Raw genomic sequence first — 72,089 nt, 5'->3', positions numbered from 1 at the left:
TACTACACACTAATCACTAATGGTCATTAATCGTCCAAAAAAATATGACTTTGATTAAGGATAATTTTCGATTAAAATATTCAATGTTCACTTAATAGGTGTTTCTTTATCCAAGCCATTGACTTGATACCCTATTTTGAATATTTATCAAAATCGAATGGACTCAATATTTAATTCTAAACCACAATTAAATAGAGACGGAGTGAATTAAATTGCATGAAAAATTTTAATTACTCCAAAAACTGAATGGTTCTTCATAGTGCTTTACATTAACATTGTCCAAAATTTAATTAAAACACTATAATATGGAAATTAAAGCCAGTTCGCGACATGCTTGATTCCCATTGCCTCAATGTGTTTGTTGTGCTTCACTTGAGACAAGGGTTTAGTAAGTGGATCGGCTACATTGTCATCCGTTCCCACTTTGCAAATTCTGATTTCACCCTCTGTCTTCCATTCTCGAATCATGTGAAATCGCCTCTTGACATGTTTGACCTTCTGATGTTCTCGTGGCTCTCTAGCCTGAGCAATAGCTCCATTGTTGTCACAAGGGAGGTCTATTGGACCCTTGATGGAGGGTACAACACAAAGTTCATCAATGAACTTGCAAATCCAAACTGCCTCCTTGGCTGCCTCAGACGCTGCCAAGTACTCGGCTTCAGTTGTAGAATTAGCGTTGGGCTTTGCTTTGCACTCTTCCAACTAAACGCTCCTCCATTGAGACAGAATATGTATTCGGATTATGACTTGGAGTCGTCTCTGTCTGTCTGGAAGCTTGCGTCAGTATATCCCTCAACAACCAATTCATCTTTACCACCATAGACCAAGAATTTATCCTTGTTCCTTTTCAGGTACTTCAAAATATTCTTGGCCGCAGTCCAATGCGTCTCTCTTGGGTCTGATTGGTATCGGCTTGTAGCACTCAAGGCATACGATACATCCGGCCTAGTACATATCATGGCATACATGATCGATCCAATAAGCGAAGCATATGGAATACGACTCATCCTTTCTCGCTCATTAGGTGTCTTTGGACACTGCTTCTTGCTTAAGGTTATGCCATGTGACATGGGTAGGTGCCCTCTCTTGGCTCCTTCCATTTGGAATCGATCTAGTACTTATTGATGTAAGTAATTTAACTCATTCCTATCATCCTTTTTGATCTATCCCTATAGATCTTGATGCCTAGTATGTACTGAGCCTCTCCCAAGTCTTTCATTGAAAAACATTTCCCGAGCCAAGCCTTTACAGACTTTAACAACGGAATGCTATTTCCAATGAGCAAAATGTCATCGACATATAATACTAGGAAGGCGATGTCACTCCCACTGACCTTCTTGTAAACACAAGACTCATCTGGATTCTTGATAAAACCAAACTTACTGATGGCTTCATCAAATCGCAAATTCCAACTTCTGCTTGCTTGCTTTAATCCATAAATGGACTTCTTAAGCTTGCATACCTTCTTAGGATTGTTCTGGTCGACAAAACCTTCAGGCTGTGTCATGTACACAATTTCTTCCAAAATTCCATTGAGAAAGGCGGTTTTGACGTCCATCTGCCATACTTCATAATTGTAATATGCAGCAATCGCTAGAAGAATTCGAACGGACTTAAGCATAGCTACTGGAGAAAAGGTTTTATCATAATCAACGCCGTGAATTTGCCTGTAACCTTTTGTTACCAGCCTTGCTTTGTAAATGAATACATTTCCATCTTTGTCGGTTTTCATCTTGAAAATCCATTTACATCCGATAGGTGTGTAACCTACGAGTAAAACCAAGTCCCATACTTGATTTTCAAACATGGAGTCCATTTCGAATTTCATGGCCTCTTGCCATTTTGCAGAGTCGGGGCTCGTCATAGCTTGCTTGTAGGTTGTCGGCTCATCTCCATCCACTACTAGGATGTCCTGATCTTCGGTTAATACAACACTGAGATATCTGTCAGGTTGAGATCTTGGCTGAGTTGACCTACGTAGGGTAATGGACTGAGCATTTGTATTGTCGGTTTGACTTTGCATATTTTGACTTTGACCAATGTCAACAGATGCTTCGTAAGCACTTTGATTGTCAACTTGTCCTTGTTGCTCGTCCTCTTGAACTTCGTCGAGTTCGATTTTCCTCCCACTTGTCATTTTGTAGAGATGCTCCTTCTCCAAAAAGACACCATCACGAGAAACAAACACTTTGTTCTCGGATTTGTTATAGAAGTAATACCCTTTGGTTTCTTTTGGATAACCCACAAAGTAAACCTTGTCAGATTTTGGATGAAGTTTGTTAGAAATGAGTTTCTTGACATATGCTTCGCATCCCCAAATCTTGAGAAAAGACAACCTTTGAGGTTTATTTGTCTATAATTCATATGGAGCCTTTTCCACTGCCTTTAACGGAGCATGATTCAGTGTAAGTGCCACAGTTAAAAGTTCATGTCCCTAGAAAGAGATTAGAAGTTCACTAAGACCCATAGTCGATCGGACCATGTCTAACAGGGTTCGATTCCTCCTTTCAGATACTCCATTCCATTGAGGAGTTCTCGGAGGTGTCAACTCTGAAAGTTTCTCATGTTCTTTCAGATGGTCATCGAATTCTTGGCTCAAATATTCACCACCTTGATCCAATCGAAGCGCTTTGATTTTCTTGCCGAGTTGGTTTTCAACTTCGTTCTGAAATTCCTTGAATTTATCAAACGATTCAGATTTGTGCGACATTAGATAGACATAACCATATCTACTATAGTCGTCCGTGAAGGTTATGAAATACCGATAACCACTCCTTGCGGGTGTACTCATTGGCCCACATACATCGGTGTGTATTAGTCCCAACAAGTCACCGGCCCTTTCTCCCAACTTGGAGAATGGTTGCTTTATCATCTTGCCTAATAAACATCCTTCGCAATTCTCAAAGGATTCTAAATCAAATGAGTCAAGAATACCTTCTTGAAGAAGCTTCTTGATGCGTTTGATGTTAATGTGGCCAAGACGACAATGCCACAAGTAAGTTTGACTAGACGGTGTAGTCCTAGCTTTCTTTGCAGGATTATTAACGTTATAAATTTCTTTGTGTAGAGATAACACATAAAGACCATTTTCTGAATGTGCCATACCATATAAAACATTATCGAGATAAAATGAACATGATTGGTCCTTAACTCGAAAATCAAAACCTTTGGCGTCCAACGCCGAAATTGAAATGATGTTTTTGGTAATGTTGGGAACAAAATAAACATTGTCAAGTTCCAAAACTAGCCCCGTGGGCAAAGATAAACTAAGAGATCCTACGGATATAGCACCAATCCTTGCTCCATTTCCTACCTGGAGCTCGATCTCTCCCTTCGCTAGCCTCCTAGTGTTCCTTAGTGCCTGTGAATCGGAACAAAGGTGTGAGCCACATCCGGTATCTAATACCCATGAAGCCGAGTAAGTGAAGTTAAAGTCTATAACGTAAATACCCGATGTAGAAGCAACGGTTCCGTTCTTCTTATCTTCCTTGAATTTGAGGCAGTCTCTCTTCCAATGTCCCTTCTTCTTACAATAAAAGAATTCGGAATCAGACTTAGAAGATGCTAGCTTTTTCTCCTTGTTGTCTTTGGTAGCTTTCGGCTTAGGCGGAAAGTTCTTCTTACCTTTCCCCTTGAAGCCCTTCTTCTTTTTTCCCGCCCTTTTGAATGGCTTGCCCTTCTTAATCATTAGCATATCATGCCTTCCCTCATCCTTGAGCATCTGCTCAGCTTGCTTCAACATCCCATGAAGCTCGGTGAGGGTTTTCTCCATGTTATGCATGTTGTAGTTCATCTTGAACTGGTTAAAGCCGTTGTGAAGGGAATGGAGAATGATGTCAATAGCCATTTTAGTTGAATACCCCGCATCAAGCCTTCCCATGTTCTCAAATAATCCGATCATTTTAAGCACATGTGGGATGATGGGCTCTCCTTTCTTGAGCTTAGTCTCAAGGATCTTCCTGTGGGTTTCAAACCTTTCAGTTCAAGCCTGTTCTTGAAACATATTCTGTAACTCATATTTGATCTCATAGGCCGATTCCTTCTCGAAGAAGGTTTTCTGAAATTCAGGAGACATAGTGGCTAGCATTACACATTTGACATCCCGATCGGCTACTTGCCATCGGTTAAGGGCTGCTTGAGTTACCTCCTCATTGGGAGCCTCAGGCATTTCCTCATCAAGGACATACTCTTTCTGTTCTTGCATAAGAACGATGCGCAAATTCCTTTGCCAATCAAGGAAATTGGTACCACTCAACTTCTCCTTCTCGGGAATTGAGCGTAATGAACACTGGTTGTTTGAGGTTGAAGACATGATTCTACAATTGAAAGAATTTTAATGAAAAACCATTCAAAATTACTTAAATAAGATTGAATTTTATTCATGTAAATTTTCAATACTTATTTAACGTCTTATTTACACGTAAAATTGTCCCTATTTTGTGAAATAAGGCGATTCCAAGATCCGAATAAACAAAGAGTGGTTAAGCATGCTTTGGCTTGTCATATCACTCAATCTTCTTAGGTAATCATTGCCTTGCTAATGGCTCTAAGCCACTCTTGTTAGACAATCGTCGCATCTAATGCATCTTTGACGATGTATCTCTTTTGCCACGGTATGTGAGGACTCCTCACTCATACCGATGAGTTAAATTAAAACCAACGTGCACACCCGGTGTGCCTTATGAGCCTTAGAGAAGTGATGGCACCTCGCTTTGCATAGCCTACCATCACCCTCGTTCGGTTGGTAAGTGTTGTTTTGGAAAGGCAAGTTTGACTCAATATTATTAGGGACCTAGGATTTCTATGTTGGTTGATTTAAGTGAACTTAACTAATCATCGTAACATAAAGAAAACCTAAACATGCATCTAACGAATAATTCACATGTATATAAGCATAAAATATAAAGCGAAATTATAGATGCATATTGGCAACTAGCATGACCCCTTGAATTCTTCAAATCTTCAAAAGGTCTTCATTTGCAATTCAAGGCTTTGTCTTCTAAGATACGCCGTCTTCAAGACTTAACCAAACTATGCAAATACTAGTGTCTACGACTAGGAATAATCTAAATATTAAGGTACAAAAATACTTAACGGTGTGTAGACCGTATTTAGATTTACAAAAATATATAACGGAACGTAGTCCGTATTTTCTATCCTAATCGGGTCCCAGTAGTTGCCATTTCATAAAACCTGTGAGAGAGAATATATATTCCATTCATCCATTCACTATTTGTGAATGGCCCATGCAATTTACAATATCAAACAAGTAAAATGCATTTAAACAACGCGCGCACTAGTAACTAATCTAGGTGGTTAATCCGAAACACGCCTAATTAAAACTAGTCAAAGTTGTTTAACCGATTATGTAATTGACGTCATTAAAAATTAAAGCTCCCACTAAATTTCGCATTTCCCTTAATTAATCCAATTAATTAAGTCGGTAGCACCCAAACTTGTCAAAATAAAATTTTGCCAATGCTGCTCAAAACCGAGGCCTAGCCTCCCAAAATTTTAATTAAAATAAACAAAATTAATTAAAATAAATAAAACGGCAAAATAAACAATATTAAGCCAACCGCATTTCAAGTGGCTTTCGCTTTAAACGTTTTGCCAAGGAAACTCGAATAACCGCGGCTCATGCAAACCAAGCATACTACGGCTACTCACCGCACCAAGCATATGCACACACCAAAAACTCCGCACACACGGCCCGCGGTAAGCAGTCATGGGCTGCTGCCACTGCCGCACGCACAACCATGGCTGCTGGTGCGTGGCTGCTGCGACCGTGTGCTGCTGCCGCGCGTGTGGCCCCACGCAAGGCGGGGCAACCACATGCGGGCTTCTATGTAGCCCGGCTAGCCAAGGGTGGTTCTTTGCCTCGTTTTACGTGCCATGGCCTCGGGATTTGATCCCATTTCGCGAGACATAATTAATTAATTCTTAATTAATTTTAGAACTAACTTAATGAGCAAAAAAATAAAAATTTTAAACAAGTCTAACTTAATAAAATTTCAAAGTGCAAATAACCAAAATAATTCCAAGAACCATTCTTAATTAAATTGGTTTAGCTTGGTGCAATAACAAAGTTGAGGCAATTTCTCACTTTTAATTTAATCAATTTAAATTAAACTTGAGAATTTGACATAAGGGGAAGTTGGAAAAATATGAACTTTAATGTTCAAATGAAAATTCCAACATCTAAATTTTGTGAATCCTTGAAAATTATATCTTCCACATGAGGATAACCAAATTTCTATCACAAAAATTGAAACTTTATGTTTCCAATCAACTCAAAATGATTAAAACAACAAAGTTTAATACAAAATAACATGGAATTTAGTGGTTTTAAAAGTTTCAATCACTTATCACAAATAAAGATGAAATCTTTTACACTTAGGAAGCCTCAAAACAAAAATTTTCACACTAAAAGGCAATTAGTTTGCAAGTTATGTGAAAATAAATCAACCTTTAAGCATCAAATACTACCAAGTAAGTGTGCTTTAAGGGGACTTTAAAAAGCAGAAAATAATTCAAATAGTCAATCACATAATCAACAAGTTGTGCCATTAATTTCAAGGTTAGAAAAGACTTACATTTTTCGTCAAAAACGAAAAATCCCTCGAAAAAGGCATTTCTAGTCAGAATTTGGCTAAAATTACAGCCCTAAATTCACTATTTTTGGGCGAAAATCTGGGTTCGGGGCCAAATTCGACATTAAAAACGGGATTAAAATAAATATAACCGAGCTAAACCAGAAAAATAAGCCAAAATAAACCTTGAAAAACATGATTATAAAAATAAACGAGCGGGGCTCCGATACCGTTGTTGGGGTTTGGTGAGTCCGACTCACCGCGGAAACAACCCCGACCCAAAGAACCACTCATAATTAATAAAACAATAAAGCATAAATAAATAAACACAAGAAAAGGAAGAACGAATCATACCCTTGAAGTGAGCTTCGCCCTCTCAAAACGGGCTCTTACTTGAAAGCCTTGAGCACCGCAAATGCCGTGCCTCCAACGGTATCCACCCACAAAGGACGAACACGACTTTTTAGGTCCGCTACCTTGGAGTTAGCAAGGTCCGACCAAAACCCAAGTGTTAATGGAGTTTAAGAGTTTTTCCCAAAATATGGAATGCTTTTTCTAACTCCTACTCAAGCACTTTACTCCAAATCCCAAGGTTGGTATTTATAGAGGAAAGTATGAGTGGGAATTTCTATCCAATCAATGTGGGATCATTAAATCCACAAATTAATTTAAAGCTAAATTAAATTAAAATTGCAAAGTAATAATAAATCTACAAGTGGCATTACCATGTGAAATAGGTTGGTGAGGACCACATGGAGAGTAGGGGACCATACTTGCTCCCCACTCAATACTCTCCTTGTGCCACATGTCCTTACCCACTTGCTCCCATATTCCTCAAGCTTCCCCATAGTGAGTGGCCCTATAGCCCAGCCACGAGCCCAGCCCGAGCCCAACCCCGCACCAAGATGCGGGCTGCTGCTGTTCGCGCAAGCCACGCACTTGGTGCGGGCTTGCAGCTAGTGCGTGCGCTGCTAGCACACCTAGCTTGCGGCAGCTAGCTGCTGCACGCACCACGTGCACGCGGCTGCTAGCTGCTGCTGTGCATGGCTGCTAGCACGGTGAGCTAGTACGCACCTAGCCTGCCATGCTAGGCTCGGCTTGGTGCGCTTGCTAGCCACCTATGCTTGGACATTTTTTCCCCTAACATTCGGATGCTCGAGGCATTCCGATGCTAGGGGTATTTTGGGAATATGGTCGATTTATTATTACTTTGCGCGTCTCGTCTTTATATTATTTTTTACCCGACTTCCGACGAACGGTTTCGACGCTGCAAGCTCGAATTACCGACGTCTAAATATTTAACACTCAGGAGATGAATTAATTTCTTCCGAATTAATTCGTTGAGTCGGTTCGTATATTTTTTTTTGGGTGTGACCCGAAGGGTTCAGTCAAGATTAAGCTGTAATATTAATTATATTAATATTACTGATCGGAAGCGGCCTCCACCCAGGCATTCCGATCACTTGACCTTACTGAATATATTAGCTTTCTAATAATTCTGAACCCGCTATCAAAATAATACACTTGTTCGAAGGACACCATTCCTTTCAGAACGCAATCGTTGCTCAAGTTAACCACCAAAACAACAACCAATAGAACAGAGGTCTTCTCGTTGCTCCTCGAAATGAGAGGGCATGAGTTTGAATTGAGAGAAAGAGGCGAATGACGGGGAGGAGAGGAGAACAGAGAGAGGGAGTGAGGGACTGATGAGAGAGAAAGAGGTGAAACCCTAAAAAGCCAAGTATCGTGCTCCTCTCATTAGCAGGTTGGCCAAGTTAAGGTATTTACGTGTAATATAGTATTCGTAACGGGCTGTAATTTGTCTATTACGAATACTTATTTGTGCGTAACAGGAACCAATTTGTCCGTTACAAATACATACGTATTCGTAACGGACACTACTTTGCCCGTTAATAAATAAGTATTCGTAACGGACACTATTTTGCCGGTTAAGAATATCTTAATTGTAACAGGGAAAGCTTTGCTTGTTACAAATATCCTGTTACGAATGATATTTTCTCCACTAGTGTATGAAATCCACAGTCACATCATCCCATACAGTCTCAGGGGATAGGTAAAGGGTGTAAGAGACCAGGATATGCTTGTGGATCATACTTGCATTGCTGACACACTGTGCATTGCCTAACATATGGCTTTATCTCTCCCTTCATACCCTTCAAATAGAACAAAGATTTTACTCTCTAATAGGTTGCTTCTATCCCAGAGTGCTCTCCCTGAGGGGAATCATGCAACCAACTAAGAATCTTTTGCTTTAAATTCTGAGAATTTCCCACCACTAACTTCCCTTTCCTTCTGAGACATTGCTCACTCCAAGAGAAATGTTTATGAGAACCAGCATTTTTCTACAGCTCTATAATGATCTGTTGCAGACTTTCTTCATCCTTTTAACACTTCTTTATCTAATCTAAAAGATCAGATTGCACACCAGAAATAGCAAAGGCATTCAGAACCTGGAACTCTGGATAAGGTAGCAGCTTCCCTGTTCTCAGTTCTTGATTTGAATTCCACTGTATGACTGAGTCCTGCCAACTTTGACAACCACTTCTGTTGAAAAGGGGTAGCTAATTTATGCTAAAGTAGGTACTTGAGGCTTTGCATGTCTGTTTTGATGATGAAGGGTTCAGTCAACAAGTAGTGATGCCGTTTTTTCACAGCAAAAACCACAGCTAGTAGCTCTCTCTCATAAGTGGACAATTGCATGTTCCTGTCACTTAAGAATTTACTCAGAAAACTTATAGGGTGCCCTTCTTGAAGAAATACTGCCCCAATTCCCTTCCTTGAGGCATCAGTTTCAATAGTGAAAGGTTTTTAAAAGTTCGGCATGGCAAGGAGAGGTGGAGTGGTGATGATTGTTTTGAGCTGATTAAAAGAGATTTCAGCCTCTTCATTTCAAACAAAGTTGTCTTTCTTCAAGAGAGAGGTGAGTGGCTTGCAAATTTTGCCATAATCTTTAATGAATCCACTATAATAGCAAGTGAGACCTAGGAAACCCCTTAAGTGTCTGAAAGTTCTAGGTCTAGGCCAGTTTAGCATGACTTTCACTTTCTCTAGATTAGTTGCTACCCCATCCTGAGTTATTATATGGCCAAAATAATGGATTTCAGTCAACCCAGATGAGCATTTCTTGAGATTAGCATGGAGTTGGTTAATTCTCATGATGTCTAGCACAGCTTCCACATACTTGAGGTGATCTCCCAAGTTGGGCTATAAACCAAGATGTCATCAAAGAAAACTAGAGCACATCTTCTAAGAAGGGGTTTAAATAACTTATTCATTAGAGCTTGAAAAGTGGAGGGAGCATTGGTTAAGCCAAATGGCATAACCAAACATTCAAAGTGACCATAGTGTATTTTTAAAGGAAGCTATCTGGATATCATTTAGGTGCATCCTGATCTGGTGATAACCAGATTTGAGTTCAATCTTTGAAAAGAACTTTGTACCCTACAATTCATCCAATAGTTCTTAGATGAGAGGAATAGGGAACATATGATTGTTGCCTTGTTCAAATGCCTATAATCCACACACATTCTCCATCCCCCATCCTTTTTCTTCACTAAGACTGTGGGTGTAACAAATGAACTGTTACTATGACTTATCACCCCTTGATCAAGAAGCTCTTGCACCATTTCTTCAATTATAGTCTTTTGCAAGGCTGGATATCTATATGCCCTCAAGTTAATAGCATCAGTTCCTTCCTTTAAGGTATGACATGATCATATCCTTCCTTGGGAGGTGGAAGGCCTTGAATAGGCTGGAAGACCATCCCAAACTGATCTAGTAATGATAAAAGTGTGGGGTCCTGATTAGTGTTCTAATGGCTGACAAGTGAGTGTGTGCAAAATCTCCTGGCTGAATCTGCATCATTGAGAGAGTTCCTTCTTGAGCTAATAGTTTTTGAAATTTCAGAGGCTTAACAATCTTCCAACTCTTAGGAGATGAACCCCTTAGCCTGATCTTCTTTCCCTTGTACTTGGATTCCCTGGTGAGCTTGATGAAATCCCAGAGTACAGGACCTAGCAAGGAAAACCATTGGATTCCAGGGACTAGATCACTACCACTCAAGGGTAATAGAAACACATTTGCAGAAAACTGAACTCCTTGCATTCTCCATGTAAAACCCTTGATAATCTGATCACACTTAATTTGGTTTCCATCTTGTTGGGGTTTGGTGAGTCTAACTCACCGCGGAAACAAACCCAAATACAAGACTGCACTCGCAATAAATAAAACTATAAACATATTAAATTAATCACAAGATTAAGATAAAACGGTTACCTTATGGAGCATGCTTCGCCCGACCAAATGGGTTCTTACTTGAAAGCAAGCTTCGAGAACACGAAGCCTCCAACGTTGATCCACCCGCACCAACTCATACCGACAAGGTGTAATGTCTTGGGGTTAGTAAGACCAAACCAATAAAACCCGAGTAATTGAGTTCAAAGGCTTTCACTAAATGTGATACCTTTTCCAACTCTTGCGTTCAAGGGTTTTCACTTACAAGTGTTGCCCTTTACAACTCTTAATCAAGCAAAGAATCCTCAAGCCATGCTTTGGCTATTTATAAGGAAAGCTGCCTTGTGAATTCCACTCATCTTTCAATAAGGGACTTTTTTACAAAAAAAATTCCACATGGAAATATTGATGAATTCAACCCTTAGTTAAATAAACCAAGAAACAAGTAACAAGTGTCACATGGTTAGGTGAGGACCACTTTACCACTTGGTCCCCAAGCCAACTCACATGCATTGTGAGCTAACCATGTGTCACCCAACCTTAAGCCCCAAGTTGGGTTTGGTTGGGCCACTTTCTTTTCGCCCGTGTCCATGACCCGTTACCCGGGTCCACGGCCCCCCTTGCCACATGAGCTGCCACAATGGCGCGCTGCTAACGTGGCGCGCTGCCACATGGCGCGCTGCCAACGTGTCGTGCTGCCACATGGCACGCAGCTATTTGGCGCGCTTCCCTTGTTTTTGCGCGGCTAGGGTTTTTTCTTGTTACTTGAAGCAATTTCCCGTCTCGCCAATTCCTAAATTTTTGCTCGACATTTGAGATTCTCTAACGCTGAGTTTTGACGCTCCAAGCTTGAATTTCCGAGGTCTAAATAAATATTACTCGGTCGACTCATTAATTCCTTCTGAATTAATTTATCGCTTCATCTCGTTGACTGCTTGGGTGTGACCCGAAGGGTTCAGTAAAGATTAAGCTGTAATATTAATTATGCATTAATATTACTGATCGGAAGCGCCCTCCACCTAGGCATTCCGATCACTTGACCTTACTCAATATATAAGCTTTTTAATAATTCTGAACCGACTATCAGAATAATACACTTGTTCGAAGGACACTATTCCTTTCAATCTCCCACTTATCTTTCCGGACAAGTGTGCTTTGAGTGTACCCTTTTTCATGTCACTTAATGTCTCTTCAAGAACTATAAGGTAAGATTATTTTTTCATCCTTATTACGTCCAGAAGTGTTACTCAATTCCGAGTCCAACTGTCAATAAAAAGATGATTTCTAAAATCCATTCGAGCACGCCCATGCATTTTTACTGTCTCGCTCTACGAGAGGCCTTGTAAACAACAAAGACATCTTCCCTAATTTTAATAGGAGGACATTTCCAGTCTTGTATTGTAGCTTCTCTTACTAAGAAGACCTAATCGCCCGAGTGATGCCGTTATAATCCCCTATTACGACGGACGTTTGACAATCATCAAAGAGGAATAGTACTCAAACAAGAATGCGCATAATACTCATGGTCAAGGAAAAAGGTTTCCATAACAATAATGAGAAGTATACTTATGACGATTTTTAATCTCTTAAAGTATTCTCATAGGTCGATCTAGTATGGTTCTAAACCAATACCTGTGCAAATGATTCATGACAATCATGTCCTTGTAGCACATGAAACAGTTCTATAAAACAAACTACACACTAATCTCAAGTGGTCATTAATCGTCCATCGTTTAAATGACCTTGATTAGGGATAAATTTTCGTTTATAATATTCAACGTTCACTAAATAGGTGTTTCCTTACCAAGACTGGTCTTGATACCCTATTTTGAATATTTCAAGAATCGAATGGACTCATTATTTAATTTTAAACCACAATTAAAAAGCAAACGGAGTGATAAAAGTTGCATGAAATTTTAAATTACTCCAAAACATGAATGGTTCATCTTATGATAAATGATTTTTCCGAATGTTTTAAGAGTATCACTCTTTATAAAACATCTATAGAAATCACACCCACATCTAATATGCTTGATTTCTTTCATGCAATTATGATTTTTGTCGTTCACTTATTGCATAGGTTTAGTTATAATTACTTTGCTAATCTTAGCATCTTCATTGTTGGTCACTTTCATAATAAGATGATAAAGTTTGAGAGTGTTATGGATTATATGTGATTTAGGATTTATCATACAAGTGATGTCCCACTCATTTTCATGATTGAGACCTTCAACTTGACAACCTACAATCAATAATGTTGAGCGATGAACTTTCCATAGAACATCTTCTTTGTTATCGCCATTAAGGCAACAATATTCTCAACATATATTTTTGTAGACTTCCTGATGATGCTTTGCTTGGGTTTCACTCCAAAGGACTCACAACGATTTGGGATACCCTAATCACTTGTGATCATGGAAATTTTCCTTAAATTTCTGCACATTACACATGGATGCACATGCATGTTACCATTCTTATGAGTGTCATTTATGGCACTCATTTGGTTCTTTTTAGGATGAATTTTATGCTATTCTTTAGCTCTTTTACATAATTTTTCCTTGATTTTACTCTTTATTTCTTTTAGTTTGCATTTTCTTAGTTTGATTTCTTACTTTATGCAATTCTTGGTTTATTTTATTATTTTCTCTTTTATTTTCTTGTTTTCCTTTATTTTTAAGGTTAAGATCGTTTTCTAAAGTTTCCCGAGCCTTTTCCCGAGTTTGGCATTGATTAGGATGCTTATTGGTCTCCATTTGAAGCTCAAGCATGGAGAAGTGCAAGTTCCTAAAGACATTCAAATGTGCATTCAAGCCGTGGGGGCATGATTTCTTGTTTTAAACCCGCAAACATGGAGTTTAGAAACTGCAAGGTTCCGTGTTTATCAAGAGCATTAAGTGGAACGAAAAAGGAGCATCGAAATGATAGGGAAGAGGGCTCCCCTGCTCCTAGGCGCGGGCACGCGCGACTATGGCGCAGCCTAGTTGCGTAGGCGCGCCTCTCTAGGTCCCTGTTCCGTACCAAGTTTTGCTCGGCCGCGCTCCCCTTATGGTTGGCCGCGCCTGTATGGGTTTATTTGGGGACGATCTAACTAACTTCTTTTAGTTAGTTTTTCTATACATAGATTTTCTTTCTATTTTTAGAGACGATTTTTTTGGGAGGAATTATTCCAGAATTAGAATAAAAATTAGTCTAGAATTTTAGAGAGAGAAACTCTAGATTGTAGAGAGAGAAGTTCTTGATTGTTGATTTCTAGCATTTCCTCCATTGAATTGAAGCAAGTTTGTAAGGATTTGTTTTACTTTAATGCAATTTTCAGCTTATCATTTAAATTGTTTTGTTGATTGTTCAAGTTTGAATTGAATTTGTGATTGAATTAGTTCTACTGATATGATGATGATGAAATTGTTGATTAGCTTAGTTTTTATCTTAATTTCTACTGATTGTGAGTAGTTCTCTTGCTAGGGGAATGGTGAAGCATGTATGAGTGATGGATTAATGCTAATTGGGGTAAATTGATGGAGTTGATGTTTTGATTAAATTGGTTGATTGATTAAGTGCATGTGTGTGATTAATTGAACAGTATCTAACTTAATTTGTTGCACTAGAATGCATTGTAGGCTTGCATTGATACGGAAAATTGATATGTGGCTTGCTTTTGTCGATAAAGTAGGTTTGCAAGGCTCCTAGTTAGAGTCTCTCATAGTTGGCGCTAGCTTGACCTATAGGAGATTAGCCTACCTTACTCTCTTGATGCTTAGTTGATTTTCCCTCGCAACACTTGACTTTGTCATCTTCAATTCCAATTAGCTAAGTCCATTCCGAGTACATGCGGATCCTAACCCTAGTGTTTCATTATATTGATTTCTATTGCTTGTTTGTTTTTCTCAGTTGCTTAGATTACACACACACCTACCCCATTGACTTCGAGATAGCTTGACTTAGACAATAGTAGTTAGCTCCCATTCCCTTGGGTTCGATCCTTGACTTGCCGTTATACTTGTATGAAGGTGTTTCTAGAGTTTACAAATTGTTTTGACATAGGAAAGTTAGTCCAATGACCTAGCTTCCACCTAATGTCACATTCTCAACCCACGACTTATTGTTAGCTCGTTCTTATAAAAGGCTTCCTTGTTAAGGATCTAATCCTTGTTAAGGTTTGTGCTTGCAACATCATCCACAAGTCAAGAACTCATCATGTTACTTATTAAAGTACTTTTGATGTTCTTGGCCACAATCTAACTATCTATTACATAGATTCAGGTTGATTGGTACTACATACATATTTCACATAATATAAGCAAGTAAGTCGTGCAACGATTCCATATCACAGCGTACATGATGGATTAAATTGCAGAGTAATTCTCTATCTTATTCCATCCATGTGACATTTTAGCTTAATCAGTTTCAGTGAGTCTTGTAAACTGTTTGCTGTGTGATATGGTTGAAAGTCTCTATTAGAGTCTTTCATGTCTGACTTAGTATTTAGCCTAGCTTATACTTAGTTCAAACATTTACATAGTTTTATACATACAGGTCGAAAGTCTTTCAAAGTCTTTCAATTCATGTTTAACACGGTAAAATCCTTTACACGTTCAATCATTTTATTAAGTCTATAAAATAGATTTTAATACCAATATGTACTAAGTATCGTATTTTGCTTGGTCCATTGTCGAAAATACTTTCAAAACTAAGCATTTAGCATTTGATAGTTATTTCACAATAAAATTCATAAACTTTTCGTTTGACCTTTATATAATTTACTTTTGTTCCCACTAAACTTCTTATTCATAAGAATTTCTATGTTTCTTCATAAGTTAATCTTCTTTTTAACTACATGAGAAAACATGTTCCAATTCCTATATGCAATGCTTCCATTAATCCCATGACGGATTCCTTGAGCTTGCTTTTCAATCTAGCATTTATTAAGATTTTCAAAACCCTTAGACTATTTTCATAGTCACTTCCAAAATCCTATTTTAGGGAGGTGGTTTTGGTATCTATTTTGCCATATTTCATGTGAGCAATTTTGCTAAAACAATCACGAAAAGACTTTAGCATTCTGATTGGTGAATAGGTTTTTATTAAAATCAACTCCGTGAATTTAATTGTATTCTTTTCAACCAATCTAGCTATGTATGCATATACATTTCAACATTTGTTAGTTTTCTCCTTGAAAACTTATTTGCAATCGATGGCTCTTTCACCCTTTATGCAAATTAATCAAGTTTCAAACATGATTTTTAAACATGGAGTCTTTCTCGGATTTTTTATGGCCTCTAACCATTATTCGGAATTTGAATTTGTCGTAGCTATCTTACAAGGCATTATTCCTTTACTATCTAATAGTAAATAGTATGCTTGTAAGTTTTAGGTTTATTTCTAACTTAATAGAAAATTTAGAGGATTCAACCCAAGCCTTTGGTGAATTCTATACCTATACGGGGTTATTGCATCAAACACTGAGTTTCAAGGCGCTTCCAAAGCCCTTTGATTTTCTTGATCTTACTCCAACTTTTCAAAAGTTTTGTGAGAGATGAATTCTCTTTTAAGGCACTAGTTTGTTGCTAACCTCGATTGTCATCGAGTTCATTTTCCTCCCACTTGTCGTTTTGGAAATGTGTTACTTTCCAGAAAGACACCACTTAGAGCAACAAACATTATGTTCTCCATTAGGTTGTAGAGGTAATGCCCGTGGTCTCACTTGAATGCTTACAAAGAGACATGTATATTGTCTTTGGGTAAAAGTTCATTGTAAAACAAACAGTTAGCTCCCACTTGAGCTATCTTAGCCTTTAATGAGCCATTAAGCTCCCACGCAACCACCTAGCTCTTGCTAAGCTGGTAAGCTCCCACTGAGTCACTTAGCTCCCACTGAGCCAGTGAACTCCCACTGTGGCTATGAATTTTAGACATATACTTGAAAAGACATTTAGAAGATGATTCTACCCATAACAGAATATGGCGTCCTTTCTTAGCTTCGACATTTTGTTTAGTGTAACATTAGTCCTTCGTGCAAATCTTAAGATTTTTATAGGAAGGGATGTGATCCATAATTGTTCGAGTTATTTTTAAATGACATCGAGGTCTCCGTGAAGACACACTATGTTCTTTATGGAGTTATTTATGAAAATTTCAATTTCATAACTTTGTGATGGTCATGCTTGGTTCAAGCAAATATCGCACTATCTAATCTAGACGTTTAGATATCTTGCCATGTCGATTCTGTACTTCACTGAACTCTTGAACTATTCAAAGTCAAGTTTTTTCATATTTGATGAATATATCCATATTCTTACAAATTCTTTGTGAAACGTTGAAGTAAATGAATCCTCTTTAGCTTTTGGTGCCAATTGTCTATACCAAGAACAATAGCTCTTTACTTTGTCGGTTTCAACAAGTAAGACTTTCTTGTCTTAGAATGATTCTGAATCAATCAACTATCAAGAGCCTATCTAATAGAGCCTTGAGTAGGTTCTTGTCGATGTGACATTGCTAAAGATGTTCGGAACGCAAATCATGGTTTAGACAACCATGACATTCAAATAAATTTGCAACTATTGCTCATTGCTTTGAATGTGAGTCTTTCCGTATGTAACCGGATTAATTGTTTATTATGGAACACAATAACCATTTATTTGTTCCAGCCTTAGCTTAAAGGTCTTTAAACAAAGCATATGACCTTACAACTAATGTAGCACCACTTGCTTCATTTTAAGCTTGTAAGTCGATAACTTAGCTTAGCTTCAATAGTTTGAAGTCACTTTCAAAGTGGAACACTCGAGCAGTATCCGATACTTTGTGAAGATAATGAATTTCTAAGTTAACTTCAATAACATGAATTCTTTAGTAAAATGGAATCCCATTCCTTTTCTTTGTACCTCTTTTCCTATATTTCTTATCATACTTTATCTCACCACCATGGCGCGCTGCCACGTGGCACGCTACTATTTGGCGTGCTTCCCTTGTTTTTACGTGGCTAAGGTTTTTGCTTGTTACTTGACGCATTTTCCCGTCTCGCCACTTCCTAAATTATGGCTCGACATTTGAGATTCTCCGACGCTCGGTTTCAACGTTCCAAGCTCGAATTTCCGACGTCTAAATAAATATTACTCGGTCGAATCATTAATTCCTTCCGAATTAATTTGTCGCTTCGGCTCCTTGACTTCTTCTGTGTGACCTGAAGGGTTCATTCAAGATTATGTATTAATATTAATTATGCATTAATATTACTGATCAGAACCGGCCTCCACCCAGGCATTCCGATCACTTAACCTTACTGAATATATTAGCTTTCTAATAATTCTGAACCCGCTATCAGAATAATACACTTGTTCGAAGGACACTATTCCTTTCACATCTGCCACCTTGACGCAAAGAGGTGAAATGAACTCTACCTTGCAGTCCATTTTATGTGCCTTGTTAGCATCTGTAAAAATTATGGGTACTACCACTGTCTAGGAGAAGTTGTATTTTCTTCTTCCCATGGTGTCCCTCCAACCTCATAGTTTGGAAGGAAGCAACCCTATCCATAGCCTTAACAGAGATGTGAGAACACTAAGAAACTTCCTACACTTCTACCTCAGCCACTTCATCATCTTCCTCCAACTCCTCTACTTCAATATGATATAGTTGTGGCTTCTTTCCTTTAAATTTGTTTCCTGGTTCATATTTCTCATCATACTAGAAGCACTAGTTTTTGACTCTTTTATCATTAAACTCAGCTAGGGTAAGGGTTCTCCTGTTTGTGTTTGGTGTTCTAGAAGTAGTAGCTGGGTTTGTGAAGGCTTTAGGTGTATAAGGGAAATCTGGCTAAGTGGCTTGAATGCTGGTGTGGCTGATTTCAATGTGTGGGATGGATTTGGTAGAAGGGGTGTTTGTTTTTGAGGTAGGGTAGGTTCTTTGGGTTTCTTAGCCTTACTAGCAGCCTCCTGCAACTTAGCCAAACATAGAGCTTATAAAAGGGTAGTGGGGTTGAACATTCTTACAGCAAGTTGAATGTCATCTTCCAGCCCAGCTAGGTAACAACTAAGTAAACAAGGCTCAGATAACTCTATTCTACTAGCTAATGCATTAAAAGAATCATGATATTCCTGTACACTGCCAGTTTGCTTTAGAGCTTTAAGATCTGCCATAGGGTGATCATAGATATCCCCAAACCCAGCAGTTATGTCCATATAATCTTCCCATTTGGGTAGGATTTTATTCTTTCTCTTGATGTAAGTTTGATTCCAGAGCAATAATTTATCCTCAAGGTGAATAGCAGCAAGTTTCACCCTATTTGGCTCCTTCACATTGTCCAGGTCAAAACATTGGTTACTCTTAAAAATCCATGACTTCATATCTAAGACATTGAACTTAGGAAACTCTACCTTAGTTTACCTAGCAGAGTAATGAGAGTGCTTGGGAGGGGGTTCAGAATCTTTATCATTGATTAATACAATTTCAGGGCCAGATTTATGAGTATTATTGGAGACTAATTTTGTTATTTGCACAAATAATCCCAACAATAAGTCATTAAGCTCATAAATAGACTTACAATTTTTATCAATATTCATACTATTTTGTTTACAGGCATTACCCAGTTTTTTACCCTGCTCCTGCAGTAGAGTCTTCATGGTCTTCTTTAGCTTCTTCATTTCAATATTTCCCAGATTAGCAGAATCAGAAGATGATCTTGTCATAGGTATAGTGAAGGATAGGCCGAGTAAAGAACTGCTCTGATACCAATGATACCAACTGAAAAACAAAATCTGATTTTGCTCTGCAAAATGGAGATTTGACAACTATTCCAGAAATCTAGCCAATATGAAAGTAGGGTAGTTTTGGTGGAGAAAATTGTAAGAGAATAAAATTAAGAGTTTTTGAAAGAGAAAGAGAGTAATTAGGAAATGAGGAGATGATTTCATTAATTACTTAAAGTTTTCATTTCAAGGATATGGCATTATAAAGCCTTGAAAATTGCTGATAGGCTCAGCTTACTATAGCATAACAAGTTAAAATAAAAGGACAAAAAGATAAAGACAAATTACAGCTTTCAAGTAATATTCTCCTCAATTTCAGTGCTCATTCCTTCTTCCTGGACAACTGTCCTTTCCTTCTTCTCTTCTTTTTCAGCTTCTTTCCCTTAGGAATTTTCCATCTCAACATCTTCCAAGTCAGCTCCTTTGCTGCTCAATTCTTCTAGCTCAGCCTCAGCACCATCAATTGCACCAAAGTTAAAGCTAAATTCATACCCAACAAACTGATACATCAGCAAAATTAGAAACTTAAATTAATAGTAATAATAAAACCTACAAAAAAAATCAGACTATTAAACTTGAATATTTAAGGACAGAGTCAATTAATTTTGTAATTATTGCATGACTTGAGTTCATGACAATTTTAACATGAATGTTAGATTCTGACCATGATAATCTCCGCAAGTTGATCCACTGCATTCTCACCAGGGAAAAATGGTTGTTTTGTGACAAGAAAAAAGAAGATAAGGATCAATAAGAAGAGGATCACTGAAGCAAGAAGTAGCAAGTATACACTTCATAATATACCAAAAGACTAACCTGCCTACGATGAAGTTCTTCAAGAAACTAGCAGACTAGATATCAATTGATGATGCATATTCTACAGCCCCAAATATCTATTATGGTACTCGGTAAGTTAAGCAGTAGGAGATGCATAACATATGTGATATGTCAATGTCAACCATTCAACATGTCATTCAAGCATCTGTGGTTGACCTCGGCACACTATTCATCATACCTAGATCAACAAAGGGTATTTAAGATGGAAACAAGTCCAATAATCCCACAACAAGGATATAACCATTCTCCTTTCCCAAAAACCTACTCCTCTGCTATACTCCTTAAATTTCATATGTTTGACAAAAGAGGATATAATTTAATAAAACAAAACAACAATTTGACATTGTGCGTAGCACAATTATCACACACCTAACCAAAATTAAACCACATAATATGCAACCTAATACAAATCAATCAAACCCTAGAGTTAAAGCTAGAACAGCTGGTAATGCAATCTATGATATTTCCACTCCAAGTTCATCCATCTTGAATACCATCCTATTTCACATACATCATATAATATAATCAAACCAATAAAAAAAATTAATACATAATCTCTTTTTACTTCCAATAAAATAAAATAAAAATTAAAAAAATAGTCTTAAGTTCCATGTAACAATTTTAACAGCATACCCCATATAATTTATAATATGAAATTGAAAAAAAAAATTAGTAGAAAGAAAAAATTGGAAAAATAAAGAAGGGTAAAAAAGGAAAGTGTACCTAGCATTTTTGAAGAAGATGAAGAGAGGAATTTTAGTCTTAGTGTATGGAAAGCATAATCCATCTTCCTCTACTATGGCTTTGAACAACAGAAGCTCTTAATGGGTTAAAGATGATATTTTTTTCACTCAATAGTAAATAATTCCACAAAAGTGATCGCAAATTCAACCGTAAAATTCCCATAAATTCAACAACAATACCCCAAAACTTGACCAGCAAAACCCCTAAAATTCCCACCGCTGCCTTGCCGTCGTTCAACCCCAAAACACCAACGAGTTCAACAACACTACCTTGAAAAGTTTGACCCCAAACCTACATATTCAATCAGTAATCAAAACCATTAGAATCTGAGCCAAAACCCCCTAAATTTAAGCAATTTCGAGCCAAAACCCCCTATTTTTGAGCAAAAAATCGACCAAACCCCCCCCCCCCCACAAATTCGAACTACAAAAATTGTAGAAATCGAGCAAAATTACCTTAAATTCGAGTAACTAACTACTGAAAATTTATATGATCTAAGCAAGGAGGTTGGATTTTCGTTCAAATAAGTAGCAATTGTTTCGATTAATTGAAATTTTGGGTTTGTACCCAAATTTAGGAGCTTTTCTTCATTTTTCAAGGGTTAGGGTTTACACAAGGGATGTCAAAGTTGAAAATTGGAGAAGAGTTTAATTAAAATCTTCTAGCAATTAAGGAGAGGGCTGAGTGAAGTTCATGGACAATGGAGGAGTGGTGAGTGAAGTTCAGGACAATGGAGATGAGGGCTTAGGAGAGAAAATTAGCTTTTCAATATTTTAGAAGAGAGAGAAGCTTGTAATGGGAGAGAAGCGATAACATGGGTCAAATTTAGAACTTTATTCCCTACTTTTACCAGCTGGCCTTTCAAGGTCAGTTACAAATATTTTGTCAAATTTTAGTTGACCTAGTATTTGTAGCGGGCATTTAAAAGGTCAGTTGCGAGTAAATATTTTATTTTATTAATATAGTTACTATTAGTAGCGGGCATTAAAAAGGCCAATTGCGGGTAATTTTTACTTTTTGAATCCAATTATTAGCAGCGTTCATTACTGTGTCTGTTGCTAATGACTTAGTATTTGTACATGACATTAATTAGGCCAGTTGCAAATAGTGTTTTAGTAACTAACACAAATAACGCCAATTGCTAATAGGGTGCGGATAATAGAAATTTTTCCACTAGTGTGAAGAAGAAAAGATGAACAAGATAGATCAACAAGCATTGCATAAAAGGAAATATGTCATAACAGACATTAAATCAAAGGAGAAGAACACATGAGAAGCAAGTGAAATGTTCAAGATAGATTTCCTTGTGCTAGCTGTGAATTCAATGATGAAAACAAGCCAAAAGCTTCACTGCCACTACAAATTCCTGCACTCAATTCAAGATTGTGTTGAGATTAAGAAATTGAATTGGTGCAAGTATGTGCTTCAAAGTTCGATTTCCACAGTACCTGAGTGGAAACTAAACACCAAGGGTTTTTTCAAGGGTCCACTGCCATTTTTGTTGGTATGCTTTTCTTCTTATTTTTAATTTTTTATTCATAGTTTAATGCATTTTATTCACATGTTATTCATGTTTGTTCAAAATGGTAATGCCATATGTCTAAAAAAAAATTTCCCTTATGCTCCTACGACTTATGACTTGTATTCATATGTTCAAGGATTTTTTTTATGATTGTTATAAATTTTATTGCCTTATGTTCTTTTGTTTGTTTAAAGGATTTTGTATATGTTTGTTTAACATTTTAATGCCATATGTTCATATGTTCAAAAGTTTAATGCCTTATATTCATATAAATTATGACTTATATTCAAATGGTCAAAAGTTTTGGTAATTTTGTTCAGAATTTTAATGCCTTATGTTTGTTTTATTATGTTAAAAGTTAAAAAAAATAGAATAATGTTTTGGTCTGCTTTTTTAAGTGAATCGCTAAACACCGCCCGCAAATTACCATATAAAGGCCACAAATATGACTTGGTGTGACCATTATGCCCATTTTCTAAAATTGAAATAATCTCGGTTTAAAAAATGTGGAGCCGTACTGGCTCGCCGGGGGAGACCGGAGGGCAGGCCGGAGATGCGGGGGACGCCGGAGGTACGTCGTCGTCGACGTAAAACGAGGTAAGTCACCGTTAAAATTCACGGTTTACCGTCGGAGTGGCTCTGGCGCCTAGGATGGACGCCCAAACTGTAGCCTGGACGTCCAAGCCAGACGCCAGAACCACCAGAGTGGCGTCTAGCCCAGACGCCCAGACCACCAGAGTGGCGTCCAGCCTAGACGCCCAGACCACCAGAGTGGCGTCCAGCCTAGACGCCCAGACCACCAGACTAGCGTCCTGGCCAGGCGCCACTCTACTGGCTGAGGCGGCCCTGCCAGGCGCCAGTCCAGTGGCTGTGGCAGCCCTGGCAGACGCCACCCTTATAAATTAATTTTTTTTTTCTTTTTTGATTTTGTTGTTGTTTTTTATTTATTTATTTTTTTTAAAAAAAAAATCGAAAATGATTTTTTAAAAAAATTCGAAATGGGTTTTTTTTAAATTAATTTTGAAAATTCGAAATAGATTTTTTTAAAATTAAGTTTGAAAATTCGAAATGGTATATTTTTAAATTTAGTTTGAAAATTCGAATTGGGTTTTTATAAAAATTAAGTTTGATTATACATAATTATGCTTTTTTTTTGTGTTAATTCTGTGTAAATATAGAAATTAAATGTATTATCCGTTAAATGTATTTATTGTAATATATAATTGATGCAGGATTATGGTGGAGACGGAAATGATTAGAGTGGGATATTTGGACATGATGGTCCATTCGAAGAAGCTCAACAGGCGATTGATTGGGCAAAACAGGTTGCAATTGCAGCTGGATTTTGCTTGGTAGTAGTAACTCATAAATCTCAACGGGATGGTAGAATGGATCGCATTTTGAGATGTGACCGTTATCGCAAAAGAGAAGACAGAGATTTTCGTACAGCCACTCGGTTTGATACAAAGCGGAAAGGTTGTGGGTGTGAGTTCAGAGTAAAGGTTCGACAACTACGGAGTCGTGACGGTTGGGAAGTGATTGGTTACTCTAAATGGGGGTATCACAACCATGAGATGATAGTATATGAAGAGGGTCATCGACAGCTGAGCGGCTTAAGTCCTGCTGCGAAAGTAGTTGTGAAAGAAATGAGTGATGCTCAAGTCAAGCCTGCTAAAATAATAGCATCTGTGTTAGAGAAATTTCAAGAAGACCATCCAAACCGAAGACACATCTACAACGTCAGACAGCAACTCAGGTTTGAACGGTCAGAGGGAAGGAACCCTATACAGCAGCTGCTACACCAGGCACAATCACGTGGTTACCTGTTCTGGTTTGATTCTGATGAAGATACAGCGGAGGTGACTCATCTTATCCTTGTGCATCCTGATTGTGCTGATATGATCAAGTCTTGGCCATTTGTGATTTTGATCGACTCAACGTACAAGACAAACAAGTACAAGTTCCCACTGGTTGAGATCATGGGGATGACACCAACGAACCAGAACTTTCTGATTGGTCATGCAATCATCAAGGATGAGACGGCTCCAAGTTATTATTGGGTGTTGGAGAAGCAGAGAAACTACATCGGGCCTAATGTTCATCCAGCAGCCATCGTCAGCGACTGTGAGGGAGGTCTCTTTGCCCCCATAGCAGAGCTGTTTCCAGAATCGAACCACTTATTGTGCACATGGCACATCAACAACTGCATGAAAGTGAAAGCCTACAACCTTTTCAACAAGAATTTGGAAATGGCAGAGAGATTGGTGAATGGTAAGTGGCGGAAGATCCTACAGGCTACCACAGAGGAAGCGTATGAGCGAGCATTGGCTAACTTCAGGGATTCGTACCAGTGGTGTCCGACACTGGTGGACTATGTGATGCAGCAATGGGTCCCTCACAGGGAAAAGTTTGTCAAATATTGGACAAACCAGGTACTTCATTTCGGGAACACTACAACATGTAGAGTTGAGAGCGCTCATAGAGCTACCAAGGACTAGATTGATTCATCGACCGCTGCTTTGGATACACTGTTCGATAGACTTAACAAGTCAATTGAAACTCAGAAGAACGGCATCAGGAACTCTCTAGAGGACTCCAGACGACGACATGGTACGATGTATAGCCATTTTATATTTAAGATTCTCCATGGTCGTGTGTCGCACTACTGCTTGGGGTTGATTCTCACTGAGCTGAACAGGATGAGGGACTTGGCTGACGAAGTGTATGCTCGGTGTGGGTGTGCTATTTCAGTAACTCATGGATTACCTTGCGCATGCACCATTCACCGCGTTATTACAGAAGAAAGGGCGTCGTTACATGTTGATCAGGTCCATTCATTCTGGAGGACGCTTGTTATTGGTGAGCATGCAGACACTCAAACGGCCGACCGTGAACAGGAGGAGTTGGAGCAGTTTCGTTTGATGTACGACCGAGTGTCCTCCAGCCATCCTTCTATTATTCGTGACGCTACTCATGTACTTCATGACATGTTCCACACGTTTACCTTAGATTATGAGGAACCCGAAGGAGTTGACCGTCCTCGAGGTTGACAACGGCGGAACAGGAGTGCGTTTGAGTATATCCGTGGTCTTGGTCGTGGTCGTGCTCGTGGTCGGACATCGTCATCTAGTCGTAGTCAATCTTCATCGTCTGTGAATATGCCCCTGAGAACTGGTACGTTTTGGTTGTTTACATTGCACATAGTTTTAAAGTGTTACTCCTGCCTTCTTAACTGTCTATAATTATATGGTGAATAGGAAGAAACGATGTTGATCAGTTTCCGTACAAGGAAAGGATACCTGCGATCATCATGCCGTACTTGGAAGGGTGGAATGATGTATTCGGAGATGGTAACTGCGGATTCCGGGTCGTGGCTGGTGTTTTTCAAATGGGCGAAGACAACTACGGTTTGGTGCGTCAGTTGATGTACAGCGAAATTGCCTCTAACCGAAATGTTTATCGTCATGTGTACCAGGATGACTTGGATGGCGCTCTGCGGCGTATTCGGTGGGGAGATGGACCTTGCGGCCAAAATCATTATTTTGACGCGCCCCTAGATCTGTTTGTCGTTGCAAACATTTACAAATGCGCAGTCATGCATTTCGGCCTGGGAGTGCATAGTCAAGCTTATTATCCTTGTACCACGGTTCTCCCTTGGCGGTCGCGTGACTGTCACCACACCGGTCAGAGAGCTAGCTATTGCGTTTCTTGGGTCGTCATACAGACATTTCATCCGACTAGACATGTCATCCGATTTTCCAGTGCCACCGATTATACCTCGGTGGTACAACATTCGCACAGCGAGCGTAGAGGGTTGGAATGCGCTATATCATGACCGGATCCACGAATGGAACACCCTAGCTGCATTTTAGTTTTTCATGTTTACATTCTTCCTATGTAATCTTATTTGTACGTTGCTCTTTTAATGAGAACATTAATCTTTTATATTGTATTGCTTACTGCATTCTATATGTTGCATGGGTAAGTTGCGCGGATCCACGAACGGTTATATCAAAATTTAAAAACAACAATGATAATATGTTTAAGTTGGAAGCTAAAAGAACAATCTAAAATGTTACAAACTTACAACATAATGTCCAATTTAATAAATTAAAACGATAATATTTAAAGTGCTCTATAAATAAAATGACAAAACCATCAGTAATCCCTCCTCGACGACGACTCCCACTGCGCAAGGGTCTGTTCCACTGGCCTACACTGTCGGGGTCACACGCCTCTACTATGTCGCGTGGCCTGAGCTTGTTTCCGCCGCTCTTATCCAGAAACAAGGTACATCCGAGGAGTAGAAAAACATAAGCACTCAGTTGTGCGTCGTGCGTCCTACGTGCACTGGGGTACAAACACCGCTGCAACACGGATGCGATCTTCACACCTCCGTGTTCCCAAACACCTAGCGCCTCGGTGTACAGTGCAGCCCTGTCCACCGCCAACAACTCCGCCAGCAAATCTGCCTGATCCGCATCAGCTACATCACAAAGTCGTTTACCCTCAACACGAATCCCCATAATGGCCTCGACGTCATGTAACATGATCGTCATCTCACCGAACGGAAGGTGGAAAGAGTTTGTATCCGGTTGCCATCGCTCAATGAAAGCCGTGATCAGCGTACTGTCAATCTTATCGTGCATGGTGGCAGGAACGTGATTCACCCCAGTGCCCTCCAGTCGCTCGAACATCTCGCTCTCCGCCGGCCAAGCCTCAGCCCATGTACGCAAAAAGCTACAAGTCTTTTCCCGGGTATGACATTTCAACAACCCCGTAACTGAAGGCCTCTCCTGGTCCTCCCAAATACGGGCAACTATGTGTCCTAGAAAGCTAGGAATCACACTCCCGTCAACAGGCCCACCGGGCACCTCACTCCTAACAACCCAAGAATCATTACCGACCCTCGACCGTTTCTGCTTGCCCCAGATACAGTGGACGCAGATGATGTGCCAGATCTACTAACAAACCTACCACCCCTACCCTTACGCACCTCCACCATATGTGTCTCGTACATGTCATCAACCCTCTGACTGAATGGACCGTAATCATCATACGGTCCACTGCCATCGTCCACATCCTCATCCTCATCTGCGCCCTCCTCCTGCTCCTCCTCCTGGTCACCCTCCTCAGCATCATCATCGTCATCGTCATCCTCATCCCGACGGTGGATCCGTTCTCTACGAGCTGAGGCCGAAATACCACGGGATCTGACATGTCTATGCCCTGACCTCTCCACTGAATAGCTTCTACTAAGAAGCTCTACATTCTTCCCCGCACCATGACGACCCAGTGAATTCTACACAAAATTTTAATATATATAAACATACAAAAATTTATACGAAAAATAGCTACCACTACCCAAATCAAATAAACTAAAAACATACTAACAAATTAACATAATAAAGAAATTAACAAAACACTTAAATAAAAATAATAGAATAAAAAATACACTTAGAAAGGAAATAAAACCAACATAGAAGAATATATATAAACATAAATAATTCATTCCCAATTAAAAGAAATTAACTAACCAAAAACAATATCAATAATAAAATTTAAAATAAATTAACTAACCAAAAACAATATCAAAGTCACAAAAAAAATTTAAAAACAAATCAAAATAGAGAATAAAAATAAAAATGTACAAAAAAAACAAACAAATAATTGTAAACAAAATATAAACATAGAAAAAATACAACAAAATTGAAAAAATTTATAAAAATAAACAACAAAATATAAAAACAATTCAAAAAGATATTACACAAAAAAAAAAAAAAAAAAAAAAAACAATATTTTAAAACAAATATAAAAAAAAAAAAAAAAAAGGGGGGGGGGGGGGGGGGCGCCTTGGCTGGACGCCCAGCCAGCGGTGGTGGCGCCAGCTGCAGACGCCGCCACCAGTGGGCTGGCGCCTGGGCTGGACGCCACAGCCACGGCTGCGGCGCCTTGAATAAACGCCACAACCGTGGCTATGGCGTCCAGCCCAGGCACCAGCCTACTGGTGGCGGCGTCTGCAGCTGGCGCCACCACCGCTGGCTGGGCGTCCAGCCAGGGCGCCCCACCTCCGTCACGGCGGTTTTTCCTTTTTTTTTTTTTTTTTTTTTTACAAATTGTACCTTGCCTCCTTGGGACCTCCTTCCCTCCGCCGCCGCCGCCAATTCCTTGCCTTGCCGCCTCGACATTGCCGTTGTTTGAAATTTTTTTTTTAGAGAGGTTGAAAGAAGATGAGCGATGAGAGTGTTTGTGTTTTTTTTTTAGGTCAAGGGCAATATTGTCAAACCAAGTGAATTTTGTGGGCTTTATGTAGTAATTTGTGGGCGATGTTTAACAAATCCCTTTTTTAATGGCACCGTTGTTGTATCGTGATCGAGTGCAAAAAAGAGGTATTAAGCAACCAAGGACACACCCAATCATTTTCACATGGAATAAAAATATGAATCACGAGAGAATGAAATTGGAGGGAAAGTCGCAATTTGGATACAAGGAGAGTGTCCACATAACAACCCCATTATACTCCAATACTTACAAGTGCAATTGTTGTTGAAGGTGAATTTCTCATAAGTAACTTCATGCCTTATAATGTCCTTATTTGGCCTCCAAACATAATAAAAAATAGTCTCATCATCTTCATACTTTTGCCTCTTGAAAACTTGAAATGCCTTTTTGCAAATTATTCCTTAAAAACCACATACACAGAAATAGTATAAATCTCCCTAGCGTGTATGAGCAAACTGACATTAGCTACTGCAAGATGACGGGTTACCCCTCAAAATACGTAAATATTGCTTACTTTCTATACTCCTCCACTCTAATATAACAGGAAATGTACTATAAAAGTCACTCAAACCATCTGTTTTATTCAATCTATTAGAAATAGAATGATGTGTTGTTTCACTCCTTTGGGATGACAATACTCCACCTGAAAAATAATCCCTTTAATAAGCCGAACACCATTTTTCTTTTATATCATATAGGTGATTTAACAAATCATTTTCTAAACACTTGTATTTTGTAATCATTTTATTAAAAACAAAAAACAACAGACTAATAAACAAAATGATAACATGATTGTTCCAGTTACAGCAAATAATGTTCAAAACATATAACATAATGTTCATATGCACTTGGTAAACATAAAAAGTAAGCATGTTGAAATTAAAAAATTATTAGTTCATATGTAAACAAAGGTTCGTTCATATCTTAAAGCATGAAATTCAAATATCTAACAACAAAGTTCAAAAATAAATGAATCATGTTAATTTCAGTAAAATGAAGTCCGCAAATATGTAGATGTAATAGTTCAGATTGAAAACAAAGAAAGTTCAAAATATAAACTCAATAGTTACAATCAAATTTAAGAAAGCTTACTTTGGTTAGTAATGTTCAAATTGAGCAAGGCTTTCACAGTACTTGAGCAAATAATCGAAAACTTCTGGAAACCCTTTAAATATTCTTAGTCCTCGTATATTGATCTTTGAATTCTCACCAAGGTGCCAAGTGCACAAACGGTGCCGAGTGCTTGGAAAATTTTGTCGAATTGCTACAACAATTGAAGGGGCTTGATCAGTCATTAAGGTTATGGGGTCTCGACATCCTCCCATAGATCTCATAAAAGCCTCGAACAACCATACAAAACTTCTGGTCTTTTCATCAAGAACAAAATCCATTCCAAACATGACATTATTGCAATGATGATTCATACCAATAAAAGAAGCACAAATCATTCCATATTATTTGATTCTATATATAGGTGGTATCAAAGACCATCAAATCACCAAAGGCTTCATAATCCCTTCGCATTGTTCCATCCCTCTAAAATACACTACAAAGGGAATGATTTCCATAAACCTCAAACTCATAATAAAAGTTACTCTCTTTCGCTTGTCTTGCAGCAAAAGACTTGATCAAAGCATTACAATCACCACCTTCTAATCTGCCAGCTTTTTCAGTAGCTAAAGCATTGTAAACATCAGTAATAGAGTATCATAGATTAGGAGATCCACCTACTTCTTTCCCAAAAGCATGAACAGAATCTGTAACCCTAACCCCACTAGCCTTCATAGTACTAATGAACTTCAAATGCTCACCTTGAATTATCCTTTAAGACCTAAGAAGATGTCTCTTCTAAACAGGTATCATAGCATGGTTGTGATCCATATTATGTTTAACAGCAGTCCAAACACCCTTCTCATCAATTACAAAATCAATGTAAGCTTCACAATATGTAGGGTAATCCAACTTAGAAAACTTCCTAGGCACCTTATAAGAAGTATCCTTCAAACCAGCATTTAAACATAGGTAGTTTCTGCCTCTCCAAACACTTGAATTACCAACATATCGAATTTTCCCCTTCCTAATAGTAAATCCATGCCTAAATGCATAATCACTATACATTTCATATGCCTCCGCATCACTTTTGACTTGTTTTCACTTCAATTCAGACACTTCACTTTCCTTGTAAATAAGTTCATACTTATAACCTGCAATAAACAAACACAATGCATAACAAACATTACTGTAGTTCAAAAATAAAACAAAAAAGTTCAAAAAAAGAAAATCGATGTTCATAATTATTTGTACAATTTTCTTTTTAAGAACATACATGATCAAAGGTTCAATAAAATGACAAAAAGGTTCATAAATATAATAACAATGTTCATAATAATGTTAAACTGCTAATAATACAACTTATACGAATTATACACAAATAATATTCATAAAATTAATCACAAATTAATAAAATACAATAAGAAATCAAAATCTCTTCAAAAATTTCAGAAGCTTATTAAAAATAGGTCAATAGTTTGATTAATTCATCAATTAATCAATTAAATAAATACAACTAATTAATCATAAATATTATGCAATGTTAAGAATCATATTAAACTTCAAATTTCAGAAATCAAATACAAAACACATTCAACTACAATATACGTATCTCTTTCGAATTTTTAACATAAATTGTTAAGCAAGAAATCATATAAACCGAAAGTTCAGAATCAAGAATTCAGAAACAGTTTAATAAACTAATGATCCAAATCATCAGAAATAAATAAAATACAATAAAAAAATCAAAATCTCTACAAAAATTCCAGAAGATTATTAAAAATAAGTCAATAGTTTGATTAGTTCAACAATAATAAATAGAAAATACAACTAATTAAACCTAAATATTATGCAATGTTCAGAATCGTATTAAACCTTAAATTTCAGAAAAATCAAAAATCAATATCATCAAATAACAAACCTAATAATTATACAATGAAATCAAATAAACAAAACAAAACCTAATTATTCAATGAGTTCAAATCAACTGATAAACGATAATTATCAATTCAAATAATTAGCGATAATAAACAATCACTTAAATATTATATTGAAAAAATCTAATTAACAAAAATTATAAATTAAATTAAGAAATCTAACCTCCACTATCAAGAACTACAGGAACAAAAATCAAATCCATGGCCAAGAACAACACTTCAACAATGGTGATAAGAACAATGAAAAAATGAAGAGCGAAAGTAAGGAGAGAGAAAATTGAAGAGAAAAAACTAGAGGAGAGAGAAAATCGACGAGAGAAGATTTTTGAAAGATAATGGAAAAGGAAAAATTGAGAAATTAGGAAGTAATTAAAAGAGGAAATAAACGCGGGAAGAACGCTGCAAAATAAGAAAGTTCAGCTGGGAAAAGAAGAAGCTACGTGGCAGCGAGCTATTGTATTGCACACAGAATAAGGTGCACCATGATTCACCTTATAATCGGCTCGGCTCGGCTCGGCTCGGCTTTAACATATACAATTGAAGTCAATGACATTACTCACACCAACCATATATTATGTTGTTATAGAAAATTCTTAATGACTTTATAATATAAAATATAGTTATTAGCACAACACGACACTTTATATCTGGAAATAATGATGATATTTTCATAACAATAATAAAAAATAATACACCTTAATTAAGTTAGTTCATTGAATATTATATGATTAGAAAGGTTGATGATTGACTGACCTTTGGATTTATTGTATTTTATAATTGTACTATAGTATAGTTTTGGATGAATGTATGTTATATATAACTTGCAAGTGGACAATGGACAAATCAAAACTATTTAAAACTTTCTAAATGAATTAAAAATAAAGATTATGAGCCTTACAACGTGTTGTGGAAAGGAGAATCGTTGAGGATTTTAAGGTGACCTAGACTAATATTTTCTCTATGGACATTGTGCTCTGGATCAAAATTGGTCAAATAGATGCCACAAGGCGAGCTTTCTGAATTGATAGACACCTCCAATGCTACATGATCCACATGCTCTTGATTAATAATTTCTTGTCCAAACAAGCAACTTCCTGCACCATGAATACACCAATTATCATAAAGCTTGCGAGAGAATACATTTTATTTGGTAGTACTTCATTTTGATTTCTCAATCCACCGCCTCGCTCCTTCCTTTTCTGTTGCTGCACTAAGCCTTTTGAAAGAAACTTATATACAGAACTCATGCAAACAAAATTGACAACTGAAAATGGACAACTGATCAAACCTTGCAACTTTTCTGTTGTACTAGCATATTCACCTTGATCTTTTCCAGCTATGCTTTTTGGCCCATTATGCATCTCAGTTTCGAAGCTAGTGATGGTAGTTTAGCAGGCGTTGCCAATTCAGGCGGCAAGGCATCTAAATTCCTTGCATCAGTCTTCATTATGTCACTTGAATTTACTGTGTATGTTGATTAAGAGCATGAGACGAAAGACAAGAAGAGCTGAATGATCGTTTTATATAGAATACAGCTGAATGCAACTGGCCTGTATTTTCTTGATCATCTTTACAAAGCATTAGAAGAATTATAGGTACTCGTTTTGTTAAGAGGAGTGCAAGATACTTCTATTGTTCCTGCATCATTGTCCAACAAAAGATCCTGATGCTTGAGAAAAATACTCAAAATTCTTCTTTATTAAACCAACAGACATAGCTACATAGATTACAGGAAAATTTCAGAAAATAAGTTATAGCCTTCTTAAATGAAGACAATAAGATTATGAAGAGAACAAGAGAACAATAAATCCAGCAGAACAAAAGCATTGGGAATGAGCAAAGTGATTATAATGCATAAAAGGGTACCACTCAAAATGGATCAGAACATATCAGAACATAATGCGTAAAAGGGTACTACACAAAGTCAATTGTTTGCGAATCACGGAACTGATCAACATAAGAATATTCCCAACTATGTGCATTCATCTATGGTCCATTCATCTATATTCCCTTTTTTATCTAAGTTATCATTAGGTTTAACTAAAGAAAGATATACCTTGTACCACACACTGCATAAAATTCATAGAGCCCATGTACATCCAAAAGGGGAAGTATTTTTAAAACCAAAAGCATGTCTCGGAGAAACGGGTGTCAACAGCATAAAGCATAATCCAAGCATTTAAGGAAAAGACAAGGAACACAGACTACAATGATTAAATGCAGAGGCATTAAAATTTTTTTATAGACATCACGGCAAGTCAATATCAATATCACAGAGATTTAATTACAGATCAAAGAGTCAAGAGTCAGATACAAAGATGTGTTGAGAAATTTCAAAATTTTCAACATGGACTCAATAGACAGTTAAAATTCCAGTGGATGTTAATTAAAGATGCATTAAGTAAACAAAAATATGTCAACATCAAGTGTGGTTGTTATTTAATTTAGCAGTCTCTGAATTCTAACTTCACATACTCCAATAAAATAATAGCAAAAATTAAGATGAAATCAGATCAATAACACAATATACAGGGAGAACAGAGCGCCAAATCACTTATGCTCAAAGATTAGATATCATTACACATGTTACATCTATATACTAGACAAACACACATTTATAAGCTTACAACTAGCAAAGACTAGGCTTTTCAAGCATACTATTCCCTGCCGTAATTCACTAGATTAGCTCTAGAAAATTTAGACTATAACAAGCACATTCACAACAATAAGTACTTAATGTCAGATCACAAAATTATCCTTTCCAACAAACCTCAGCACCACGAGTTATATGACTTTGATCAATCTGCTTGCATTACTTACACTAACAAATAATTTGGGGCCAAATGGGGTAATTTAACACTTCCGTAAACAATTGAACCAACATTCAAATTTCTATAGTATAAACATGCTTCGTGCTCAAGCACTATTCTTCTTTTTATCAAATTATAAAATGGATTTTGTCACAAAATATATATATAAAATAAATTATAAATTGGATATATAGATAATACATATAATGTTAAAGTTCTTCCTTCAACTTAGTTTTTTAGCAGCTAAATAAGTTAAATACCACTGTGTTACCCCAATTAAATATTCCCAGATGACCACATAAGTTAATATTTTTTATTTTTTATTTTTTTAAATTCCTAAATACATAGTACACTGCCTCATATAGAGTAGTAACCACCAGAAACACAAAAAGGTTCATAGCAGAAACATAGCCAAACACCCAACAAAGGGAACAATGTAACTAATGCAAACACAATAGAAGCAACTTCATAATATACTGAAGTTGCCTGTAATTATACGACATCCTGTAACAAAATAGAAGCAATTTGGTTACCCATCAACACTCTTGAAGTCCTGATTAATCATCAATAAGCACAAACCTTTGAAGAAATTAAGCAATGAAATAAACAAATAACCTACTTGACAATAAAGATGTTACCTTTAAGCAAATCATCACACCAGATTAGCACAAACCTTTTCGGAGTAGTACAACAACATGATCACCAATAATTCAACTGCCAAGAAGCAACCACAAATAAACAGAAAAATTCGAACAAATACCCAACCATTGGTATCAACTATTTGTATCAACTAGTTAATCAAATTAGTCACTAAGCAATAATAATAAATAATTTAATCTATAATCAATAATTTAATCAACATCAAGTCTAACTACTTCAAATTTGTTACATAGAAATTTATACATTTACCCAAATTATCTAGGTTTGTGGATCATTTTTGGTGATAATCATTAGTATTTCACAGCGACAGCTAGATTGTCCGAAAATTTGCAAAATATTATGCGACAAGAAACAACAATAATTTTGAACCAGTCAAATCGGCAAACCTTTGAGACGATATTGGGAAACAAAATCAACAATAATTCAACAAAGAATCTCCAGAAAAAACAAAATAAATACCTCTTAATCAAGCTGTCCCGGACAAGACCAATAGAAGGAAGAACCTTCTCATCATACTCCAATCTGATGACGGACCCTAAGAGTCTGAAAAATATGAGGAAGACGATGTTGATCAGGGCAAGAAAAAACCCTAATAGTAAGATTCACTATATGAAGATCCTTATTACCAGAAATTGATGAAAAATTGTGAGGTCGAGTACGAATATCGAAGGTGTAAGGCTTCAGAAGCCATGGAATTCGGACATGAATACCTTCGCCGACAGTTTCATCGAGAACTCCGCAAAAACGGTCGAAGATGATGGCCTTTTCGCCGCTGTCGACGGTGTAGAGGGAGTAAGGCTTTATTTGGTTCTATATTAGTAAAGGAAAAGAAGAGAAAGGATGGGAAGGGAAAAGAAAGGAAAAGAAGGGAAAGAAAGGTGATTTTATTTTCCAATATTTGGTTGAAGAAAGGAAATGAAGGGAAGAGAAAGGAAATTACTTTTATTTTTCTCTTTCCAGTCAAATTCCTCCAATTTTGGGAGGAAAAGAAAGCCAAAATTTTGTTAAGAGACTTTCCTCTCACTTCCCTTCCTTTCCTTTAGATTTTTATGTCATTTATTCAACCAAACATGGGAATATGATTAAAACAATTTCCTTTCTTTTCTTTTCCATCCAAATCCCTTCAACCAGAAAGGGCCTAATAGTCCTTCAGACATTCTAAAGACTCTAACAAACAAGAGAATAAAGGAATTAGGGGGTGTTTGGAAAGTGGGAATTGAGGGTGGGATTGAGAATTTTAATCCCAATTGAACAAATAAGCCTTGTTTGTTTGGTGGGAATGGGAATAAAAAAAGGGTTTGGGAATGGGATTATTTAGAGGTGAATTCCCACCATTTTATTACCTAGGGAGGGTAGGTAATAAATGGATAGGAATGGGAATAGGGGGAAAATGACATTTTTACCATTAATGAAAAGAATGAAATAATAATCTTAGTAAGGGTATTTTGGTAAAATTGTTATTTATTCCCTATATATTCCCACCCACCATCAAAACAAGTTATTGGCATATTTTCATGTATTCCCATCAATTAATTCCCAATCCCAATCCCATTCCCACCTTTTAATCCCTAAACTCCCATTCCCATAATCCAAACGCCCCGTTAGGTTGGTGAAATGGAGGAGATTGAGTCGTAGAAGTGAGAGATTGAGTTAGCAAAATGAGAGAGGAAAGAGGAAAGAATGGAGGATATGAGTGTTTGACGGCTGACTAGGAGTGTGAAACCCTAATAATTAGAAATGGGCTCCTCTTTCCAGCTGGGCCAAATATTCTTAACGGGCACATGGTGTCATATTTTTCGTAACGGACACCATGTGCCCGTTACGAATAAATATTTATTCGTAACGGACAATATTTTGCTCGTTACAAATAATATAGTATCGTAACGGATACATAGTGCCCGTTACAAATACTATATTATTTGTAACGAACAATATTTTGCCCGTTACGAATGTATTTAATGTAACGGCATAGCTTTGCCCGTTACAAATAACCCGTTACAAATGAAACTTTTTCCACTAGTGTTTGAATTTCTATAATAAATATTACCCCGCATAGAGGACAACTTTGTTGAGGAGTTCAATCCTAAATTTTGCCCAAGAAGTTGATGAGTGTTTATATGAAGCTTGGGAAAGACTTAAGGATTTACAGAGAGGATTCCCCCAACATGGGCTAGCATAGTGGCAGATAATCCAAGCTTTCTACAATGGGCCTGGATATAATCAAAGAATATATCAAGCAATGTTGTCGAAGAGATGGCTATTCATAAGTTTTAATGTGGGAATCCAAGAGGATTTGCTAATAAAGGAAAATACTAAGTAGATTCTATATCCTTTCTACAAGCATAATTGACCTATATTAGCCAGAAACTAGACAATATTAATATTCTAATTCATCTTCAGGTGCTAATGTTTTTGCTATTGGTACTGTTTTGGGTAAAAATACCCTATCCATGTGGAATAATCAGATAGGGACACGTGTCAAGCCTTGGCAAGTCCATTTGGGCCAATTTCCATCTTACACGTGTCAACCTCAGATACTTACTAGAATTGCGGCCTTTAAGGCCCAACTCCCAAGAAAATCGTAAAACGGCGCAGCCCACTAAATCTAGGTCAAGTGACCTAAGAGAGGGCACATTCCCCTATGACCCTATAAATAGGGAGATATCACCCAACTTTGGGGGACATTCAATAATTTATTACACCTACCCTACACTCTCTTATCACCCGGAGTCTCCGTTATTTTGCAGGTACACATGAAGTCGAATCAGTCTCTGAGTTGTAACTCCCCCGAGGGACAAAAACACCAAAACATTTGGCGTTGTCTATGGGGAGGGTACCTCAAGGATGGTTCAAGAGTCTGTACCGGCTCCTGACCCTAAGGTTCATCAACCGGAGGTCTTTACAGACTAGGAGGAAGATGATCCCCAGGTCAAAACATAGATGGCTAGAGATGGGTCACTCATCTCTAGGCGCATCCATCCCAGAGATACTCTAGAACGAGGTAAAACTCAGACGGGTACAAGCAGGCCCCCTAGTCAGCCGGAAGTGGAAACCTAGTCGGCAAGAGGTTAGGCTCCAGTCACCAGAGACAAGCTCATGAAATTCATGACCAGTTTCAAAGGTAAGATCAAGGACATAATAAAAAAGAAAACGGCTGCTAAAGAAAGGGTCATCCGGCCAAAAAGTCTCCTCGAACTGCGAGGAAGAAGTCAGTCAAGGAAAGGCAACCTACTTTACACCCCAATGACAAGACTGCACCTGCCATTGACTGGTCGAAGATCCTTCTTCCCCAGACGGGCACAAGGAAGGTCATATGTGCTATTGAGCCGGATGGCACCAAGAAGACTTACACTGACGCTTGACATGTCATCGAGCAAAATCAGAGCCAGCAGTTGTCTAATTCAATCTCTGCCTCGACCTTTCCAGACAGCTTCAAGAATACATCTGCAAGGAATTCTCAATCCTTCCATGAGATCCATACAGGCGGTAATACCGTCCTTTTTGGACCTCAGATGATTGATAATGCACTGTACGTACCCCTATGGTCTACTGTCCCTATTATCCTCATTTCATGCAACTGGCCCTCTTTGGGGGTTAGGTAGCATATAACGTCCAACCTTTGGACTGGCAGCTCTGTCTGCTCAAACTTGGTGAACAAACTTTTGCGTTCACCAAGGTAGCATATAACATCCAACCTTTGGACTCGCAGCACCGTCTGCTCAAACTTGTTGAACAAACTTCTGCGTTCACCAAGGAGATAACCGAGGCGGCACAGCCGACCAAGGTTATGAATGTGTTGGTAAGTGCCTATAACGGTTAGGCGGTTGAACCCGGTGAGAATCCAAATTGAGGGGCTGTCTGACGAGGTAGCCTATACAGACTTCTTCAAGGATCTGAAGAACGCGTCAACCTTTAAGTTTGACCTTGTCTAAAAGAGGGTCTTCACCCTTCAAGAGGTGGAGAGCTTTATTCAAGCCATCGACCTCTGTTTGTCTAGCTATCAGTCGGATTCCACAAATTCTGACAAGAAAATGGAGAGTCGGCCAGCTCAACGAGCATAGAAATTAGAAGAGAGCAAAAAGAGAAAAGAAGTTTAGGCGGTTGAGGAACCTGACCAGCCGTCCAAAAAGAAAAAGCAAGAATTTAAACCGTATTTCTGACGGTATGAATTCAATAAAGACTGTTATACCTTCTTTATAGAGAGATGAAAGATCGGCTGACCATTGAGAAGACGAATCTTATGAAGATCGAGTTCCGTTCAGTCGCGGAACAAGAATAAATACTGTCATTTCCACAAGAAAGTAGGCCATGACACCAACGACTACTATAGTCTTAAGTGGACGTTGGATCTTTTGGAAGACAAGGGCTTGCTGAAGTGATGAGTGTCATTTATGGCACTCATTAGGTTCTTTTTAGGATGAATTTAATGCTATTCTATAGCACTTTTACTTAGCTTTTCCTTGATTTTACTTCTTATTTCTTTTAGTTTGCATTTTCTTAGTTGGATTTCTTTCTTTATGCATTTATAGGTTTATTTTGTTATTTTCTCTTGTATTTTCTTGTTTTCCTTTATTTTTCAGGTTAAGGTCGTAATCCAAGTTTCCCGAGGCCTCTTCCCAAGTTCAGCATTGATTAGGATGTCTAGTGTTCTCCATTTGAAGCTCAAGCATGGAGAAGTGCAAGTTCCTGAAGTCCTTGAATTGTGCATACAAGCCGTGGGAGCATGATTTCTAGTCTTGAACCCGCAAACATGGAGTTTAGGAACTGCATGGTCCCGTGTTTATTAAGAGTATTAAGTGGAACGCACAAGGAGCATCAAAATAATAGGGAAGAAGGCTCTTCTACTCCCAAGCGTGGGCGCGCGCGACCATGGCGCGGCCTGGTGGCGCGGGCGCGCCTGTCTGGGTCCCTGTTCCGTACCCAGTTTTGCGCGGCCACGCTCCCCCTTATGGCTGGTCGCGCCTGTATGGGTTTATTTGGGGATGATCTAACTAAATTCTCTTAGTTAGTTTTACTATATATAGATTTTAATTCTATTTTAAGGGAGAGGATCAAGAGAGAGGAATTAGAGTTCAATTTTTCAAAAATTAGAATAGAAATTAGGATAGAATTTTAGAGAGAGAAACTCTAGATTGTAGTGAAAGAAGTTCTTGATTGTTGATTGATCATTGAAGATTGTTAAATTCTAGCATTTCCTCCATTGAATTGAAGCAAGTTTGTAAGGATTTCTTTTACTTTAATGCAATTTTTAGCTTATCATTTCAATTGCTTTGTTGATTGTTCAAGTTTGAATTGAATTTGTGATTGAATTAGTTCTATTGATATGATGGTGATGAAATTGTTGATTAGCTTAGTTTTGAACTTAATTTCAATGGATTGTGAGTAGTTCTCTTGCTAGGGGAATGGTGAAGCATGTATGACTGATAGATTGATGCTAATTGGGGGAAACGGATGGAGTTGATGTTGTGATTAAACCGGTTGATTGATTAAGTGCATGTGTGTGATTAATTGAAATGTAGCTAACTTTGATTTCTTACACTAGAATGCATTGTAAGCTTGCATTGATACGGAAAATTGATTTGTGGCTTGCTTTTGTCGATTGAGTAGGTTTGCAAGGTTCCTAGTTAGAGTGTCTCGTAGTTGGTGCTAGCTTGAACTCTAGGAGATTAGCTTACCTTACTCTCTTGATTGCTTAGTTGATTTTCCTAGCAATACTTGACTTAGTCATCTCCAATCCCAATTAGCTATATCCATTCCGAGTTCATGCGGATCCTAACCCAAGTGCTTGTTAAATTTGATTTCAATTTGATTGTTTTGAATACACACACCACACTTTATTGCTTGGAAATAGCTTAGCTTTGACTTTAGCATTAATTTATCATCCCTAGTGGTTTGACCCTAGACTTACTCTATGCTTTGTATAGGGGTGTGTTGAGAGATTATAAAATTTGTTTTGACCAAGGGTAGATTAGTTTTCAACGACCCAGTCTTGCCTTAGGGTAAAAAATGGCGCCGTTGCCGGGGAATGGCGTAGATGATTGCTATTGTTGTTGAGTCTATTTCACCTTAATCTCAAAAATACAAAAATATTTTTCTCTTTAGGCTACATTTGTAGCTGTGCTATTGATACGTGATTTGAGTTTTTGTATGCGTAGGATAAGAGGAAGGGCTTTAGTGCCATTTGATCCGGAAATCGAGAGAACAATAACAAGGATAAGGGTTGCTAATCGTTCTTTGAGTCCAAGATCTCCAAGAGACGAAATTCACCAAGAAAGAGAAGAAGAGGATCAAGTAAGCATGGAAGATAATCCAAGATTTTCTTTAAAGGAGTTGGGAACTCACGGTGTATATAGGTTTGAAAGTGGGATTGCATTGCCAACAACATCGGCAAATGACTTTGAAATAAGACCGGTCATGATCACTTTGATTGAAAGGAGACAATTTAGTGGGGCTAAGATAGAGAGTCCGCTAAACCATATCTAAGAGTCTGAGAAGTATTGCAACACTATTAAAGTGAATGGTGTTTCTCAAGAGTTCATTTGACTCAAGTTGTTCCCCTTCTCTCTCATAGGTCGAGCTTTATAATGGTTGGACAAAGAGGTCAAGCCAAATTCTCTTAGAACATGGGATGAAGTTACCAAGGAATTCTTGTCTAGGTTTTACCCCCAAAAGAAAACGACGGAGGCAAGGGCTTTGATCCAAAGTTTCAAGCAAAAACCTAGTGAGAGCTAGTATAAAGCTTGGAAAAGGTATAAGGAGTATCAAATAGAATTTACCCATCATGGAATCCCAATCTATCAAATCATTCAAATTTTCTATGGAGGTTTGAGTCCTCAAGGAAAATCGTGTCTTAATGCGGGAGCCGGAGGCCCAATCATGAACAAAACCGAAGAAGAGATTGTGGACATTATAGAAGATGTGGCGCGCCATTACATGGATTGGTAAGAAGGAGAAAGAGAGTCTTCAATCAAAAATGGATCAACAGTTATTTGGTTGATCACCTTAACGCCATCAACAATCTATCCACTCAAATTGCAAGTTTGGGGAAGGAGATGAAAACAATCAAGGACAAGCTTGATATGCAACTTCCAATGCACAAGGTCATCCCTCCCACATTAAAGGGAGAAGTTTATCTTCTAACTCTACTCCTCTTTCTACTTCTAACAATATGCCCAATGGATGCTTGTGTTTGTGATAATTGTGGGTCTTATGACCATGATGCTTCTACTTGTTCAAATGGGTTTCAAAATCCTGATGATGGTGAGAGTAATGAATGTGAACATGTGAATTTTGTCTCATACAATAACAATGGTCAAAGGTTTGATGGACCAAGAAACTTTGGAAATAGAAGTTCTCACCAACAAGGTGGATATGATAACTATAAGAATGGTAATTATAGGAACCAAGGAAACCAAATTTCCGAGGCAACTATAATAACCAAGGTTATGGCAATCAAAACCAAGGCCAAGGTTATGGAAATCAAAGCCAATCTCAAGGCTTTGGTGGCCAAAAAAAAATTTTTGACAACAATCAAAATCGAGGCAATTGGAACAATCAAAATAAGGGGAATTTTCAAAACAATCAAAGGGGACCCCCACCCGGATTTGGTCCAAAATCTCAAGATGTTGGTGAAAATTCCTATTCTCAATCGTCTAAGTCTAAATTGGAGGAGATAATTGAAAATCAAACAAAAATCTTGAATACCTATATGGCGGTGAGCGATAAGAAATTTAATGAGATCATGACACATAAAAAAATGCTTGAGACACAAATCACCCAACTAGAAAACACTTTCAAAGATTGTGCTAGTCATTCTTCATTGCCTTCTCAAGGAGTTGATCCAAAGAAACCCGTTTATTCAATCATCACAAGGAGTGGAAGAGTTCTTGAAGAGAGAGTTTCTAGGGATTGTGAGGAGGATAAGAAGAAGATTGTTTCAAGTGAGCAAAAAGAGAAAGATGTGTCAAGAGATGTGAGCAAAGAAGAGAGCCATGAGAAAAATAAGAGTGATGAGGGAAAGCAAGAGGAAGTGAGAAAACCCGACCTTCCATATCCCCAAAAGTTTATGGGGAACAAACTAGATGAATAATTTGGGAGATTTCTCGAAATGTTGAAGGAAGTCCATCTTTCTATCCCTCTTACCGAAGCCATGACCCAAATGCCTAGATATTCCAAGTTCCTTAAGGATATCTTGAGTGGCAAGAGAGATTGTAATGAGATAAATTTGGTGGAACTTGGTGAGTGTTGTAGTGCTTTGATTCACAATGAGCTGCCCAATAAGATGAAAGATCTGGGTAATTTCTCCATTCCTTGCAAAATCAAGAGTAAGATGTTTGAGAATGCTTTATGTGATTTGGGTGCTAGTGTAAGCATAATACCCTTCTTGGTCTTCAAGAAGCTAAATTTAGGAGAACTTTGTCCTTTCAACATGACTTTGCAATTGGCCGATAGGTCCATTAAGTTTCTTAAGGAAAGAGTTGAGGATGTTCCCCTAAAGATTGCAGTTTATTAGTCCATGCCTTTTATGATTAAGGACGGCTTTTACTCAAACACTTGCCATTATTCACAAAGAAGACTTAATCACAAACTAGCACTCATAAAAACCAAATTTCCAACTTATCCACCACAAACTCCATCATACGTGATCAATTTGCTTCACAAAAAACCAAGAATAGAAAGAAAATGAAACGAAAGGCCAAAAAACTATAGATGTGGCTTGAAAAGAAGGTATAAGGCTCAAATGGTTGCAAGAAGGCAAATGGAAACCCAAAAACAAATATGAATCAAACTAACCTAAAAATGAAAAATACCACCCCGAAAAAGGTGCCTTTGTCCTCCCTAGATAGCTCGGTCTCGGGTTTAAGAATCATACATCAAGCTTTATAGATTAGGTTTGCAAAGTCAAGGACCCCATGCCGCTCATGAAAGAATATGATGGAAGCTTGAACAAATATAAATCTCACATGGTTGTATCAAAAACTCACTATGGTTGTCAAATTGAAGATAGGGACCAACTACCAACATGCCACAAACAAGTAGAATCCGGTTTCATGATCCCCCTAGTTCTAGACAACTACCTTAGCATGCTTTATCCTAGAATCAACAAACGTATCTCAAACCGTGCACACCACTACCATTTAGGAAGAAAAGCATTCAAGTATACAAGTCCAAATGTTATTATGTCCAAAGCAAGAACAAAACAAAACACATTGCAAATTTGCCTTGTTAGAAACAAAAATCTTTTTGGAGTTTTCAAAATAAAAGAACATTGAAAAGCATATACAAAGGTGCATGACATATATGAATCAACATCCCACCAAACATGATAGAATACCCTCCCCCAAGCTTGAATGAGACAACATGCTCAATCATAAGGCATAGAAACCATGGGAGGGGAAACAAGGAGATCAATCCAACAAACCAACATATGTCCAACAAGTCATCATCCACTAGAGAAAGAGCAAGGAAGGATATTACCGGATATTAGGTGGGTGTAAATACCCGCAAATGACCCAATTTTAACCTTTCAAAGCTAACAACCTCTAATATTGAATCTTGCCTTCTATATGCTAGCAAATGTGGTGCCAATCTTCCTTGATTCTTGATCCAAATAGAAGCACCAAAGTATGTCAAGTCATGTACCTAGCAAAAGGAACACAAACATTTACATGAGAGAAAATCTATTCTAAAAAGAAAAGAAAATGAAAGCAATAAAACACGGGTTACTTCCCGAAAAAGGCTTGCTTAAGGTCCAAGCTTGACCGCTCTAGAAAATAATAATTCAACGCGCGCAAGAGCTTGTCAAATGCACTACTACACATTTCATAGGAGAGAAGGTAGGCAAATGACGCGATGCACAAGGATAGTGCACGCAAATGAGGAGAGAGATGCCAAGAAAAGGAAGAGGAAGAATCAAAAGAAAATTCAACAAAATATGAAGAAAAAGAAAAAGAAGGCAAACTCACCTCAAAATATTTTTGGGTGGCAACGTCACCCTTTTCCTCAATTGGGGACAAATGAGCTTAATACAAATCATCATAGACAAAAGGGTCCCCAATAGGCTCATTGAAAAAAGAAGGGAGGGAAATAGGAGTGTAAGGGATATGGCTAAATCTTCTTGAAAAAGGGGTATGAGAAAAGAGAAAAGGGGTTATGGTCTCACAAATTAACTTTTTCTCACCACCATGCCTCAAATCACCAATAAGAGCATGGAAATCAATCATAGAGTCCTCAAAAGAAGAACACTCATGATATCCATCTCCCTCAAACATCCAACCTCCAAGAGGAACAACATAATCCCCTCTATAACAACTATGAACAACAACTCCCTCAACAACTTTAAAGCCCAAGGTCTCAAAACCATGCATGAATGGATGCAAATTCATTTCAAACTCATCTCTCTCCCATGAAGCATCCTGAATGAACTCATTTAAAAGGATATGGGTTTTCTTTTGACTCTCAAAGAATGCATTGGACATAACCTCAAACGAGTCTAGATACTCATGGATAGAAGAATCACAATCATACACAAGAGACTCATTAAGATGGGAAGGAGGGTTAGGATAATCAAATTCAACACTCTCTTGGTTTTCAACTCCTTCGCCATCACTAACATGCTCACCAAAAGGATCCTGACCCTCTCTTGGTTGTTCAAAATCATCATCTTCATCCTCAACACACACATTGGATAGGGATTTTTCACATACAAGCATCAAGGATGACAATTCATTTTCCAACTCTTCTCCTCTTCTCTTTTCCTCCTCAATACGCTCCTCATTCTTTTTCATTATCTCTAATTGACCTCTCATAGAATTAAGAATCATCTCCTTACTAGGCCCAAACTCATTATCAAGCTCAATGCGCTTAGTTTGAGACTCAAATGTATCAACAAGAGATTCAAAAGATGTAGAAGGTTGAGGCTCAACAAGAGAAGAAGAAGACAACCAATATTGGAAGAATCAACATTAAGATCATGAGCATATACATCACATTGGGGAGTGGGGCCACAATTTATAACATGAGATTCATCATTAAGGGAATGAAGACATCACAAGAAGGCATGGTAAATAATGAAGAATATTGAAACACACCATTAGCATCAACTTGAGCTCACACTTCATTATCATGAACAAAAGGAGAAATAAAGTTGAAATCATGTGTTCTAGGTTCACTTAAGGGATCATGTGACAAATCATGGGAATTCATGCTAATATTAGAAGAATCAAGACATTGCATATCAATATTAGACTCATGATTACCCCTATCATTAACATCCCTAGCAAACCAAACATAAAAATCCCAAGCATCATCAATTGACAATGCTCTAAATTCACCATTATGCATGCATTCAACTTCATCCCTAGTTTTCTCATTCAAACCAAAATAGCAAATCTCACAAGCCTCCCAAGGACTACAACAATTATAGTCCAAAAATCCCTCAAGTCTATTGAAATATTCACAAAAAGGCTCATTGTCAAATTGAGGAAATGATAGACATGCCATTTTTTTTTTTCACAAAACAAACAAAAATCAAATAAAAGTAAAAATATACACAAAGACCTAGACTCAAGCAATAAAAAACACTCAAACATAGACACCGTTCCTGGCAACGACGCCATTTTGACGAGGGGAAAACTAGGTCGTTATCTAATCTTCCCTCGGCCAAACTAAATTTATAAACAATTAACAAACCTAAATACGAGTATAAAGGCAAGTCAAGGGTCGAACCCAAAGGAACGGTAATGTTCAAGCACTTTCAATTATGCACCTAAGCTAGGTCAAAGACGAAGGTAATAGAGAATACTAACAACTAACAAAACAAGTAACCAAGGAAATAAAACACTAGGAACGGGGATCAACAAGTAATCATGTCAATTGCAAAAACTTGGGAAGAGCATGCCAATCAAAGGTTGTGAGGACTAAATGATAAGAGCAATCAATAGGAATCAAAGAGCTATCTCCTAATTGTTAAGCTAGGGTTCACTATGAATAACAAACTAAGAGAATCACAATAAAAACCAATTGATAATTGCAATTCCTAAATCAATTGTTCATGTCATTAGAAATTACAATGCAATCTAGCATAATTCTGAAGGCCAAATTGAATTACACACATGCAAACCTTCACTAATCACTTTAATCTCAACAATCAATCAACACAATTCCCAAATTAATCACAATTAATCAATCATACAAGTTTCACCCAATTCCTAGCCAAACAACTATTCAAGAATCATCATCTATCAACTACAACTATGGAAATCAAGAATCAACAAAATACCAAGAACAATTACACTAGTCAAGCATCAAACATCAAAATTAAACCAAACAAACATCAAATTAAACAAAGCAATTGAATGAGATAGAGTTTATAAATGCTCATTGATAATTAAGAAGATCTCCAACACAATTGTTACACTTGCATCTTCAATCTCTCAATCACCATTGAAATTCCTCACTTTCTCTCTCTAAAACTACTCCTAATCTAGCCTAATCTAGAGAGAGAAGCTCTCAACCTAAGAGAGAGAAAACTATTCTAAAACTAAAGAATTACATGAATGAATAATAAAGGAAACCAAAAAAACTATATAAACAAAAGGAGTAAAGAATCTTAAAATCGTAAAAGACCCAGAAACCCGAGCCCGCGGAGAAATCGGCCGCGCCCGTGGAGGGGAACGGACACCACGATAGCCGCGCCCGCGGGGCCAAGGCCCGCGCCCTTGGGGAGCCCTCGGGACAACCGCGGGTGCTTACTGCCCAAATACGGCAGTTTTGGAGCTGCAGCAACCCCGCGCCCGCGGGTACTGTAGCCCGCGCCCGCGGCAGTTTCCCAAGGCCAACTTCAGAAGGCTGTAACTTCCAATCTAAGAATTGTATGAAGGCGTGCGACCTATCATTGAAAATCTCTCCAAGTCTAGTTTCCAACCCAACTTGAATCACCCTAATCCAATCTGTAGAACTTGATATATGACTGAAACAATGCACAAAGGTCCTATTTGATACTTTGCAATCCTTCGTTTTCCTTTGTTTCAAACTCAAATTCAATTCCGAAAAGTGCATGTTGATCCTAGTGGGTGCTATTTTCAATTCCCATTCATATAGCCCGCGACGTACCTACAAAACAAGACAAAGAAATGGAGAAACAAGAGAAATAGCCGAGAAATGAATAAAATGATAAGAAAGCCATTAAAAGCATGCATTTCTCTAAACTAACACAAAAACACGCGAATCGAGCATTATTCTCTAAAAAAACGACATAAAAGACTACCAAGGAGCATAGAAATATAAAGAAAACATAGCCTAAAGGTGCCATAAATGGCACGGATCAAGAAATAAAAAATAAAAAAACAGGTCATGAAATCTTGTAGTCGAAGCTCGCCTTGTATCTTTTGCTTTATCATCACCAGTCTTCTTGCTAGCTAGATGCAAAGGGATCTTGTTTGATTCTATGAGATCTTGAATGAGATTTTAAAATCTGTAGCATTCATTTGTGGTATGACCATTTCCTCGATGGTACTTGCAATAAGAATTGGGATCCCATCTTGAAGATCACTTTTCCGGCGTTGGATCCTCGGTAGAGCCAATAGATTTGATTAATCCTCGATCATAGAGACGATAGAAAGCAACATCATAGGTCAATCCAATGGGTGTGAACTCTCTTTTAGGCTTCTTTTTGGATCCTTGATTATCCATGGCTAAGACTTCATTGAGATCAAAGGTAATAACATTGTTACTAGAGTGGGCATTTTCGGAAGAAGAAGGATTGTCGTTCTTCTTTCCTTTCCAACCACTGATGTTACTATTGTTAGTTTCTTTTTTCTTTGCAAGGTCATCTTCTATTTCAATACCGATGTCATAGATGGCCTTGAAAGTATTCAAATTATGTTGATATTTTAAATGATTCGAATACTTCTCTTGGAGATTCTTAATAACCATCCTTACGGATTCTTTTTCGGTGGGCACCTTAATCATTTTAGCGGAAGTTTCCCTCCACTTATTAAAGAAAGAAGTAAAGCCTTCATTCTATTATTGTCTTAGCATCTCAAGTTGTCTATAGTCGGTTTCTACTTGAATATTACACTTATATCTGTCAATGAAAGTGTTTTTTTTATTCCATCCCAGGTAAAGGTTTTCTCTTTATCAAGAGAAAAGAATTGAACCAATGTTGACAAACGGTTTCTAAGGACATTGAGAAAAAAGAGTGAAAAATATTCTTATCAATCCTCTTAATGTTTATTATATTTTCAAAGGCCCTTAAGTGAAAGTAAGGATTGTCCGTTTCCTTGAACTTAGGGATGTGATTGGCATTGAACTTCAGCGAAAGAAGCTCCTTATCCACTAAGACCCCTTGTTAGCTAATGCCCAGGAATCTATAGTCATTGGATATTTTGCTCAATCTTTCTTGCATGAGCGTCATTTTTTGTTGTTTCACTGGGTCATTAATTTGAAGGGTTAAAGCCTTCAACACCTCAGTCACGTCAGGCATTTGCTTCTTAAGCTCATTGACTTCTTCTAGTCTTGCCATTAACTTCTTAGCTTTTCTTTTTCGACCGACTGGTTTATCAAAAAGTTGAACTTGAATAAAGGTGTTGTCCTTGATTAATCGCTCTTCTCTCCTCGACCAAGTATTGTGGAAAGGGAAATTAGGGGTAAGTTTTTTTATAATTTATTTTGACTCAAGCTCTATTCAACCTGGAAGAGAATGTGGAAGAGAATGGGAATAGATTGGACCCTCCCACTCGAATGACGGAAAACAACTGAAGCATGAACCTAAGACATGGTCATGGTGACATATACAAAGTGTGTGCTAAGACTAGTGAGTGTAGGTGACATGTTAAGACTCGTATCATGACCATGTGGCTAGACTATGTGACTTGACTCAAGCAAAGACTAAGTTAAGATTTCATGTATATGCATTAAACTTAAAAGGTTGTGGTATTTTGTTCATAACTTTTCATCTGTGACTCTGATTGGGATAAAACCAACGCCAAATTAAATATAAAACACAGGGCTATAGATTCATAGGTTGTACGACTCGTAGTTTTTCCTAGAACTCCGGATATGACCAAAACATGATGACTCTTGTGCAGTATACGGGAATAAAAATCCGGGTTGACTTAAAGGAACTATGACTCTATTTAAGGAATATTTATTAGCTCAAATTAATTAATCAATTAATTAAGAAAAGTCCTTTAGTCATTTGTTAGTTAATAAGACTTATTTACAAACACAAGTCAAACCAAACGATTAGTTTAATCACATGTAAGTATGCACAAGTAAGAGATGCACAAGTAGTCAAGTAGTCACAATATGATGCAATGAGTTTGCAACCTAACCAGTGCTCTATTTCTCTAAAGTTCAGGATATGGGTTAGTCAAAGAGGGTCCATGGTTATGAGTCTTGATGCACCGCGCAGAAGCCTTACCTTTGGAAGGGTTAGAGCGAGTGGATGGGACCCTGCGAGTTAAGCTCGCTTCCATGGTTTGGTGAATTTAACATTCTCGGATGTACCCTTTGTTGCTCAAGGCGTTCAATCAGGTAGATGGAGCATGAATTCCCAAAGGGTTATGTCCATATGTAGAACACATATGGGCTTCAAAAAAGTGAGAAAAACTCAATCAGGAAGTAGAGTCGAGCCAACAGCGCTAGACAAGAACGCATATTTCTGGCTCGGTATTGGAAGAACGCAGCGCCAGCCAACAGGGACTGTAACCGGGATATAGCCTTTTTGCCTGGCGACAAAATTGTCGCTTGGCGATAGATCCATATATTCAGCGACATGCTCTATTTTCTAGACGCCAGTTCCTACATGCCTCAACAGTTTTCTGTGATCTTATGCCAGTTTTTCGCAGCATTATTTCTATCCTAGTTGTGAAAGATATTTCTCAAATTTCCTACGTGTAAAAATCCTATGTTTTTTACTCATTACGGATGGTCTTTCCAATGAGAAACTTTTTTTATTCATATGGCAATAATGTTAATCAAAATTACGCACATGAAATACTTAGAACTTTTCGATTCTCATCTATTCATTCTAAATCATTGCCGAAATAAATTTCAGGAATTGAAATAGAAATCCTCCCCAGTGGAGTTGCCAAAACCTATAGGGAATATTTCAAGCATTACCACAAACTTGAACCCCACTGTGATCATACACTTAAGTATGGTGGCGTCCAAAGGGAAAGAAGCTAGAGAAAAAGAGTTCTCAACAAGTTTTAGGAACTTGTAAACCGTTCACAGGGTGAAGGTTACACCCCTTAACGATCCAGGAGATTGTTAACTCCAATAGGTCTGGAACCAAGACTGGAAGTTCGGGGATGAAGGTACAAATTTAATCTAAAAGAGAAAGAACCTGCCCTGATAATAGGCCTCTACTTTATTCTTCTCGTATTCATGTGCGCTTTCTGACTAACATGCAATCAATAGGTTTACCCTAAACCTGTTTAATCTATGTTGGTTGAATACTAATGCACAAATAAAACTATTATTGGCGATCACTTAAATTATAATCAAATTTACCCTAAACAAGAACGGGTATCTAGGCATATGATGATGCAAGTATTCTATATATTGTTGTATTTATTTGCAATTAAATAATACACAAGTTGCAATTTCATGAATAAACTTTTATTAAATGGATAAATAGAAAGAAATATAGCTAAGTAAAGTTTATAAGTCATACCAATATAGAAACTACCCACTTGAGCTCAATACGTAGTCCTCAAGCTAAACTCGTGCTTCAATTCACAAATCTATTGAAAAAAACAATAAACAAAAATTAGGTTAATATAAGGTATGTACTATTTCTTTCTCATAACATGTCAATTCACTAATTTATTTATAAGCTAAAACACATCATTCATCGAACTAACAATTGCTAAACAATGTATTCACTACTTTAATTCATCTAATTTATTCAAAATTGCTAAACTAACAAGGTTACTAATCTCTAATTTTTTCAAAATTACCCATCAAAACAAGTTAAAAGTAACCATTCACCCATTCCAAAATTCATCTACTTTAGTAACAAGGAAGGTTACTAATCTCAAATTTATTCAAATGTACCCATCAAAACAACTTAATATTAACCATTTAAACATTCCAAAATTCAACTAAATTAATAACAAAGTTCACTAATCTCCAACTTATTCAAAATAATCCATCAAAACAATTTCAAATTAACAAAGTAACATACCAAATTTCACCTATTTAAGTACCAAGGTTAATATATATTCTATAATTATTTCAAAATTATCCACCAAAACACATTAAATTAACCATTAAAACATAATAAAATCAAACTAATAGAGAAAAATCACTAATATTTTCACAAATTCCCAATAAAACAACCTATAATTGAGAAAAATTAGAGTATAATTATATTCAAACCTAAATTTTAATTTGCAAACAATGATTCAACAAGCAAAACACAATAATATAAGTACATGATTAGAAAATAATTGTGAAATAAAAAAAAAGGAAAAACCTTGAAATAGTGAGGAAATTACCTCGGTGGTGGAGGAGGGCAGCAGCAGGTGGTGGAGGAGGGCACGACGCGGCGACCACAGGGCAGCAGAAGCACTGCGGCGCGACGAGCAGGTGGTGGCGCAGCTTAGCTTCTACACCTTCACAACCCTCTTGAAATTGAACAGAGAAAGAGAAGGAACAGGGGGGAAAACCTGGTCATGGGAGAAAGAGAAGGGTGGGGCTGGTGGCCGACGACGGTGGCAGCGGTAATGGTGGTGGGAAAATGAAGAGTGACAAGGTAAAGTCGTATCCCCTATTCAAAAATAATACCTAAATCCTCTAACTAATGTAGATAGGGAAGTAGGGTCGAACTCCACAGGGAAACAAGTCTTTTTACTCCTAATTATTTATTATAATCTAAATTATCTAAGTAACCAATATTTTTTGGGAATAAATTCTAACTACGAAGAATAAGTTTAGGGAGAAAAGAAACAATAATAAGGAAGCCTAGGGTCACAGGTTCACCAATAATTAATATTCCGGGATAAAACGAAGTAGTTAATAATTAACAATGCACAAATAACATGATTAATAGGCTCTCGCAATTTATTAATCAACATAGATCTAACAGGCTCTCGCAATTTACTAGATCTGAGTTCCTATTGAAAATAGCCTTTAATATTAAATTAACATCTGCTCGATTCATCAATTCAATATTGCTAAACATTCACAATCAAATTACATCTGCTCGATTCATAATCTAATTGCAAAGAATTAAAACAATTCAATAAGAAATTATCATGCAATATCAATAATCAATAATAACAAATTATCCCTTCATATTAATTATGGATCCCCATAAACCCTAGAATGAAACTACTCACGCATCATTGTAACTAAACTAATCAAATAACTAATTAAAAGCATAATCAAAGAAGTAAGTAAAATAGCTGAAATTAAAAGAGAAGAAATTGTTACTAAAAGAAAGCTGGATTAATGGAAGTAAATAAGAACAAAAGTTGAGAGAGAATTTAAGAGAGAGAAAATATTCTAAGTAGAGAGAGAAAGTCTTAAGAAAAAAGGTAATCAAAATTCCGTACAAATCTCCTACTTAAACGTCCCCTAAAATAAAAATTAAAACTAAACTAATCAGGTTCCATAAAAACGCACGCCTGATCGGGCGAAGGGCCGCCCGATCGGGCCCGCCTTTTTCCTTGCGCTCCTTCACAGCAGAAGTGCCCGATCGTGCTAGACGCTCGCACGATCGGGCCCGCTATAGGCCACGCACAACACCAAGCAACGCCGCGCCCGATCGTGCTAGATCTTGCCCGATCGGGCCCTTGCTTGACTTTGAGGCTCGGACTTCGATTGGGCTTGATTTCTCGTCCCAATCCGGATTTTCTCTTCGGGTCTTGAATACTCGGTTCAAATACCTCGAGATCCCAATTAACGAGCCCTTAATCACCGGCTCGATGACTCTAACCGGCCTTGGGCTTCAAAGGTGGTCGTGCTCTTCTAATTCCCGTAGTCGCTCCATGAAAAACCCGAGAAAATGCTCCAAAGGCGCAATTTCTACAAAACTCAACAAAGACTACGAAAACACTAGAAAACAAAATTAGTAATAAAAGTGGCTCGAAAGAGCCAAAAACACTAGTAATTATGACCAAGGGACGGGGGTAAATTACTATATAAAATGGACATATCAAACTCCCCCAAGCCAAACCTTTGCTTGTCCCTAAGCAAAGAGCTCATCAATGAACATATAAAACATACTTCACCCCAATAATCAAATCAAGCACCAACGATTCAAGGCAAATCTAATGAACATGCTTCAACATCAATCAATCTTATTCATCTAGTCACGCTTCCTCCCCAACAATTGTCATGTAGAGCAAACCACAAGAGCATATAGAATTCAAGACTAGTGCTCACACACTCAACTCTCATTTATGTGGCAAGTAAAAAATGTACTCGATCGCTCTCCAACTAACCCCTTTAATGTGAACAATGCCCTCCCAACTCACACTCTCCTGTGTATAAAAACAATGTACACTCAACCTACTAGTCGACTCGAAATATGCCAAGTCATAACTTGCATTGATAAACAACACTTTCACATTTACATAACTTCTATGCACAAGGTCGGAAGGTCTTTAAAGCTTGTAATGTAAGGCTAGGGAAAAGGGTAGGATAAATTTGGGAGTATATGAGAGAAAAGCTATGCATTAAGGGAGCCAAATCCTAATAAACCCATGATCAAAATAAATGATGATCATACATCTCCATCAACATAACTAACTCCAACAAAAACCACCAAATACAACTCCAATAATCATAAACAATCCCAACACTTACAATAATCACTCATAAAAATATGATAATGTAGAACTTTGAGTGAAAAACAAAATTTGAACTCATTCTTTTTTTTTCAACTTGAATTTTTTTTTTTTTTTTGAACAACCTTCAAATAGAACATTTGAGCATTAAATTTTTTTTCTTTTGCTCTTTTTTTTTCTTTTTAACTCAAATTGGAAATTTCAACTTTGAAACACAACATCAATATTTTCCATTCAAAAATCAAAGAACAATAACTCTTCTTTTATTCCCACATTGTGCAAATAATGTGCACACCACAACTCCCTTACCTCACCAACTAATAGCTCCACCAAACCAAGCTTGGGACTAGTAACCAATGGGGCTCATATAGGCTTGTAATGTGGCTAAATAAACAATAAAAGGGCACAAGCAACAACATGGGTAATAAGAAGGGAACAAATGTATCTAATACTCTTAAGGCTACCTGAAAGAATGAACGCCTTCGTCCTCCTCATGTGCATAATAATAAGTCATGAAACACTACTCATAGTTGCAAATCAATACTCAAATTCATTGACATACCAGGAATTATGAAACTATCACACATTTCCTAACCAAATCAACTAGTCAAGCACTATATTCACAAGTAGTTGGGCAAAATTGACTCATGTTTGGGAATCCAAGAAATTAAACTTCAAATCATGACCAGAAAATCCACAATGCTCATTATCAATGACCAAGAATCAAAACAAATTTTCTCAAGTATGGGGCACGGGGAAGTATGATTCATAATTCATTGGAACGTATTTTTGAATTTTTTTTTATTTTTTAATTTTTTTTTGTATTTTTCATATATAAGAAAGAAATAAAAAACTACACTAGGAAAGCAATAAAAACTATACTAGAAAGCAAATAAAAAAAGAAAAGGAAGAGAATTACCAAGCGAAAGAGCACCCCCCAAGCCAAATCAAGCAATGCCCTCATTGACTTGGGAGTGTAAACTACTCCTCATCCTCATCCATCCTTGAATACCCCCTCCGTGGCTAGAACCGGCTCCTCCATGGCTAGAGCCACCACCTCCATGACCCGAACCACCTGCAAAGTAGTTAGGGTCCACATTCCCCCCAAGCCCACCAAAAGGTACATCGGTCCCATAACCATGGACCGATGAGTAGTCGACGTAGGTACTGTAGGCACTTGGGTTCGTATATCCACGTTGCGAATATTGGAACCAATCGAGGACAAGTGAATCGGGGGGGGGGGGGGAATAGCCCCCCGACGGGCGTAATCATCATACATGGGGTACAAACCCCTCCCTAGGTTCCTCTCCACATACTCCACCCGTTGGTGAAGGATAATTAGGTCGTTGGACTAACTACCCTCAACCAAACAATATTTATAAACCTACACCTACACTAAACAAGTTTAGTGGTAAGTAGAGGGTCGAACCACGGAGACGACATAAACACTATCAACACCACCACCAATTAAGCTAGGTCAAAGAGATAGGATGGATAGAACAATAAACAAAATGAGATTAATATTAAGTTAAACTAACACCAAGGGAGAGGGTCAAACATGACAATGATCTTCAATAAAGTTAGGCAATGGAAATGAGTTTACATGCAAACCAAATATCTCATATAAGGCAATACCAACAATACCATCTAACCACCTATCGGGGTCAAAGGCTTTCCCAACTTAACACATGCTCATACTATCGTCATAAGCTGTGAAAGTTAAGGTTTTTGCATAGAATCGATCACCTAATGGATATCCCTAAGTTACACTATCGTCATAACTTAGTTCAATCCACCCAATTACAGCACATGATTGGCCATTCACATGGAGTAATTAGTAAAACATGGTTACAAGGTATATTTAATCACATATAACCAACATTTGTCTAGCCTAATACATTCAAGATTCACCACATGCTATCACCAATCCCTTAGTAAAGGGAATTACTCACTAATCATGAACAACTAACACAAAACCCAACAAGAAGAACAAAGAGAAGCAATTAAATTAAACAACTACTCTAATCAAGCAAGAAATTAAGAAAGAACAATAAATGAGATAGAGTTTAGAATGCTCATTGAAGTATTGAAAAGGAATCCAAAACAATGTCACTTTGCATCTTCATCTTCTTCAATCCACCATTGAAGCTCTTCACTTTCTCTCTCTAAAATACCCTAAATTACTCTTAATCTACATTACAAAGTATAAAAACAAAGATTAAAACTAAATCTAAACCTAATTTATGTGAAGATTGATGGAGAGATGTTAGGGTTTAACCCCTCAAAGAGGAGAGAGAAAACCCCAAAGAAACCCACCATCAAAACTTCCCCAAAAATAGGAGAGAATCGGGCTAAAAATAGAACCGCAGTAGAATGGCGCGCCCGCGCCAATCTGGGTTTCGGCCTGGCAGCGACATTCAAATTCAAATATCCATAACTTCTGTTTTAGGAGGCTTCTTGTGGCGTGCGACCTACCGTTGGAGAGCTCTTTAAGTCTAGTTTCCAACGCAATTTGAATCACCTTAATCCGATGTGTAGATCAAAATTTATGTCTAAAAGAGTGAACAAAGGTCAATTTTTGGAGTTCAGGCCCTTGCGCTCCCGCGCCTATCTTAGGCGCGCCCGCGCCTAAGCCGCACCCAAATCGCGCCTACATTCTGCCTCCTTCAATATTTTCGACCCCAATATAAGGCACGCCCGCGCTGGGTTTGGCGCGCCCACGCCATTCTGAAAGCGCGACCCGCGCTGTCCGCATGACCTTGCTTGCTTGCTCCTTAACTTCCTTTGTAGCTCTTCAAATGAACTCCAATTCTCCAAGCTCTTCATTCTATTAAAATCAAATCCAAAAGCCTACAAAACACAAGGAAAAGCACGAAAACATAATAAAGAGATAAACGGAGCAAAAGGGGTACAAACAAGGGACAAACGTAGAAAAATACCGCGATTAGAGGATCTAAATAGTGGCATAAATGCCACCTATCAAATTCCCCCACACTTGCCTCTTGCTTGTCCTCAAGCAAGAACAAAAGCAGAAACAAAAAGAAAGAAAAAGGATCTAATAACACTAAAAGGAGAGGGGTGAAAAAGAATATACACTAACTCACTTTCGTAGGAATTATGGTTGTTTTTAGCGTAAACAACAAGCCATTTAAACCTCAAAGTCGCCTATGAGGACGAGTGTGCTCTCGTAAGGGTTTCCAAAGAGTTTAACCCATAACTCTACACATAAAGCAACACAAACAAGGAAATGCATGGACAAATAAAATAAACACAAAAACAAGACGTTCTTGGTGGACTTTTTGGAACGAAACAAGCACCAATGAATGCACAACTTTCTAAACAAATAAGGGTATGCACATTCCAAGATGTTTAGGGTTGAAAGAAACATAGACTAAGCTAAGCATAGAGAACTAAGAGCCGTACAATTCACCTTTCATCCCAAACTAGCTAGCCGCGTTCTCTCTACTAGCTTCAAGTCAACCATTAGGTGGGCTTCTCATGGTTCCTCGAAGGAACCGGAAAAAGATAAAGAAATGAAAACGATGAGAAGGTTATCCCGACGTCTTGGCTATGCACTCTCTCTCTATAAGCTTGACAACTATCTTCCTCCATCGATAAAGACTAAACTCTATAGGGTCTAAAGGTCTTTTATTGGTTGTAAGGGTATGCTGGGGGTGTAAGGTGGGAAAAATTTTGAAAAATTTAAAAATTTGGTGGTATTCCCCCACACTTATTCAATAAACACACACTAACAAGACTAAGAAACAGGACTCCCCCACACTTGAACGGAGCATTGTCCTCAATGCTCAAACACGAGGGATATGAAGTTTTTTTTTTTTTTTTTTTTTTTTTTTTTAGTCCTTACCTTATTTGAGTAAGGACGACTTTTCATAAGCATTTGCTCTTATTTGACTGAATAGAAACACAGTTTACTCACTTGCTTGACCAAAGAACTACAACTTTCTCATTTGCGTTCAAAATCAACACAAAACAATTCTCAAACCAACATGCTTCACATAAACAAAAGGTTTAGGGGAACAAAAGGTCATTCGGTTTGTAATGTGGCTCAAAATCAAGAAAGGGAAATAAGCTCAAAGGGTTAGCAAGAGGGGCAAATTTAAAAGAAAACCAATTTTGTAACAAAACAAAAAGAAGGATAAGAAAATGAAAAATGCCTATGTCCTCCCTTAAAGGGTTCGGTCACGATCTCGGGTAGATAGAAGTCAAACTCTAGATTGAAAAATGCATAACCAAGGATCCAAATATGCCACTCAACAAAGTTGATGAAGGCTAGAACAAATAAACCTCACACGGGATTTGTATAGCAATTACCGACCTAAGGGGTTCATATCCACTATGGAGAGCGACACCGTCTTACCACAACCATGGATTAAGGCTACAAGTATCCCAAATTTCTTAAAACCGCTACCTTAGCATTAAAATATGTTTAACTGAACCCAAAACACTCTCAAACCGTGCATACCATTACCAATTAGGAAGGAAAGCCTTCAAGGACACAAGCTCAAAAACATTAAGTCCAAAACAAGAATGAATAAAACACATACGGAAACTTGCCTTGTTTTTAAAGGAAAAGACTCCATACAAGCAAATATTCACAAGACAAGAACAACTTGAGAATGTTTATACAGTTGCGCAAGATGAGAGCATGATCAACAAATCCATGTATACCAAAAGTCAAATCAATAAGGCGCTCATGGCCATCCAAATATAGAATAACCAAAGTCAAAAATAAACCTTGGTATGTATGGAGGGGGTAAATCAAGCAATCAAGAGACCAAGAAAGGGAAGAAGGAAACAACAAAACCACAAACATGTATCTTTCAAACCACATGCAAATAAGAAGGTAAAGCAATAAAAAAAGAAAATGGAAAGAGGGAACCAAATGATAGGTGGGTGTGAAACTCGCAAATGAACTCATTTTCATCATTTCCATCTAATTACTCTTCTTTGATGCTTCAACTTCCAATCACAAGCATTCCTTGGTTTGTTTCTTCTTATGGTTCCCGATCCAAGGTCATGCGCAAAAGTATAGACATCAAGTAACTATATACAAAGAGAAACAAGAGGAAAACAAAATTAAAAGAAATAAGGAAAAGTAAAATCAATAAAAACACGGGTTACTTCCCGAGAAAGTCTTTTTTAAGGTCCAAGATTGACCTTATATGTAAATAACCGGACAAAGAACGCAAAAGCTTGTCATATGCATTGGAAAATATTTCATGAAAAAGAGCATAAGTGATGCTCAAATGACAAGCAAGCACAAAGTTGAAAGAAACTTTATGCTTGAGGGGAGGGGGAAAAGAAAAATAAAAAGAATCAAAAGAAAAATCAAAAGAAAAATTAAAATAAGAAAAAGAAAAAGAGGGAACAAACTCATTTAGTTGCATTTTGGAAGGTGAAAGCTCATCATTGAAATCAAAAGTAAGGCCATGGTGGTATAGAGGGGCAAGGGGCTCCTCAATTGGTTTATTTTTGAGAAAATATGGTAGTGAGATGGGAAAAGAAGGAATATTGCTAAACTTCCTTGAAAAAGGGATGTAAGTTGAAGGGGTTTGAATTGGGATCGCACTCACCACCTCAATTACACCACCTAGCATTGAATCACAAGATTTCTCTTCCAACTCATCTTCAATACCCTCAAAGATTTTCGATGTATTCTCAATCACCAATTGGGATATTTCACTCTCAACAAGAGCATGATCATCATTGTTAACATTCCCCAAGTCACCATGAATGAACATCGGTATCTCATCATCACCTAAACCAAACTTTTCTCTAAGCAACCTCAAATCAATGTTTAATTGCATCAATTTTGTATCGTCAATGGGTTACGATGAGTTTTGAGGCTCAAATTGGGTGGAGGGGTTGGTATTCACGAAGTCATGAAAAATCTCATCATCCATACTCCCTCCATCACTTTCAAAATCATCATCCTCAATCACATTCTCAAATTCCAAATGAGTTGTCTCACTCTCTTGATTACCCTTAGGCTCACTCAAATGGGAGGAGGGAGAAGAAGGAAAGGCATCCTCTTGGGATGAGGCTAGTTGGGAAATTTTACTTTCCATCATTTTAATCCAAGCTTCCCTTTCATTCCTCTCTTCATCTTGTTTTCTCATAAACTCCTTAAGCATCTCCATACACTCTTCTTCCTTCGATCTCCCCACTGAATTACCCTCACAAAAAGGCTCATTAGACACATAGGGGAACTCATTAGGAATCGTGTATGAAAAAGGAAAGGAAGATGAAGAATTATGAATTTGAGAATTTGGGGTGTGTGAAGCATCAATTGAATTCATGCACATAATTGATGAACATTGAAAAATATCATGAACATTATCAACATTGGGATGCATCTCATCACAATTAGCATACAAAAGGGAAGGGTTGCCATCATTCATCAAGGGATCATCATGGGGAACATAAGAATCATCATTAGAGTTTATGAAAGAGTTACAAAAATCATGACAATTATCATAATTATCTTGCTCATTGCTATCCCGAGCAAACCACAAATAGAAATCCCAAGCCTCATCCGAAGATGTGGCTCGAAATTCACCATTAAATATGTTTTCAACCACCCCCCCTAGTGTACACATTCAAACCCCAATAAATTATCTCACAAGACTCCCATAAAGTACAACCAAGGTAATTAGAGAAGTCTTCAAACCTATTAAAGTATACCCAAAAGGGCTCATATTCAAATTGAGGCAAAGAAGGACATGACATTTCATTTTAGACAAATTGATCCATGACTCAATGAGGCAAAACAAATAGCAACCAAATAAGAAAGCTCAAATATTTTTGGAATTTCCCCCTTTTTTTTTCTTTTTTTTTTAAACAAAAAATAAACAAAAAGAAAAGAAAATATTCGCAAAGACCTAGACTCAATAAGGTAATACAACAATAATGGAAGTCGTCCCCGGCAACGGCGCCATTTTGGTGAAGGATAATTAGGTTGTTGGACTAACTACCCTCAACCAAACAATATTTATAAACCTACACCTACACTAAACAAGTTTAGTTGTAAGTAGAGGGTCGAACCACGGAGACGACATAAACACTATCAACACCACCACCAATTAAGCTAGGTCAAAGAGATAGGATGGATAGAACAATAAACAAAATGAGATTAATATTAAGTTAAACTAACACCAAGGGAGAGGGTCAAACATGACAATGATTTTCAATAAAGTTAGGCAATGGAAATGAGTTTACATGCAAACCAAATATCTCATATAAGGCAATACCAACAATACCATCTAACCACCTATCGGGGTCAAAGGCTTTCCCAACTTAACACATGCTCATACTATCGTCATAAGCTGTGAAAGTTAAGGTTTTTGCATAGAATCGATCACCTAATGGATATCCCTAAGTTACACTATCGTCATAACTTAGTTCAATCCACCCAATTACAGCACATGATTGGCCATTCACATGGAGTAATTAGTAAAACATGGTTACAAGGTATATTTAATCACATATAACCAACATTTGTCTAGCCTAATACATTCAAGATTCACCACATGCTATCACCAATCCCTTAGTAAAGGGAATTACTCACTAATCATGAACAACTAACACAAAACCCAACAAGAAGAACAAATAGAAGCAATTAAACTAAACAACTACTCTAATCAAGCAAGAAATTAAGAAAGTACAATAAATGAGATAGAGTTTAGAATGCTCATTGAAGTATTGAAAAGGAATCCAAAACAATGTCACTTTGCATCTTCATCTTCTTCAATCCACCATTGAAGCTCTTCACTTTCTCTCTCTAAAATACCCTAAATTACTCTTAATCTACATTACAAAGTATAAAAACAAAGATTAAAACTAAATCTAAGCCTAATTTATGTGAAGATTGATGGAGAGATGTTAGGGTTTAACCCCTCAAAGAGGAGAGAGAAAACCCCAAAGAAACCCACCATCAAAACTTCCCAAAAATAGGAGAGAATCGGGCTAAAAATAGAACCGCAGTAGAATGGCGCGCCCGCGCCAATCTGGGTTTCGGCCTGGCAGCGACATTCAAATTCAAATATACATAACTTCTATTCTAGGAGGTTTCTTGTGGTGTGCAACCTATCTTTGGAAAGCTCTTCAAGTCTAGTTTCCAACGCAATTTGAATCACCTCAATCCGATGTCTAAATCAAAATTTATGGCTAAAAGAGTGAACAAAGGTCAGTTTTTGGAGTTCAGGCCCTTGCGCTCCCGCGCCTTTCTTAGGCGCGCCCGCGCCTAAGCCATGCCCAAATCGCGCCTACATTCTGCCTCCTTCAATATTTTCGACCCCAATGTAAGGCACGCCCGCGCTGGGTTTGGCGCGCCCGCGCCATTCTGAAAGCGCGACCCGCGCTGTCCGCATGGCCTTGCTTGCTTGCTCCTTAACTTCCTTTGTAGCTCTTCAAATGAACTCCAATTCTCCAAGCTCTTCATTCTATTAAAATCAACTCCAAAAGCCTACAAAACACGAGGAAAAGCACAAAAACATAATAAATAGATAAACGGAGCAAAAGGGGTACAAACAAGGGACAAACGTAGAAAAATACCGCGATTAGAGGATCTAAATAGTGGCATAAATTCCACTTATCAGGGCTATCTAGAGACCCTACTCTAGTGTTCAAGTCCCTAACCATACTCTCAACTCTCCCTTGCTCCATCTCAATCCTATCTAATTGGCTCCTAAAAGCCGAGAAGTCATAAGGGGCGTTGGGCTTAATGTTGTAGTTGGTTGAGGAAGTGGGAATATCATATGTAAAGGGTGGAGGTGGTGGGTAGTGTGGTGAATGGTGATTAGGTGAGTGGTCTATGGGAGATTGGTGGGGTTGAGGTGAAGGGTGAGGTGGTTGAACCTCACCTTGACCGTTAATCTCGAAAGTGTAAGAAGGCTTTCCCTTCTCAAATTTGGTCATGGTGGGGTTGGGTAAAGTGAAAGCATTATCCCTCCTACCCGATTCCCGTTGAATCACCCACCAAGTCTCACCTCCCATGACACTAATCCAATTAAGGCCACCTAAATAGGGTAGGTCCATAATAGTTGGGCCGGTTACCTTACCGTCATTGTTAGGGACAAAATTAAGGTGTTTGACCGCTATGTGTGTTACTAGGCCACCAAAATAAATGGGTACCCTAGACCTACCCGCCTCGGCCGCATTGGCCACCCGTTGGAAGTGGTTGGCCATTTTGTGGACTATGTTGAGCATTTCACTCCTAGGGATCATGTATGACCCTAGAAATTCAAGCTCACCCCGCCTAACATTGGCGGGTTCATGCCTTCCAAAAATGGTAAGGCCAACAAACCGTTGCCAAAGCTTTGGAACGGGATGTTGTATTCAAGTGCCCTTGGCATGTTGGAGTTTCAAATTAGGATCCTCCGTAAGGGATTGATAGACAACGACAATGTTGTCTTGGGGAGGTTCAATTGGCCTATCCGATTTTAACTCAAAAAGTTTGTCAAATTCTTTCAATGTCAATCTAATATCATTATTAAGTAATCTAAATTGAACATGAGAAATTAAAGCATTAGATTTTATGACATTAAAACTGGAAACGAATTCTAAGGTTAAGTAATCATAAGTATCGTAATGCATGTTAAAGAAACCACTCATGCCAACTCCCTTGAACAACTTTTCTACATACTTATCAATTCCTAATCTAATAAGGGTGGGGTGATGAACAAAACGAGTGGGAATTACCTGCCTCGAAGTGAGGTTGATCATCCTTTGTTTTTTCTCTTGGGTGGTGATGACCACCCTCTCCCATCCTGGAACTTGCAAATCCGGGTCAATTCTGGCCTCTTGTTGCCTTGAGCTTTCCCCCCTTACAGTTCTTGATCTCTTGAGAGCCATTTGTGATTAGAAAAGATAGGAATTGAAGACTTTCTCTCTCTTAGGGTTTAGAGAAAATTGAGAGAAAGTGGTAAAAAATAGGTGTAGATTGTAAAGAAAGATGAAAGGATTAAAAATATGCAAAAAATTTTGAGTTTTGATGGAAGGATTGGAGAAGATCTTGAAAATAAGTGAGTTTGAAGGTGTAAAAAAGGAGGTTTTAGAGAGAGAAAGTAATGGAGAAGAAGATGAAAGAAGAAGAAAGTGAGGAGCGAAAGAAGGGGAAAAGAATTAAAAGGTCAGCCAAAATAAGGCGCGCCTGATCGGGCGAGCCTCGCCCGATCGGGCGAATTATGCTGATTTCCAAAAGCTCGGTTGCGCGATTGATCCGGCGAGCTTTGCCCGATCGGGCGCGAATACGAACGAAATTTTCGCCCTTTCACTCGCCCAGTCGGGCGAGCTTCACCCGACATTTCTTTTCCTTCACTCGATTTGCGCCCGATCGGGCAACCTCGCCCGATCTAGCGAAATTAGCTCGAGTTTCTAACTGCACTTGCGCGCCTGATCGGGCAACCTCGCCCGATCGGGCTAATTTAGCTCCGATTTCCAACTCTACTTTCGCGCCCGATCAGGCAGCCTCGCCCGATCGGGCGAAATAAAAGCTGGAAATTATCCTTGCTTGCTCGCCCGATCGGGCAAGCTTTGCCCGATCGGGCCCGTGCCAAGTCAGGTGTCCTTAGCTTTTCTTCGATTTCTTTTCGTCTTCAAATTTTTCTAAGTCTCTTTACCTCTCAAACCTATACCTGTACAAAAACACTTATAAATGGTAAAATTTCACTCTCCTCGCCTCTCTAAAATAAAAATAAAAATAAATAAAAAGGAAAACTAGTATAGAAAGCAAGAAATACGGGTTGCCTCCCGCAAAGCGCTGTTTATCTAGGTCCCGCACGACCTTCTTACCACCTTGATGCTCAGGTTGGAAGTGGAGTTAGGAAGGTTTGCTCCTCATCTCTACTAGTAGCGCCCTCATGATACACCTTCAGTCGTTGGCCATTTACCTTAAACTCTTCACCCTTGTCATTGACCATCTCTACCAAGCCAAATTTGTTCACCCTTGTGACAGTGAAGGGACCGGACCACCTAGACTTCAACTTTCCTGGGAAAATCTTTAATCTAGAATTGAAAAGAATAACCTTATCACCTGGTGCAAACTCTCTTGGTAAGATCCTCTTGTCATGCCACTTCTTGGTCTTCTCCTTGTAGATTCGCGCACTATCATATGCCGACAATATAATCTCATCTAACTCATTGAGTTGGAGGAGTCTTCTCTTACCCGTGACCTTAGAGTCCATGTTAAGCTGCTTGATCGCCCAAAAAGCTTTGTACTCCAATTCCACGGGAAGATGACATGCCTTACCATAGACTAATCTATAAGGTGAAGTACCAATTGGTGTCTTGAATGCTGTTCGGTATGCCCAAAGTGTGTCATCGAGCTTCATACTCCAATATTTCCTTGACTTGGCTACTACCTTTTCTAGGATCGTCTTGATTTCCCTATTAGAGACCTCAACTTAACCACTAGTTTGAGGGTGGTAACTAAGCCCAGTTCTGTGATATACGTCATAATTCTTAAGGAGGTTATGCAGTTGTCTTTCATGGAAGTGAGTACATCCATCACTAATAATAGCCCGTGGAACACCAAACCTCGGAAATATGGTCTTCTTGAAGAGCTTGGTGACTACCTTGGCATCTTTTGTTGGTGAAGCTATGGCCTCGACCCACTTAGACACATAATCAACAGCTACAAGTATGTAGCAATTCCCATTGGAAGATGGGAACGGCCCCATGTAATCAATACCCCAAACATCGAATATTTCTACTTCAAGAATCCTGGTTTGGGGCATCTCATGCCTCCGCGAAATGTTGCCAGTCCTCTGGCTAGAGTCACAAGCCTGCACAAAAGTGTTAGCATCCTTGAACATAGTAGGCCAATAGAAGCCTGACTCATTAATCTTAGCCACCGTTTTAGTGGGGCCGTAATGTGCTCCATAAGGTGAGGTATGACAAGCGGTAAGAACGCCATGAGCATCCCATTCGGGAACACACCTGCGAAATAATCCATCTGCACACTCACGAAAGAAAAAAGGATCATCCCAAAAATAATGTTTAACATCAGAAAGGAATTTCTTTTTCTATAGGTAGGACAAGTCAGGAGGTAGAGTACCACCCAGTAAATAATTAGCAAAGTCTGCATACCAAGGGTGTTGCTCTACAACTGCATACAGGTTGTCATCAGGGAATGAATCATCTATAGGAAGAGAATCCTTACCCTTATCACACCTGATTCGTGAAAAGTGATCTGCCACTAAATTCTCTGCTCCCTTTTTATCTTTTATTTCAATGTTGAAGTCTTGGAGCAAAAGAACCCATCGGAGTAGCCTTGGCTTTGATTCCGCCTTAGCTATCAAATACTTCAATGCTGCATGATCAGTAAAAACAATAACTTTACAACCAACAAGATATGATCTAAATTTTTCTAAAGCATAAATAACACCAAGGAACTCCTTTTCTGTAGTGGCATAGTTGACTTGAGCTTCATCCAAGGTTTTTCTTGCATAATAAATAGCATGCAAAACCTTGTTCTTTCTCTGTCAGAGCACGACTCCTAGCGCAAAGTCACTTGTATCACACATGATCTCGAAAGGAAGGTTCCAATCGGGAGCACATATGTTGGGTGCCGATATCAAAGCCTGCTTAATCCTGTTGAAAGCCTCAAGACACTCGTTAGTAAAAATAAAAGGGGCATCCTTGAGCAAAAGATGTGTTAGTGGTTTAGAAATTTTAGAAAAATCTTTGATCTCTGTCACCATGAAGTGACATTTTTCCCAATTAAGAACTAAGTTGCACTCTTCACATCTTTTCAAAATTTTAGCGAGATTAATTAAGCATGAATCAAATGAAGAACCATATACGCTAAAATCATCCATAAAGACCTCCATAATAGACTCTATGAAATCAGAAAAAATGCTCATCATACAACGTTGAAAGGTAGCGGGTGCATTACATAAACCAAAGGGCATTCTACGATATGCAAAAGTTCCATAAGGGCATGTAAAGGTAGTCTCTTCCTGATCTTCAAGATGAATCGGAATTTGGAAAAATCCCGAATACCCATCCAAATAGCAAAAGAATATATGATTGGCTAACCTCTCAAGCATTTGATCTATAAAGGGAAGAGGGAAGTGGTCCTTTTTAGTGGCGATATTTAATCTACGATAGTCAATGCACATACGCCACCCTGTTAAAGTTCTAGTGGGAATTAATTCATTCTTATCATTTGTTATCACAGTCATCCCACCCTTCTTTGGCACTACTTGCACAGGACTTACCCATTTGGAGTCAGAAATAGGATAGATAATACCTGCATCAAGTAATTTCATAACCTCGTTCTTGACTACTTCCTGCATGTTGGGATTTAATCTTCGTTGGGGTTGAATGCAAGGCTTGTAATTTTCTTCTAGATGTATCCTGTGCATACAAAAGTCAGGGCTAATACCCTTGAGATCATCAATACTGTACCCAATAGCTTTCTTATGGGTTTTGAGAACCCCTAGAAGTTGGGAAGTTTGTAAGTCAGTAAGTGCAGTACTGATGATCACGGGGTGTAGTTCCTATTCATCAAGAAAAATATATTTTAAATGAGAAGGGAGAGGTTTTAGCTCAGGTTTCTTAACCTCTGCAGGTTTTGATTCCAAAACTAAATTTACTACCTTCAATGTTTCCTCGGGGCTTAACTCTTCTAAGGAAAGAGCCTTTTCAATATCTTGTACCTCATTACCCCAAACGCTTGCATTGTCTATAAATAAATTCTCGCAGAGAACTTCCTCTAGGGGATCCTTCGCAAGAACCTGTGGCAAGCTATCATCAAAAATATCATCCATTATATCAATTACATCAATATAGCAACAATTTTCCTCTAGCATAGGCCCTTTCAAAACCTTCCCTAAATTAAAAGTAACATTGTCGTCACCTACAGAAAGGGTTAGTTTACCATTTTTAACATCAATGATTGCTCCTGCAGTATGGAGAAAAGGCCTACCTAATATAATGGGTTATTGTGTGTCCTCTGCCATGTCTAAAATAATAAAATCAACAGGAATAAAAAGTTTACCAACTCTGACAGGTACGTCCTCTAAAATACCTAAGGGGTATTTTACCGAACGATCTGCCATTTGCAAAGTTATATTAGTAACTTTTAATTCTCCCATATTAAGTTTAGCACAGATAGATGATGGCATGACACTGACACTAGCACCCAAATCACACAAAGCTTTATCAATAAAAACATTCCCTATATGACAAGGGATAGAAAAACTACCGGGATCCTTTAATTTAGGAGGGGATTTGTTTTGCAATAAGGCGCTACACTCCTCCGTGAAAGCTACAGTTTCTACTTCATTAAAGGCCCTTTTCCTAGTCAGAATGTCTTTCATAAATTTAGCATAAGCAGGAACTTGAGTGGTTAAGTCAGTAAAAGGAACTGTTACCTGTAGGTTTTTCACAACCTCTAAAAACTTACCGAATTGTTTATCAAGCTTACTCTTTAGATGTCTAATAGGGAATGGAAGCTTGATAACTGGGCTCTGCACATCTCCTCCCTTATCCTGCGATTTACCCTTCACAGAAACATTAGTAGGGTTAGTATCCATTTGTAGCCCCGCAGGGCTAGTAGGATTAGCGTTTGGTATAGAGGAATCCAGATCAGGAACTGGTCTATCTTCCTTTGGCATAGGAGGTCCATCATAATGTGAACCACTCCTTAGAGTGATTGCATTGGCATGATCTGTAGGATGGATAGGTTGTGATGGTAGAGCTCCCTGCTGACGGGATTGTAGGGTAGATGAAAGTTGTGCAATTTGATTGTCCATGATTTTATTATGGGCTAGGATAGAATCAATTTGTGCATCCCTACTCTCCATATGCTTCTGCATATTGGTAAGCATTGCTCTAATTTCTGTTATGGCAGGGTCAGAAGATGATGAGGGTGATGCTTGGCTTTTCTGGCCGGAATTAGGATGATAATATTTTTTCTGTGGTGGGGTTTGCTTTTGTGATTGCTGTGGAGGTGGAGGATTTTGTACATTGGTGCTCCGGTATGAAAGATATGGATGATTTTTATAACCAGCATTGTAGGAATTGGAATAGGGGTTATTCTGCCTAAAAGTTTGAAAGGCACTAACTTGTTCCATAGAGCTCCTACAATCTTGCTCCCAATGACCTACAATTCCACATTTTCCACAAAAAGCTTCATTGTTAGCAACAACAGAAACATTATCTACAGAGTTAGGAGGAGCAATAAGATTATCTAATTTTTGACAAATAGACGTTAATTGAGCTTGCAAAGAGGATACGGAATCGACATTATGTTTTCCTTTATTTGCAAACCCTCTCGGATTCCCATATTGAGAATTGTGTATTGCCATGTCTTCGATAACCGGTCCTGCATCGTCCACATTTAAATTCATGAACCTCCCATTAGCTGCAGAATCTAGCACTGATCTAGAAGAATTTCCAAGTCCATCATAGAATGCTTGGATCAATTTCCATTGTGCTAGATTGTGGTGAGGGAACTCTCTCTGTAGATCCTTGAACCTCTCCCAAGCCTCATATAACATTTCGTCGGCTTCTTGAGCGAAGGTCTGAATAACACTCCTTAGCACCGCTGTTCTCTCTGCAGGATAGTATTTAATATAGAAATTCAAAGCAAGAGTTTCCCAGTCAGTAATACCAAGTGCAGTTCTATTCAAACCATTAAACCATAATTTAGCTTTGCCACACAATGAAAAAGGAAATAGAATCTCCCTGATTTGGTCTTGCGTGACCCCGACTTGATCTCAAATAGAAATCTGCGATGTGAAGATTAAGATCTTCACCCTTAGCTCCACTGAATTGCGTCCTCTCTATCATAGTGATAAATTGGGGCTTGATCTCAAATTGAACTCCATCTAGAGCCGGAGTGGGAGTAAGGCGCGGGAAATCTGTGAGCTTCGGTTGCGAGTAGTCACTGAGTTTCTTCTGGGCCTTCATCTCCGATTTTGAATCTGAAGGAATATCTGTGTCACTAGAATCAGAGGGAGGATCTCTTCGACTGTTGTCCTCCTCATAACCCGCCAGAATTTGTTTATAGAGTTTCCTTTGCCTATGAAAAGAGCGCTCGATCTCAGGGTCGAATAGGATGTAACCTGATCTGGAACACCTGGGCATAAACAAAGAACTAAAAGACAAATATGAGAATTGCCTCAAAGAACTAACGTTCTTTGAGGCAAAAGGGGATAATTTAGACTACAAAAATTAAATCAGAAAACAAAAATAGAACCGTTTCCCCGGCAACGGCGCCAAATTTTGACAGGGTAAAGTCGTATCCCCTAACCAAAAATAATACCTAAATCCTCTAACTAATGTAGATAGGGAAGTAGGGTCGAACTCCACAGGGAAACAAGTCTTTTTACTCCGAATTATTTATTATAATCTAAATTATCTAAGTAACCAATAATTTTTGGGAATAAATTCTATACTACGAAGAATAAGTTTAGGGAGAAAAGAAACAATAATGAGGAAGCCTAGGGTCACAGGTTCACCAATAATTAATATTTCGGGATAAAACGAAGTAATTAATAATTAACAATGCACAAATAACATGATTAAAAGGCTCTCGCAATTTATTAATCAACACAGATCTAACAGGCTCTCGCAATTTACTAGATTTAAGTTCCTATTGAAAATAGCCTTTAATATTAAATTAACATCTGCTCGATTCATCAGTTCAATATTGCTAAACATTCACAATCAAATTACATCTGCTCGATTCATAATCTAATTGCAAAGAATTAAAACAATTCAATAAGAAATTATCATGCAATATCAATAATCAATAATAACAAATTATCCCTCATATTAATTATGGATCCCCATAAACCCTAGAATGAAACTACTCACGCATCATGG

General features: G+C 38.0%; 1 protein-coding gene and 2 long non-coding RNA genes across 10 annotated transcripts; 1 reads left to right on the top strand and 2 right to left on the bottom strand.

Annotated features, from left to right (window-relative positions):
* Positions 1–19,731: 19,731 nt before the first annotated feature.
* On the bottom strand, positions 19,732–23,171 carry LOC110681664. 3 transcript variants are annotated; one of them, XR_002503314.1, is made up of 4 exons: positions 21,625–23,171; positions 20,405–21,460; positions 20,253–20,278; positions 19,732–20,088 (listed from the first exon to the last, which is right to left on the bottom strand). It is a non-coding gene; the product is annotated as an uncharacterized LOC110681664 (long non-coding RNA). The 3 variants fall into 3 exon arrangements; XR_002503315.1 differs by having other exon boundaries at positions 20,253–20,603; positions 21,149–21,460; XR_002503313.1 differs by having other exon boundaries at positions 20,253–21,460.
* Positions 23,172–27,936: 4,765 nt separating this feature from the next.
* On the bottom strand, positions 27,937–36,551 carry LOC110681662. Of its 6 annotated transcripts, none has more exons than XR_002503309.1 (7): positions 36,057–36,551; positions 35,890–35,973; positions 35,409–35,484; positions 33,249–33,598; positions 32,859–33,054; positions 30,066–31,177; positions 27,937–27,993 (listed from the first exon to the last, which is right to left on the bottom strand). It is a non-coding gene; the product is annotated as an uncharacterized LOC110681662 (long non-coding RNA). The 6 variants fall into 6 exon arrangements; XR_002503307.1 differs by lacking the exon at positions 27,937–27,993 and adding an exon at positions 28,944–29,616; XR_002503308.1 differs by lacking the exon at positions 27,937–27,993 and adding an exon at positions 28,944–29,373.
* A 6,986-nt stretch (positions 36,552–43,537) lies between these two features.
* Positions 43,538–43,942, top strand: LOC110681647. The gene has a single exon (XM_021857795.1). It carries the CDS (start codon positions 43,538–43,540, stop codon positions 43,940–43,942), a length of 405 nt encoding a protein of 134 aa, XP_021713487.1.
* The last annotated feature ends 28,147 nt before the right edge of the window (positions 43,943–72,089 follow it).

Source organism: Chenopodium quinoa, unplaced genomic scaffold (assembly GCF_001683475.1).
Source record: "Chenopodium quinoa cultivar QQ74 unplaced genomic scaffold, ASM168347v1, whole genome shotgun sequence".
Classification (NCBI taxonomy): Eukaryota; Viridiplantae; Streptophyta; class Magnoliopsida; order Caryophyllales; family Amaranthaceae; genus Chenopodium; species Chenopodium quinoa.
Note: the sequence above shows the minus strand (reverse complement) of the source record. Positions and strands in the feature narration are given on the sequence as shown.

What these genes read in the sequence shown, in the direction of transcription:
- LOC110681647 (XM_021857795.1), top strand. Translation starts at nt 43,538, where the DNA reads ATGTTGAAGGAAGTCCATCTTTCTATCCCTCTTACCGAAGCCATGACC.